The sequence below is a fragment of the Pongo pygmaeus genome, chromosome 13 (assembly GCF_028885625.2).
Source record: "Pongo pygmaeus isolate AG05252 chromosome 13, NHGRI_mPonPyg2-v2.0_pri, whole genome shotgun sequence".
Lineage (NCBI taxonomy): Eukaryota > Metazoa > Chordata > Mammalia > Primates > Hominidae > Pongo > Pongo pygmaeus.
The window spans coordinates 15,196,992-15,269,080 of NC_072386.2; positions in this window are offsets into that span (position 1 = coordinate 15,196,992).

Genomic DNA, 72,089 nt, shown 5'->3' on the forward strand with positions numbered 1-72,089 from the left:
TCTCCGAAACTTCTTTGTGATGAGTGCATTCTACTCACAGTGTTGAAGCTTGCTTTTGATAGAGCAGTTTTGAAACACTCTTTTGGTAGAATCTGCAAGTGGATATTTGGAGGGCTTTGAGGCCTATGCTGGAAAAGGAGATGTCTTCACATAAAAACTAGACAGAAGCATTCCAGGAAACTTCTGTATGATAAGTGCATTCAACTCACAGACTTGAACGTTCCTTTTGATAGACCTCTTTTGAAACACTCCTTTTGTGGAATTTGCAAGTGTTTATTTGGAGCGCTTTGAGGCCTAAGCTGGAAAAGGAAATATCTTCACGTAAGAACTAGACAGAAGCATTCTCAGAAACTTCTTTCTGATGAGTGCATTCAACACACAGACTTGAACCTTGCTTTTGAAAGAGCAGCTTTGAAACACTCTTTTCGTAGAATCTGCAAGTGGATATTTGGAGCGCTTTGAGGCCTATGCTGGGAAATGACATCTCTTCACCTAAAAACTAGACAGAAGCATTCTGAGAAACTTCTGTGTGATGAGTGCATTCAACTCACAGACTTGAACGTTCCTTTTGATAGAACAGTTTTGAAACACTCCTTTTGTAGAATCTGCAAGTGTTTATTCGGAGCACCTTGAGGCCTATGTTGGAAAAGGAAATATCTTCACATAAAAACTAGACAGAAGCATTCTCAGAAACTTCTTTGGGATGAGTTCATTCAACTCACAGAGTTGAACCTACCAATTGATAGAGAAGTTTGGAAACACTCTTTTTGTAGAATCTGCAAGTGGATATTTGGAGCCGTTTGAGGCCTATGCTGGAAATGGAAGTATCTTCACATAAAAACTGAACAGGAGCATTCTCAGAAACTTCTTTGTGTTGAGTGCATTCAACTCACAGACTTGAACTTACCTATAGAAAGAGCAGTTTTGAAACACTCTTTTGGTAAAATCTGCAAGTGGTTATTTGGAGCACTTCGAGGCCTGTGCTGGGATATGGAATATCTTCACCTAAAAACTACACAGAAGCATTCTCAGAAAGTTCTTCACGATGCATTCATTCAACTCACAGAGTTGAACCTTCCTTTTGATAGAACAGTTTTGAAACACTCTTTTTGTAGAATCTGCAAGAGGATATTTGGAGCGTTTTGAGGCCTATGCTGGAAAAGGAAATATCTTCACATAAAAACTAGACAGAAGCATTCTCAGAAACTTCTGTGTGTTGAGTGTATTCAACTCACAGACGTGAACGTTCCTCTCGAAAGAGCAGTTTTGAAACACTCCTTTTGTAGAATCTGCAAGTGTTTATTTGGAGCGCTTTGAGGCCTATGTTTTAAAAGGAGATATCTTCACATAAAAACTAGACAGAAGCATTCTCCGAAACTTCTTTGTGATGAGTGCATTCTACTCACAGTGTTGAAGCTTGCTTTTGATAGAGCAGTTTTGAAACACTCTTTTGGTAGAATCTGCAAGTGGATATTTGGAGGGCTTTGAGGCCTATGCTGGAAAAGGAGATGTCTTCACATAAAAACTAGACAGAAGCATTCCAGGAAACTTCTGTATGATAAGTGCATTCAACTCACAGACTTGAACGTTCCTTTTGATAGAACTCTTTTGAAACACTCCTTTTGTGGAATTTGCAAGTGTTTCTTTGGAGCGCTTTGTGGCCTAAGCTGGAAAAGGAAATATCTTCACGTAAGAACTAGACAGAAGCATTCTCAGAAACTTCTTTCTGATGAGTGCATTCAACACACAGACTTGAACCTTGGTTTTGAAAGAGCAGCTTTGAAACACTCTTTTCGTAGAATCTGCAAGTGGATAATTGGAGCGCTTTGAGGCCTATGCTGGGAAATGAAATCTCTTCACCTAAAAACTAGACAGAAGCATTCTGAGAAACTTCTGTGTGATGAGTGCATTCAACTCACAGACTTGAACGTTCCCTTTGATAGAACAGTTTTGAAACACTCCTTTTGTAGAATCTGCAAGTGTTTATTCGGAGCACCTTGAGGCCTATGTTGGAAAAGGATATATCTTCACATAAAAACTGAACAGAAGCATTCTCAGCAACTTCTTTGTGTTGAGTGCATTCAACTCACAGACTTGAACTTACCTATAGAAAGAGCAGTTTTGAAACACTCTTTTGGTAAAATCTGCAAGTGGTTATTTGGAGCACTTCGAGGCCTGTGCTGGGATATCTTCACCTAAAAACTACACAGAAGCATTCTCAGAAAGTTCTTCACGATGCACTCATTCAACTCACAGAGTTGAACCTTCCTTTTGATAGAACAGTTTTGAAACACTCTTTTTGTAGAATCTGCAAGAGGATATTTGGAGCGTTTTGAGGCCTATGCTGGAAAAGGAAATATCTTCACATAAAAACTAGACAGAAGCATTCTCAGAAACTTCTGTGTGATGAGTGCATTCAACTCACAGACTTGAACGTTCCTCTCGAAAGAGCAGTTTTGAAACACTCCTTTTGTAGAATCTGCAAGTGTTTATTTGGAGCGCTTTGAGGCCTATGTTGGAAAAGGAAATATCTTCACATAAAAACTAGACAGAAGCATTCTCCGAAACTTCTTTGTGATGAGTGCATTCTACTCACAGTGTTGAAGCTTGCTTTTGATAGAGCAGTTTTGAAACACTCTTTTGGTAGAATCTGCAAGTGGATATTTGGAGGGCTTTGAGGCCTATGCTGGAAAAGGAAATGTCTTCACATAAAAACTAGACAGAAGCATTCCAGGAAACTTCTGTATGATAAGTGCATTCAACTCACAGACTTGAACGTTCCTTTTGATAGAACTCTTTTGAAACACTCCTTTTGTGGAATTTGCAAGTGTTTATTTGGAGCGCTTTGAGGCCTAAGCTGGAAAAGGAAATATCTTCACGTAAGAACTAGACAGAAGCATTCTCAGAAACTTCTTTCTGATGAGTGCATTCAACACACAGACTTGAACCTTGCTTTTGAAAGAGCAGCTTTGAAACACTCTTTTCGTAGAATCTGCAAGTGGATATTTGGAGCGCTTTGAGGCCTATGCTGGGAAATGACATCTCTTCACCTAAAAACTAGACAGAAGCATTCTGAGAAACTTCTGTGTGATGAGTACATTCAACTCACAGACTTGAACGTTCCTTTTGATAGAACAGTTTTGAAACACTCCTTTTGTAGAATCTGCAAGTGTTTATTCGGAGCACCTTGAGGCCTATGTTGGAAAAGGAAATATCTTCACATAAAAACTAGACAGAAGCATTCTCAGAAACTTCTTTGGGATGAGTTCATTCAACTCACAGAGTTGAACCTACCAATTGATAGAGAAGTTTGGAAACACTCTTTTTGTAGAATCTGCAAGTGGATATTTGGAGCCGTTTGAGGCCTATGCTGGAAAAGGAAATATCTTCACATAAAAACTGAACAGAAGCATTCTCAGAAACTTCTTTGTGTTGAGTGCATTCAACTCACAGACTTGAACTTACCTATAGAAAGAGAAGTTTTGAAACACTCTTTTGGTAAAATCTGCAAGTGGTTATTTGGAGCACTTCGAGGCCTGTGCTGGGATATGGAATATCTTCACCTAAAAACTACAGAGAAGCATTCTCAGAAAGTTCCTCACGATGGATTCATTCAACTCACAGAGTTGAACCTTCCTTTTGATAGAACAGTTTTGAAACACTCTTTTTGTAGAATCTGCAAGAGGATATTTGGAGCGTTTTGAGGCCTATGCTGGAAAAGGAAATATCTTCACATAAAAACTAGACAGAAGCATTCTCGGAACCTTCTGTGTGATGAGTGCATTCAACTCACAGACTTGAACGTTCCTCTCGAAAGAGCAGTTTTGAAACACTCCTTTTGTAGAATCTGCAAGTGTTTATTTGGAGCGCTTTGAGGCCTATGTTGGAAAAGGAAATATCTTCACATAAAAACTAGACAGAAGCATTCTCCGAAACTTCTTTGTGATGAGTGCATTCTACTCACAGTGTTGAAGCTTGCTTTTGATAGAGCAGTTTTGAAACACTCTTTTGGTAGAATCTGCAAGTGGATATTTGGAGGGCTTTGAGGCCTATGCTGGAAAAGGAAATGTCTTCACATAAAAACTAGACAGAAGCATTCCAGGAAACTTCTGTATGATAAGTGCATTCAACTCACAGACTTGAACGTTCCTTTTGATAGAACTCTTTTGAAACACTCCTTTTGTGGAATTTGCAAGTGTTTATTTGGAGCGCTTTGAGGCCTAAGCTGGAAAAGGAAATATCTTCACGTAAGAACTAGACAGAAGCATTCTCAGAAACTTCTTTCTGATGAGTGCATTCAACACACAGACTTGAACCTTGCTTTTGAAAGAGCAGCTTTGAAACACTCTTTTCGTAGAATCTGCAAGTGGATATTTGGAGCGCTTTGAGGCCTACGCTGGGAAATGACATCTCTTCACCTAAAAACTAGACAGAAGCATTCTGAGAAACTTCTGTGTGATGAGTACATTCAACTCACAGACTTGAACGTTCCTTTTGATAGAACAGTTTTGAAACACTCCTTTTGTAGAATCTGCAAGTGTTTATTCGGAGCACCATGAGGCCTATGTTGGAAAAGGAAATATCTTCACATAAAAACTAGACAGAAGCATTCTCAGAAACTTCTTTGGGATGAGTTCATTCAACTCACAGAGTTGAACCTACCAATTGATAGAGAAGTTTGGAAACACTCTTTTTGTAGAATCTGCAAGTGGATATTTGGAGCCGTTTGAGGCCTATGCTGGAAAAGGAAATATCTTCACATAAAAACTGAACAGAAGCATTCTCAGAAACTTCTTTGTGTTGAGTGCATTCAACTCACAGACTTGAACTTACCTATAGAAAGAGAAGTTTTGAAACACTCTTTTGGTAAAATCTGCAAGTGGTTATTTGGAGCACTTCGAGGCCTGTGCTGGGATATGGAATATCTTCACCTAAAAACTACAGAGAAGCATTCTCAGAAAGTTCCTCACGATGGATTCATTCAACTCACAGAGTTGAACCTTCCTTTTGATAGAACAGTTTTGAAACACTCTTTTTGTAGAATCTGCAAGAGGATATTTGGAGCGTTTTGAGGCCTATGCTGGAAAAGGAAATATCTTCACATAAAAACTAGACAGAAGCATTCTCGGAACCTTCTGTGTGATGAGTGCATTCAACTCACAGACTTGAACGTTCCTCTCGAAAGAGCAGTTTTGAAACACTCCTTTTGTAGAATCTGCAAGTGTTTATTTGGAGCGCTTTGAGGCCTATGTTGGAAAAGGAAATATCTTCACATAAAAACTAGACAGAAGCATTCTCCGAAACTTCTTTGTGATGAGTGCATTCTACTCACAGTGTTGAAGCTTGCTTTTGATAGAGCAGTTTTGAAACACTCTTTTGGTAGAATCTGCAAGTGGATATTTGGAGGGCTTTGAGGCCTATGCTGGAAAAGGAAATGTCTTCACATAAAAACTAGACAGAAGCATTCCAGGAAACTTCTGTATGATAAGTGCATTCAACTCACAGACTTGAACGTTCCTTTTGATAGAACTCTTTTGAAACACTCCTTTTGTGGAATTTGCAAGTGTTTCTTTGGAGCGCTTTGTGGCCTAAGCTGGAAAAGGAAATATCTTCACGTAAGAACTAGACAGAAGCATTCTCAGAAACTTCTTTCTGATGAGTGCATTCAACACACAGACTTGAACCTTGGTTTTGAAAGAGCAGCTTTGAAACACTCTTTTCGTAGAATCTGCAAGTGGATAATTGGAGCGCTTTGAGGCCTATGCTGGGAAATGAAATCTCTTCACCTAAAAACTAGACAGAAGCATTCTGAGAAACTTCTGTGTGATGAGTGCATTCAACTCACAGACTTGAACGTTCCCTTTGATAGAACAGTTTTGAAACACTCCTTTTGTAGAATCTGCAAGTGTTTATTCGGAGCACCTTGAGGCCTATGTTGGAAAAGGATATATCTTCACATAAAAACTGAACAGAAGCATTCTCAGCAACTTCTTTGTGTTGAGTGCATTCAACTCACAGACTTGAACTTACCTATAGAAAGAGCAGTTTTGAAACACTCTTTTGGCAAAATCTGCAAGTGGTTATTTGGAGCACTTCGAGGCCTGTGCTGGGATATCTTCACCTAAAAACTACACAGAAGCATTCTCAGAAAGTTCTTCACGATGCACTCATTCAACTCACAGAGTTGAACCTTCCTTTTGATAGAACAGTTTTGAAACACTCTTTTTGTAGAATCTGCAAGAGGATATTTGGAGCGTTTTGAGGCCTATGCTGGAAAAGGAAATATCTTCACATAAAAACTAGACAGAAGCATTCTCAGAAACTTCTGTGTGATGAGTGCATTCAACTCACAGACTTGAACGTTCCTCTCGAAAGAGCAGTTTTGAAACACTCCTTTTGTAGAATCTGCAAGTGTTTATTTGGAGCGCTTTGAGGCCTATGTTGGAAAAGGAAATATCTTCACATACAAACTAGACAGAAGCATTCTCCGAAACTTCTTTGTGATGAGTGCATTCTACTCACAGTGTTGAAGCTTGCTTTTGATAGAGCAGTTTTGAAACACTCTTTTGGTAGAATCTGCAAGTGGATATTTGGAGGGCTTTGAGGCCTATGCTGGAAAAGGAAATGTCTTCACATAAAAACTAGACAGAAGCATTCCAGGAAACTTCTGTATGATAAGTGCATTCAACTCACAGACTTGAACGTTCCTTTTGATAGAACTCTTTTGAAACACTCCTTTTGTGGAATTTGCAAGTGTTTATTTGGAGCGCTTTGAGGCCTAAGCTGGAAAAGGAAATATCTTCACGTAAGAACTAGACAGAAGCATTCTCAGAAACTTCTTTCTGATGAGTGCATTCAACACACAGACTTGAACCTTGCTTTTGAAAGAGCAGCTTTGAAACACTCTTTTCGTAGAATCTGCAAGTGGATATTTGGAGCGCTTTGAGGCCTATGCTGGGAAATGACATCTCTTCACCTAAAAACTAGACAGAAGCATTCTGAGAAACTTCTGTGTGATGAGTACATTCAACTCACAGACTTGAACGTTCCTTTTGATAGAACAGTTTTGAAACACTCCTTTTGTAGAATCTGCAAGTGTTTATTCGGAGCACCTTGAGGCCTATGTTGGAAAAGGAAATATCTTCACATAAAAACTAGACAGAAGCATTCTCAGAAACTTCTTTGGGATGAGTTCATTCAACTCACAGAGTTGAACCTACCAATTGATAGAGAAGTTTGGAAACACTCTTTTTGTAGAATCTGCAAGTGGATATTTGGAGCCGTTTGAGGCCTATGCTGGAAAAGGAAATATCTTCACATAAAAACTGAACAGAAGCATTCTCAGAAACTTCTTTGTGTTGAGTGCATTCAACTCACAGACTTGAACTTACCTATAGAAAGAGAAGTTTTGAAACACTCTTTTGGTAAAATCTGCAAGTGGTTATTTGGAGCACTTCGAGGCCTGTGCTGGGATATGGAATATCTTCACCTAAAAACTACAGAGAAGCATTCTCAGAAAGTTCCTCACGATGGATTCATTCAACTCACAGAGTTGAACCTTCCTTTTGATAGAACAGTTTTGAAACACTCTTTTTGTAGAATCTGCAAGAGGATATTTGGAGCGTTTTGAGGCCTATGCTGGAAAAGGAAATATCTTCACATAAAAACTAGACAGAAGCATTCTCGGAACCTTCTGTGTGATGAGTGCATTCAACTCACAGACTTGAACGTTCCTCTCGAAAGAGCAGTTTTGAAACACTCCTTTTGTAGAATCTGCAAGTGTTTATTTGGAGCGCTTTGAGGCCTATGTTGGAAAAGGAAATATCTTCACATAAAAACTAGACAGAAGCATTCTCCGAAACTTCTTTGTGATGAGTGCATTCTACTCACAGTGTTGAAGCTTGCTTTTGATAGAGCAGTTTTGAAACACTCTTTTGGTAGAATCTGCAAGTGGATATTTGGAGGGCTTTGAGGCCTATGCTGGAAAAGGAAATGTCTTCACATAAAAACTAGACAGAAGCATTCCAGGAAACTTCTGTATGATAAGTGCATTCAACTCACAGACTTGAACGTTCCTTTTGATAGAACTCTTTTGAAACACTCCTTTTGTGGAATTTGCAAGTGTTTATTTGGAGCGCTTTGAGGCCTAAGCTGGAAAAGGAAATATCTTCACGTAAGAACTAGACAGAAGCATTCTCAGAAACTTCTTTCTGATGAGTGCATTCAACACACAGACTTGAACCTTGCTTTTGAAAGAGCAGCTTTGAAACACTCTTTTCGTAGAATCTGCAAGTGGATATTTGGAGCGCTTTGAGGCCTATGCTGGGAAATGACATCTCTTCACCTAAAAACTAGACAGAAGCATTCTGAGAAACTTCTGTGTGATGAGTACATTCAACTCACAGACTTGAACGTTCCTTTTGATAGAACAGTTTTGAAACACTCCTTTTGTAGAATCTGCAAGTGTTTATTCGGAGCACCTTGAGGCCTATGTTGGAAAAGGAAATATCTTCACATAAAAACTAGACAGAAGCATTCTCAGAAACTTCTTTGGGATGAGTTCATTCAACTCACAGAGTTGAACCTACCCATTGATAGAGAAGTTTGGAAACACTCTTTTTGTAGAATCTGCAAGTGGATATTTGGAGCCGTTTGAGGCCTATGCTGGAAAAGGAAATATCTTCACATAAAAACTGAACAGAAGCATTCTCAGAAACTTCTTTGTGTTGAGTGCATTCAACTCACAGACTTGAACTTACCTATAGAAAGAGAAGTTTTGAAACACTCTTTTGGTAAAATCTGCAAGTGGTTATTTGGAGCACTTCGAGGCCTGTGCTGGGATATGGAATATCTTCACCTAAAAACTACAGAGAAGCATTCTCAGAAAGTTCCTCACGATGGATTCATTCAACTCACAGAGTTGAACCTTCCTTTTGATAGAACAGTTTTGAAACACTCTTTTTGTAGAATCTGCAAGAGGATATTTGGAGCGTTTTGAGGCCTATGCTGGAAAAGGAAATATCTTCACATAAAAACTAGACAGAAGCATTCTCGGAACCTTCTGTGTGATGAGTGCATTCAACTCACAGACTTGAACGTTCCTCTCGAAAGAGCAGTTTTGAAACACTCCTTTTGTAGAATCTGCAAGTGTTTATTTGGAGCGCTATGAGGCCTATGTTGGAAAAGGAAATATCTTCACATAAAAACTAGACAGAAGCATTCTCCGAAACTTCTTTGTGATGAGTGCATTCTACTCACAGTGTTGAAGCTTGCTTTTGATAGAGCAGTTTTGAAACACTCTTTTGGTAGAATCTGCAAGTGGATATTTGGAGGGCTTTGAGGCCTATGCTGGAAAAGGAAATGTCTTCACATAAAAACTAGACAGAAGCATTCCAGGAAACTTCTGTATGATAAGTGCATTCAACTCACAGACTTGAACGTTCCTTTTGATAGAACTCTTTTGAAACACTCCTTTTGTGGAATTTGCAAGTGTTTATTTGGAGCGCTTTGAGGCCTAAGCTGGAAAAGGAAATATCTTCACGTAAGAACTAGACAGAAGCATTCTCAGAAACTTCTTTCTGATGAGTGCATTCAACACACAGACTTGAACCTTGCTTTTGAAAGAGCAGCTTTGAAACACTCTTTTCGCAGAATCTGCAAGTGGATATTTGGAGCGCTTTGAGGCCTATGCTGGGAAATGAAATCTCTTCACCTAAAAACTAGACAGAAGCATTCTGAGAAACTTCTGTGTGATGAGTGCATTCAACTCACAGACTTGAACGTTCCCTTTGATAGAACAGTTTTGAAACACTCCTTTTGTAGAATCTGCAAGTGTTTATTCGGAGCACATTGAGGCCTATGTTGGAAAAGGAAATATCTTCACATAAAAACTAGAGAGAAGGATTCTCAGAAACTTCTTTGAGATGAGTTCATTCAACTCACAGAGTTGAACCTACCAATTGATAGAGAAGTTTGGAAACACTCTTTTTGTAGAATCTGCAAGTGGATATTTGGAGCCGTTTGAGGCCTATGCTGGAAAAAGAAATATCTTCACATAAAAACTGAACAGAAGCATTCTCAGAAACTTCTTTGTGTTGAGTGCATTCAACTCACAGACTTGAACTTACCTATAGAAAGAGCAGTTTTGAAACACTCTTTTGGTAAAATCTGCAAGTGGTTATTTGGAGCACTTCGAGGCCTGTGCTGGGATATGGAATATCTTCACCTAAAAACTACAGAGAAGCATTCTCAGAAAGTTCTTCACGATGCACTCATTCAACTCACAGAGTTGAACCTTTCTTTTGATAGAACAGTTTTGGAACACTCTTTTTGTAGAATCTGCAAGAGGATATTTGGAGCGTTTTGAGGCCTATGCTGGAAAAGGAAATATCTTCACATAAAAACTAGACAGAAGCATTCTCAGAAACTTCTGTGTGATGAGTGCATTCAACTCACAGACTTGAACGTTCCTCTCGAAAGAGCAGTTTTGAAACACTCCTTTTGTAGAATCTGCAAGTGTTTATTTGGAGCGCTTTGAGGCCTATGTTGGAAAAGGAAATATCTTCACATACAAACTAGACAGAAGCATTCTCCGAAACTTCTTTGTGATGAGTGCATTCTACTCACAGTGTTGAAGCTTGCTTTTGATAGAGCAGTTTTGAAACACTCTTTTGGTAGAATCTGCAAGTGGATATTTGGAGGGCTTTGAGGCCTATGCTGGAAAAGGAAATGTCTTCACATAAAAAATAGACAGAAGCATTCCAGGAAACTTCTGTATGATAAGTGCATTCAACTCACAGACTTGAACATTCCTTTTGATAGACCTCTTTTGAAACACTCCTTTTGTGGAATTTGCAAGTGTTTATTTGGAGCGCTTTGAGGCCTAAGCTGGAAAAGGAAATATCTTCACGTAAGAACTAGACAGAAGCATTCTCAGAAACTTCTTTCTGATGAGTGCATTCAACACACAGACTTGAACATTGCTTTTGAAAGAGCAGCTTTGAAACACTCTTTTCGTAGAATCTGCAAGGGGATATTTGGAGCGCTTTGAGGCCTATGCTGGGAAATGAAATCTCTTCACCTAAAAACTAGACAGAAGCATTCTGAGAAACTTCTGTGTGATGAGTGCATTCAACTCACAGACTTGAACGTTCCCTTTGATAGAACAGTTTTGAAACACTCCTTTTGTAGAATCTGCAAGTGTTTATTCGGAGCACCTTGAGGCCTATGTTGGAAAAGGAAATATCTTCACATAAAAACTAGACAGAAGCATTCTCAGAAACTTCTTTGTGATGAGTTCATTCAACTCACAGAGTTGAACCTACCAATTGATAGAGAAGTTTGGAAACACTCTTTTTGTAGAATCTGCAAGTGGATATTTGGAGCCGTTTGAGGCCTATGCTGGAAATGGAAATATCTTCACATAAAAACTGAACAGAAGCATTCTCAGAAACTTCTTTGTGTTGAGTGTATTCAACTCACAGACTTGAACTTACCTATAGAAAGAGAAGTTTTGAAACACTCTTTTGGTAAAATCTGCAAGTGGTTATTTGGAGCACTTCGAGGCCTGTGCTGGGATATGGAATATCTTCACCTAAAAACTACAGAGAAGCATTCTCAGAAAGTTCTTCACGATGCATTCATTCAACTCACAGAGTTGAACCTTCCTTTTGATAGAACAGTTTTGAAACACTCTTTTTGAAGAATCTGCAAGAGGATATTTGGAGCGTTTTGAGGCCTATGCTGGAAAAGGAAATATCTTCACATAAAAACTAGACAGAAGCATTCTCAGAAACTTCTGTGTGATGAGTGCATTCAACTCACAGACTTGAACGTTCCTCTCGAAAGAGCAGTTTTGAAACACTCCTTTTGTAGAATCTGCAAGTGTTTATTTGGAGCGCTTTGAGGCCTATGTTGGAAAAGGAAATATCTTCACATAAAAACTAGACAGAAGCATTCTCCGAAACTTCTTTGTGATGAGTGCATTCTACTCACAGTGTTGAAGCTTGCTTTTGATAGAGCAGTTTTGAAACACTCTTTTGGTAGAATCTGCAAGTGGATATTTGGAGGGCTTTGAGGCCTATGCTGGAAAAGGAAATGTCTTCACATAAAAACTAGACAGAAGCATTCCAGGAAACTTCTGTATGATAAGTGCATTCAACTCACAGACTTGAACGTTCCTTTTGATAGAACTCTTTTGAAACACTCCTTTTGTGGAATTTGCAAGTGTTTATTTGGAGCGCTTTGAGGCCTAAGCTGGAAAAGGAAATATCTTCACGTAAGAACTAGACAGAAGCATTCTCAGAAACTTCTTTCTGATGAGTGCATTCAACACACAGACTTGAACCTTGCTTTTGAAAGAGCAGCTGTGAAACACTCTTTTCGTAGAATCTGCAAGTGGATATTTGGAGCGCTTTGAGGCCTATGCTGGGAAATCACATCTCTTCACCTAAAAACTAGACAGAAGCATTCTGAGAAACTTCTGTGTGATGAGTGCATTCAACTCACAGACTTGAACGATCCCTTTGATAGAACAGTTTTGAAACACTCCTTTTGTAGAATCTGCAAGTGTTTATTCGGAGCACCTTGAGGCCTATGTTGGAAAAGGAAATAACTTCACATAAAAACTACTGAGAAGGATTCTCAGAAACTTCTTTGTGATGAGTTCATTCAACTCACAGAGTTGAACCTACCAATTGATAGAGAAGTTTGGAAACACTCTTTTTGTAGAATCTGCAAGTGGATATTTGGAGCCGTTTGAGGCCTATGCTGGAAAAGGAAATATCTTCACATAAAAACTGAACAGAAGCATTCTCAGAAACTTCTTTGTGTTGAGTGCATTCAACTCACAGACTTGAACTTACCAATAGAAAGAGAAGTTTTGAAACACTCTTTTGGTAAAATCTGCAAGTGGTTATTTGGAGCACTTCGAGGCCTGTGCTGGGATATGGAATATCTTCACCTAAAAACTACAGAGAAGCATTCTCAGAAAGTTCTTCACGATGCATTCATTCAACTCACAGAGTTGAACCTTCCTTTTGATAGAACAGTTTTGAAACACTCTTTTTGTAGAATCTGCAAGAGGATATTTGGAGCGTTTTGAGGCCTATGCTGGAAAAGGAAATATCTTCACATAAAAACTAGACAGAAGCATTCTCAGAAACTTCTGTGTGATGAGTGCATTCAACTCACAGACTTGAACGTTCCTCTCGAAAGAGCAGTTTTGAAACACTCCTTTTGTAGAATCTGCAAGTGTTTATTTGGAGCGCTTTGAGGCCTATGTTGGAAAAGGAAATATCTTCACATAAAAACTAGACAGAAGCATTCTCCGAAACTTCTTTGTGATGAGTGCATTCTACTCACAGTGTTGAAGCTTGCTTTTGATAGAGCAGTTTTGAAACACTCTTTTGGTAGAATCTGCAAGTGGATATTTGGAGGGCTTTGAGGCCTATGCTGGAAAAGGAGATGTCTTCACATAAAAACTAGACAGAAGCATTCCAGGAAACTTCTGTATGATAAGTGCATTCAACTCACAGACTTGAACGTTCCTTTTGATAGACCTCTTTTGAAACACTCCTTTTGTGGAATTTGCAAGTGTTTATTTGGAGCGCTTTGAGGCCTAAGCTGGAAAAGGAAATATCTTCACGTAAGAACTAGACAGAAGCATTCTCAGAAACTTCTTTCTGATGAGTGCATTCAACACACAGACTTGAACCTTGCTTTTGAAAGAGCAGCTTTGAAACACTCTTTTCGTAGAATCTGCAAGTGGATATTTGGAGCGCTTTGAGGCCTATGCTGGGAAATGACATCTCTTCACCTAAAAACTAGACAGAAGCATTCTGAGAAACTTCTGTGTGATGAGTGCATTCAACTCACAGACTTGAACGTTCCCTTTGATAGAACAGTTTTGAAACACTCCTTTTGTAGAATCTGCAAGTGTTTATTCGGAGCACATTGAGGCCTATGTTGGAAAAGGAAATATCTTCACATAAAAACTAGAGAGAAGGATTCTCAGAAACTTCTTTGTGATGAGTTCATTCAACTCACAGAGTTGAACCTACCAATTGATAGAGAAGTTTGGAAACACTCTTTTTGTAGAATCTGCAAGTGGATATTTGGAGCCGTTTGAGGCCTATGCTGGAAATGGAAATATCTTCACATAAAAACTGAACAGAAGCATTCTCAGAAACTTCTTTGTGTTGAGTGTATTCAACTCACAGACTTGAACTTACCTATAGAAAGAGAAGTTTTGAAACACTCTTTTGGTAAAATCTGCAAGTGGTTATTTGGAGCACTTCGAGGCCTGTGCTGGGATATGGAATATCTTCACCTAAAAACTACAGAGAAGCATTCTCAGAAAGTTCTTCACGATGCATTCATTCAACTCACAGAGTTGAACCTTCCTTTTGATAGAACAGTTTTGAAACACTCTTTTTGAAGAATCTGCAAGAGGATATTTGGAGCGTTTTGAGGCCTATGCTGGAAAAGGAAATATCTTCACATAAAAACTAGACAGAAGCATTCTCAGAAACTTCTGTGTGATGAGTGCATTCAACTCACAGACTTGAACGTTCCTCTCGAAAGAGCAGTTTTGAAACACTCCTTTTGTAGAATCTGCAAGTGTTTATTTGGAGCGCTTTGAGGCCTATGTTGGAAAAGGAAATATCTTCACATACAAACTAGACAGAAGCATTCTCCGAAACTTCTTTGTGATGAGTGCATTCTACTCACAGTGTTGAAGCTTGCTTTTGATAGAGCAGTTTTGAAACACTCTTTTGGTAGAATCTGCAAGTGGATATTTGGAGGGCTTTGAGGCCTATGCTGGAAAAGGAAATGTCTTCACATAAAAACTAGACAGAAGCATTCCAGGAAACTTCTGTATGATAAGTGCATTCAACTCACAGACTTGAACGTTCCTTTTGATAGACCTCTTTTGAAACACTCCTTTTGTGGAATTTGCAAGTGTTTATTTGGAGCGCTTTGAGGCCTAAGCTGGAAAAGGAAATATCTTCACGTAAGAACTAGACAGAAGCATTCTCAGAAACTTCTTTCTGATGAGTGCATTCAACACACAGACTTGAACCTTGCTTTTGAAAGAGCAGCTTTGAAACACTCTTTTCGTAGAATCTGCAAGTGGATATTTGGAGCGCTTTGAGGCCTATGCTGGGAAATGACATCTCTTCACCTAAAAACTAGACAGAAGCATTCTGAGAAACTTCTGTGTGATGAGTGCATTCAACTCACAGACTTGAACGTTCCCTTTGATAGAACAGTTTTGAAACACTCCTTTTGTAGAATCTGCAAGTGTTTATTCGGAGCACATTGAGGCCTATGTTGGAAAAGGAAATATCTTCACATAAAAACTAGAGAGAAGGATTCTCAGAAACTTCTTTGTGATGAGTTCATTCAACTCACAGAGTTGAACCTACCAATTGATAGAGAAGTTTGGAAACACTCTTTTTGTAGAATCTGCAAGTGGATATTTGGAGCCGTTTGAGGCCTATGCTGGAAATGGAAATATCTTCACATAAAAACTGAACAGAAGCATTCTCAGAAACTTCTTTGTGTTGAGTGTATTCAACTCACAGACTTGAACTTACCTATAGAAAGAGAAGTTTTGAAACACTCTTTTGGTAAAATCTGCAAGTGGTTATTTGGAGCACTTCGAGGCCTGTGCTGGGATATGGAATATCTTCACCTAAAAACTACGGAGAAGCATTCTCAGAAAGTTCTTCATGATGCATTCATTCAACTCACAGAGTTGAACCTTCCTTTTGATAGAACAGTTTTGAAACACTCTTTTTGAAGAATCTGCAAGAGGATATTTGGAGCGTTTTGAGGCCTATGCTGGAAAAGGAAATATCTTCACATAAAAACTAGACAGAAGCATTCTCAGAAACTTCTGTGTGATGAGTGCATTCAACTCACAGACTTGAACGTTCCTCTCGAAAGAGCAGTTTTGAAACACTCCTTTTGTAGAATCTGCAAGTGTTTATTTGGAGCGCTTTGAGGCCTATGTTGGAAAAGGAAATATCTTCACATACAAACTAGACAGAAGCATTCTCCGAAACTTCTTTGTGATGAGTGCATTCTACTCACAGTGTTGAAGCTTGCTTTTGATAGAGCAGTTTTGAAACACTCTTTTCGTAGAATCTGCAAGTGGATATTTGGAGGGCTTTGAGGCCTATGCTGGAAAAGGAAATGTCTTCACATAAAAACTAGACAGAAGCATTCCAGGAAACTTCTGTATGATAAGTGCATTCAACTCACAGACTTGAACGTTCCTTTTGATAGAACTCTTTTGAAACACTCCTTTTGTGGAATTTGCAAGTGTTTATTTGGAGCGCTTTGAGGCCTAAACTGGAAAAGGAAATATCTTCACGTAAGAACTAGACAGAAGCATTCTCAGAAACTTCTTTCTGATGAGTGCATTCAACACACAGACTTGAACCTTGCTTTTGAAAGAGCAGCTTTGAAGCACTCTTTTCGTAGAATCTGCAAGTGGATATTTGGAGCGCTTTGAGGCCTATGCTGGGAAATGACATCTCTTCACCTAAAAACTAGACAGAAGCATTCTGAGAAACTTCTGTGTGATGAGTGCATTCAACTCACAGACTTGAACGTTCCTTTTGATAGAACAGTTTTGAAACACTCCTTTTGTAGAATCTGCAAGTGTTTATTCGGAGCACCTTGAGGCCTATGTTGGAAAAGGAAATATCTTCACATAAAAACTAGACAGAAGCATTCTCAGAAACTTCTTTGTGATGAGTTCATTCAACTCACAGAGTTGAACCTACCAATTGATAGAGAAGTTTGGAAACACTCTTTTTGTAGAATCTGCAAGTGGATATTTGGAGCCGTTTGAGGCCTATGCTGGAAAAGGAAATATCTTCACATAAAAACTGAACAGAAGCATTCTCAGAAACTTCTTTGTGTTGAGTGCATTCAACTCACAGACTTGAACTTACCTATAGAAAGAGAAGTTTTGAAACACTCTTTTGGTAAAATCTGCAAGTGGTTATTTGGAGCACTTCGAGGCCTGTGCTGGGATATGGAATATCTTCACCTAAAAACTACAGAGAAGCATTCTCAGAAAGTTCCTCACGATGGATTCATTCAACTCACAGAGTTGAACCTTCCTTTTGATAGAACAGTTTTGAAACACTCTTTTTGTAGAATCTGCAAGAGGATATTTGGAGCGTTTTGAGGCCTATGCTGGAAAAGGAAATATCTTCACATAAAAACTAGACAGAAGCATTCTCGGAACCTTCTGTGTGATGAGTGCATTCAACTCACAGACTTGAACGTTCCTCTCGAAAGAGCAGTTTTGAAACACTCCTTTTGTAGAATCTGCAAGTGTTTATTTGGAGCGCTTTGAGGCCTATGTTGGAAAAGGAAATATCTTCACATAAAAACTAGACAGAAGCATTCTCCGAAACTTCTTTGTGATGAGTGCATTCTACTCACAGTGTTGAAGCTTGCTTTTGATAGAGCAGTTTTGAAACACTCTTTTGGTAGAATCTGCAAGTGGATATTTGGAGGGCTTTGAGGCCTATGCTGGAAAAGGAGATGTCTTCACATAAAAACTAGACAGAAGCATTCCAGGAAACTTCTGTATGATAAGTGCATTCAACTCACAGACTTGAACGTTCCTTTTGATAGACCTCTTTTGAAACACTCCTTTTGTGGAATTTGCAAGTGTTTATTTGGAGCGCTTTGAGGCCTAAGCTGGAAAAGGAAATATCTTCACGTAAGAACTAGACAGAAGCATTCTCAGAAACTTCTTTCTGATGAGTGCATTCAACACACAGACTTGAACCTTGCTTTTGAAAGAGCAGCTTTGAAACACTCTTTTCGTAGAATCTGCAAGTGGATATTTGGAGCGCTTTGAGGCCTATGCTGGGAAATGACATCTCTTCACCTAAAAACTAGACAGAAGCATTCTGAGAAACTTCTGTGTGATGAGTGCATTCAACTCACAGACTTGAACGTTCCCTTTGATAGAACAGTTTTGAAACACTCCTTTTGTAGAATCTGCAAGTGTTTATTCGGAGCACATTGAGGCCTATGTTGGAAAAGGAAATATCTTCACATAAAAACTAGAGAGAAGGATTCTCAGAAACTTCTTTGTGATGAGTTCATTCAACTCACAGAGTTGAACCTACCAATTGATAGAGAAGTTTGGAAACACTCTTTTTGTAGAATCTGCAAGTGGATATTTGGAGCCGTTTGAGGCCTATGCTGGAAATGGAAATATCTTCACATAAAAACTGAACAGAAGCATTCTCAGAAACTTCTTTGTGTTGAGTGTATTCAACTCACAGACTTGAACTTACCTATAGAAAGAGAAGTTTTGAAACACTCTTTTGGTAAAATCTGCAAGTGGTTATTTGGAGCACTTCGAGGCCTGTGCTGGGATATGGAATATCTTCACCTAAAAACTACGGAGAAGCATTCTCAGAAAGTTCTTCACGATGCATTCATTCAACTCACAGAGTTGAACCTTCCTTTTGATAGAACAGTTTTGAAACACTCTTTTTGAAGAATCTGCAAGAGGATATTTGGAGCGTTTTGAGGCCTATGCTGGAAAAGGAAATATCTTCACATAAAAACTAGACAGAAGCATTCTCAGAAACTTCTGTGTGATGAGTGCATTCAACTCACAGACTTGAACGTTCCTCTCGAAAGAGCAGTTTTGAAACACTCCTTTTGTAGAATCTGCAAGTGTTTATTTGGAGCGCTTTGAGGCCTATGTTGGAAAAGGAAATATCTTCACATACAAACTAGACAGAAGCATTCTCCGAAACTTCTTTGTGATGAGTGCATTCTACTCACAGTGTTGAAGCTTGCTTTTGATAGAGCAGTTTTGAAACACTCTTTTGGTAGAATCTGCAAGTGGATATTTGGAGGGCTTTGAGGCCTATGCTGGAAAAGGAAATGTCTTCACATAAAAACTAGACAGAAGCATTCCAGGAAACTTCTGTATGATAAGTGCATTCAACTCACAGACTTGAACGTTCCTTTTGATAGAACTCTTTTGAAACACTCCTTTTGTGGAATTTGCAAGTGTTTATTTGGAGCGCTTTGAGGCCTAAACTGGAAAAGGAAATATCTTCACGTAAGAACTAGACAGAAGCATTCTCAGAAACTTCTTTCTGATGAGTGCATTCAACACACAGACTTGAACCTTGCTTTTGAAAGAGCAGCTTTGAAGCACTCTTTTCGTAGAATCTGCAAGTGGATATTTGGAGCGCTTTGAGGCCTATGCTGGGAAATGACATCTCTTCACCTAAAAACTAGACAGAAGCATTCTGAGAAACTTCTGTGTGATGAGTGCATTCAACTCACAGACTTGAACGTTCCTTTTGATAGAACAGTTTTGAAACACTCCTTTTGTAGAATCTGCAAGTGTTTATTCGGAGCACCTTGAGGCCTATGTTGGAAAAGGAAATATCTTCACATAAAAACTAGACAGAAGCATTCTCAGAAACTTCTTTGGGATGAGTTCATTCAACTCACAGAGTTGAACCTACCAATTGATAGAGAAGTTTGGAAACACTCTTTTTGTAGAATCTGCAAGTGGTTATTTGGAGCCGTTTGAGGCCTATGCTGGAAAAGGAAATATCTTCACATAAAAACTGAACAGAAGCATTCTCAGAAACTTCTTTGTGTTGAGTGCATTCAACTCACAGACTTGAACTTACCTATAGAAAGAGAAGTTTTGAAACACTCTTTTGGTAAAATCTGCAAGTGGTTATTTGGAGCACTTCGAGGCCTGTGCTGGGATATGGAATATCTTCACCTAAAAACTACAGAGAAGCATTCTCAGAAAGTTCCTCACGATGGATTCATTCAACTCACAGAGTTGAACCTTCCTTTTGATAGAACAGTTTTGAAACACTCTTTTTGTAGAATCTGCAAGAGGATATTTGGAGCGTTTTGAGGCCTATGCTGGAAAAGGAAATATCTTCACATAAAAACTAGACAGAAGCATTCTCGGAACCTTCTGTGTGATGAGTGCATTCAACTCACAGACTTGAACGTTCCTCTCGAAAGAGCAGTTTTGAAACACTCCTTTTGTAGAATCTGCAAGTGTTTATTTGGAGCGCTTTGAGGCCTATGTTGGAAAAGGAAATATCTTCACATAAAAACTAGACAGAAGCATTCTCCGAAACTTCTTTGTGATGAGTGCATTCTACTCACAGTGTTGAAGCTTGCTTTTGATAGAGCAGTTTTGAAACACTCTTTTGGTAGAATCTGCAAGTGGATATTTGGAGGGCTTTGAGGCCTATGCTGGAAAAGGAGATGTCTTCACATAAAAACTAGACAGAAGCATTCCAGGAAACTTCTGTATGATAAGTGCATTCAACTCACAGACTTGAACGTTCCTTTTGATAGACCTCTTTTGAAACACTCCTTTTGTGGAATTTGCAAGTGTTTATTTGGAGCGCTTTGAGGCCTAAGCTGGAAAAGGAAATATCTTCACGTAAGAACTAGACAGAAGCATTCTCAGAAACTTCTTTCTGATGAGTGCATTCAACACACAGACTTGAACCTTGCTTTTGAAAGAGCAGCTTTGAAACACTCTTTTCGTAGAATCTGCAAGTGGATATTTGGAGCGCTTTGAGGCCTATGCTGGGAAATGAAATCTCTTCACCTAAAAACTAGACAGAAGCATTCTGAGAAACTTCTGTGTGATGAGTGCATTCAACTCACAGACTTGAACGTTCCCTTTGATAGAACAGTTTTGAAACACTCCTTTTGTAGAATCTGCAAGTGTTTATTCGGAGCACATTGAGGCCTATGTTGGAAAAGGAAATATCTTCACATAAAAACTAGAGAGAAGGATTCTCAGAAACTTCTTTGTGATGAGTTCATTCAACTCACAGAGTTGAACCTACCAATTGATAGAGAAGTTTGGAAACACTCTTTTTGTAGAATCTGCAAGTGGATATTTGGAGCCGTTTGAGGCCTATGCTGGAAATGGAAATATCTTCACATAAAAACTGAACAGAAGCATTCTCAGAAACTTCTTTGTGTTGAGTGTATTCAACTCACAGACTTGAACTTACCTATAGAAAGAGAAGTTTTGAAACACTCTTTTGGTAAAATCTGCAAGTGGTTATTTGGAGCACTTCGAGGCCTGTGCTGGGATATGGAATATCTTCACCTAAAAACTACAGAGAAGCATTCTCAGAAAGTTCTTCACGATGCATTCATTCAACTCACAGAGTTGAACCTTCCTTTTGATAGAACAGTTTTGAAACACTCTTTTTGAAGAATCTGCAAGAGGATATTTGGAGCGTTTTGAGGCCTATGCTGGAAAAGGAAATATCTTCACATAAAAACTAGACAGAAGCATTCTCAGAAACTTCTGTGTGATGAGTGCATTCAACTCACAGACTTGAACGTTCCTCTCGAAAGAGCAGTTTTGAAACACTCCTTTTGTAGAATCTGCAAGTGTTTATTTGGAGCGCTTTGAGGCCTATGTTGGAAAAGGAAATATCTTCACATACAAACTAGACAGAAGCATTCTCCGAAACTTCTTTGTGATGAGTGCATTCTACTCACAGTGTTGAAGCTTGCTTTTGATAGAGCAGTTTTGAAACACTCTTTTGGTAGAATCTGCAAGTGGATATTTGGAGGGCTTTGAGGCCTATGCTGGAAAAGGAATTGTCTTCACATAAAAACTAGACAGAAGCATTCCAGGAAACTTCTGTATGATAAGTGCATTCAACTCACAGACTTGAACATTCCTTTTGATAGACCTCTTTTGAAACACTCCTTTTGTGGAATTTGCAAGTGTTTATTTGGAGCGCTTTGAGGCCTAAGCTGGAAAAGGAAATATCTTCACGTAAGAACTAGACAGAAGCATTCTCAGAAACTTCTCTCTGATGAGTGCATTCAACACACAGACTTGAACATTGCTTTTGAAAGAGCAGCTTTGAAACACTCTTTTCGTAGAATCTGCAAGGGGATATTTGGAGCGCTTTGAGGCCTATGCTGGGAAATCACATCTCTTCACCTAAAAACTAGACAGAAGCATTCTGAGAAACTTCTGTGTGATGAGTGCATTCAACTCACAGACTTGAACGTTCCCTTTGATAGAACAGTTTTGAAACACTCCTTTTGTAGAATCTGCAAGTGTTTATTCGGAGCACCTTGAGGCCTATGTTGGAAAAGGAAATAACTTCACATAAAAACTAGAGAGAAGGATTCTCAGAAACTTCTTTGTGATGAGTTCATTCAACTCACAGAGTTGAACCTACCAATTGATAGAGAAGTTTGGAAACACTCTTTTTGTAGAATCTGCAAGTGGATATTTGGAGCCGTTTGAGGCCTATGCTGGAAAAGGAAATATCTTCACATAAAAACTGAACAGAAGCATTCTCAGAAACTTCTTTGTGTTGAGTGCATTCAACTCACAGACTTGAAATTACCAATAGAAAGAGAAGTTTTGAAACACTCTTTTGGTAAAATCTGCAAGTGGTTATTTGGAGCACTTCGAGGCCTGTGCTGGGATATGGAATATCTTCACCTAAAAACTACAGAGAAGCATTCTCAGAAAGTTCTTCACGATGCATTCATTCAACTCACAGAGTTGAACCTTCCTTTTGATAGAACAGTTTTGAAACACTCTTTTTGTAGAATCTGCAAGAGGATATTTGGAGCGTTTTGAGGCCTATGCTGGAAAAGGAAATATCTTCACATAAAAACTAGACAGAAGCATTCTCAGAAACTTCTGTGTGATGAGTGCATTCAACTCACAGACTTGAACGTTCCTCTCGAAAGAGCAGTTTTGAAACACTCCTTTTGTAGAATCTGCAAGTGTTTATTTGGAGCGCTTTGAGGCCTATGTTGGAAAAGGAAATATCTTCACATAAAAACTAGACAGAAGCATTCTCCGAAACTTCTTTGTGATGAGTGCATTCTACTCACAGTGTTGAAGCTTGCTTTTGATAGAGCAGTTTTGAAACACTCTTTTGGTAGAATCTGCAAGTGGATATTTGGAGGGCTTTGAGGCCTATGCTGGAAAAGGAGATGTCTTCACATAAAAACTAGACAGAAGCATTCCAGGAAACTTCTGTATGATAAGTGCATTCAACTCACAGACTTGAACGTTCCTTTTGATAGAACTCTTTTGAAACACTCCTTTTGTGGAATTTGCAAGTGTTTATTTGGAGCGCTTTGAGGCCTAAGCTGGAAAAGGAAATATCTTCACGTAAGAACTAGACAGAAGCATTCTCAGAAACTTCTTTCTGATGAGTGTATTCAACACACAGACTTGAACCTTGCTTTTGAAAGAGCAGCTTTGAAACACTCTTTTCGTAGAATCTGCAAGTGGATATTTGGAGCGCTTTGAGGCCTATGCTGGGAAATGACATCTCTTCACCTAAAAACTAGACAGAAGCATTCTGAGAAACTTCTGTGTGATGAGTGCATTCAACTCACAGACTTGAACGTTCCCTTTGATAGAACAGTTTTGAAACACTCCTTTTGTAGAATCTGCAAGTGTTTATTCGGAGCACCTTGAGGCCTATGTTGGAAAAGGAAATATCTTCACATAAAAACTAGAGAGAAGGATTCTCAGAAACTTCTTTGTGATGAGTTCATTCAACTCACAGAGTTGAACCTACCCATTGATAGAGAAGTTTGGAAACACTCTTTTTGTAGAATCTGCAAGTGGATATTTGGAGCCGTTTGAGGCCTATGCTGGAAAAGGAAATATCTTCACATAAAAACTGAACAGAAGCATTCTCAGAAACTTCTTTGTGTTGAGTGCATTCAACTCACAGACTTGAACTTACCTATAGAAAGAGCAGTTTTGAAACACTCTTTTGGTAAAATCTGCAAGTGGTTATTTGGAGCACTTCGAGGCCTGTGCTGGGATATGGAATATCTTCACCTAAAAACTACAGAGAAGCATGCTCAGAAAGTTCTTCCCGATGCATTCATTCAACTCACAGATTTGAACCATCCTTTTGATAGAACAGTTTTGAAACACTATTTTTGTAGAATCTGCAAGTGGATATTTGGAGCCGTTTGGGGCGTATGCTGGAAAAGGAAATATCTTCACATAAAAACTGAACAGGAGCATTCTCAGAAACTTCTTTGTGTTGAGTGCATTCAACTCACAGACTTGAACTTACCTATAGAAAGAGCAGTTTTGAAACACTCTTTTGGTAAAATCTGCAAGTGGTTATTTGGAGCACTTCGAGGCCTGTGCTGGGATATGGAATATCTTCACCTAAAAACTACACAGAAGCATTCTCAGAAAGTTCTTCACGATGCATTCATTCAACTCACAGAGTTGAACCTTCCTTTTGATAGAACAGTTTTGAAACACTCTTTTTGTAGAATCTGCAAGTGGATATTTGGAGCCGTTTGGGGCGTATGCTGGAAAAGGAAATATCTTCACATAAAAACTGAACAGGAGCATTCTCCGAAACTTCTTTGTGATGAGTGCATTCTACTCACAGTGTTGAAGCTTGCTTTTGATAGAGCAGTTTTGAAACACTCTTTTGGTAGAATCTGCAAGTGGATATTTGGAGCGCTTTGAGGCCTATGCTGGAAAAGGAAATGTCTTCACATAAAAACTAGACAGAAGCATTCCAGGAAACTTTTGTATGATAAGTGCATTCAACTCACAGACTTGAACGTTCCTTTTGATAGAACTCTTTTGAAACACTCCTTTTGTGGAATTTGCAAGTGTTTATTTGGAGCGCTTTGAGGCCTAAGCTGGAAAAGGAAATATCTTCACGTAAGAACTAGACAGAAGCATTCTCAGAAACTTCTTTCTGATGAGTGCATTCAACACACAGACTTGAACCTTGCTTTTGAAAGAGCAGCTTTGAAACACTCTTTTCGTAGAATCTGCAAGTGGATATTTGGAGCGCTTTGAGGCCTATGCTGGGAAATGACATCTCTTCACCTAAAAACTAGACAGAAGCATTCTGAGAAACTTCTGTGTGATGAGTGCATTCAACTCACAGACTTGAACGTTCCTTTTGATAGAACAGTTTTGAAACACTCCTTTTGTAGAATCTGCAAGTGTTTATTCGGAGCACATTGAGGCCTATGTTGGAAAAGGAAATATCTTCACATAAAAACTAGACAGAAGCATTCTCAGAAACTTCTTTGGGATGAGTTCATTCAACTCACAGAGTTGAACCTACCAATTGATAGAGAAGTTTGGAAACACTCTTTTTGTAGAATCTGCAAGTGGATATTTGGAGCCGTTTGAGGCCTATGCTGGAAAAGGAAATATCTTCACATAAAAACTGAACAGAAGCATTCTCAGAAACTTCTTTGTGTTGAGTGCATTCAACTCACAGACTTGAACTTACCTATAGAAAGAGAAGTTTTGAAACACTCTTTTGGTAAAATCTGCAAGTGGTTATTTGGAGCACTTCGAGGCCTGTGCTGGGATATGGAATATCTTCACCTAAAAACTACAGAGAAGCATTCTCAGAAAGTTCCTCACGATGGATTCATTCAACTCACAGAGTTGAACCTTCCTTTTGATAGAACAGTTTTGAAACACTCTTTTTGTAGAATCTGCAAGAGGATATTTGGAGCGTTTTGAGGCCTATGCTGGAAAAGGAAATATCTTCACATAAAAACTAGACAGAAGCATTCTCGGAACCTTCTGTGTGATGAGTGCATTCAACTCACAGACTTGAACGTTCCTCTCGAAAGAGCAGTTTTGAAACACTCCTTTTGTAGAATCTGCAAGTGTTTATTTGGAGCGCTTTGAGGCCTATGTTGGAAAAGGAAATATCTTCACATAAAAACTAGACAGAAGCATTCTCCGAAACTTCTTTGTGATGAGTGCATTCTACTCACAGTGTTGAAGCTTGCTTTTGATAGAGCAGTTTTGAAACACTCTTTTGGTAGAATCTGCAAGTGGATATTTGGAGGGCTTTGAGGCCTATGCTGGAAAAGGAAATGTCTTCACATAAAAACTAGACAGAAGCATTCCAGGAAACTTCTGTATGATAAGTGCATTCAACTCACAGACTTGAACGTTCCTTTTGATAGAACTCTTTTGAAACACTCCTTTTGTGGTATTTGCAAGTGTTTATTTGGAGCGTTTTGAGGCCTAAGCTGGAAAAGGAAATATCTTCACGTAAGAACTAGACAGAAGCATTCTCAGAAACTTCTTTCTGATGAGTGCATTCAACACACAGACTTGAACCTTGCTTTTGAAAGAGCAGCTTTGAAACACTCTTTTCGCAGAATCTGCAAGTGGATATTTGGAGCGCTTTGAGGCCTATGCTGGGAAATGAAATCTCTTCACCTAAAAACTAGACAGAAGCATTCTGAGAAACTTCTGTGTGATGAGTGCATTCAACTCACAGACTTGAACGTTCCCTTTGATAGAACAGTTTTGAAACACTCCTTTTGTAGAATCTGCAAGTGTTTATTCGGAGCACATTGAGGCCTATGTTGGAAAAGGAAATATCTTCACATAAAAACTAGAGAGAAGGATTCTCAGAAACTTCTTTGAGATGAGTTCATTCAACTCACAGAGTTGAACCTACCAATTGATAGAGAAGTTTGGAAACACTCTTTTTGTAGAATCTGCAAGTGGATATTTGGAGCCGTTTGAGGCCTATGCTGGAAAAAGAAATATCTTCACATAAAAACTGAACAGAAGCATTCTCAGAAACTTCTTTGTGTTGAGTGCATTCAACTCACAGACTTGAACTTACCTATAGAAAGAGCAGTTTTGAAACACTCTTTTGGTAAAATCTGCAAGTGGTTATTTGGAGCACTTCGAGGCCTGTGCTGGGATATGGAATATCTTCACCTAAAAACTACAGAGAAGCATTCTCAGAAAGTTCTTCACGATGCACTCATTCAACTCACAGAGTTGAACCTTCCTTTTGATAGAACAGTTTTGGAACACTCTTTTTGTAGAATCTGCAAGAGGATATTTGGAGCGTTTTGAGGCCTATGCTGGAAAAGGAAATATCTTCACATAAAAACTAGACAGAAGCATTCTCAGAATCTTCTGTGTGATGAGTGCATTCAACTCACAGACTTGAACGTTCCTCTCGAAAGAGCAGTTTTGAAACACTCCTTTTGTAGAATCTGCAAGTGTTTATTTGGAGCGCTTTGAGGCCTATGTTGGAAAAGGAAATATCTTCACATACAAACTAGACAGAAGCATTCTCCGAAACTTCTTTGTGATGAGTGCATTCTACTCACAGTGTTGAAGCTTGCTTTTGATAGAGCAGTTTTGAAACACTCTTTTGGTAGAATCTGCAAGTGGATATTTGGAGGGCTTTGAGGCCTATGCTGGAAAAGGAAATGTCTTCACATAAAAAATAGACAGAAGCATTCCAGGAAACTTCTGTATGATAAGTGCATTCAACTCACAGACTTGAACATTCCTTTTGATAGACCTCTTTTGAAACACTCCTTTTGTGGAATTTGCAAGTGTTTATTTGGAGCGCTTTGAGGCCTAAGCTGGAAAAGGAAATATCTTCACGTAAGAACTAGACAGAAGCATTCTCAGAAACTTCTTTCTGATGAGTGCATTCAACACACAGACTTGAACATTGCTTTTGAAAGAGCAGCTTTGAAACACTCTTTTCGTAGAATCTGCAAGGGGATATTTGGAGCGCTTTGAGGCCTATGCTGGGAAATGAAATCTCTTCACCTAAAAACTAGACAGAAGCATTCTGAGAAACTTCTGTGTGATGAGTGCATTCAACTCACAGACTTGAACGTTCCCTTTGATAGAACAGTTTTGAAACACTCCTTTTGTAGAATCTGCAAGTGTTTATTCGGAGCACCTTGAGGCCTATGTTGGAAAAGGAAATATCTTCACATAAAAACTAGACAGAAGCATTCTCAGAAACTTCTTTGTGATGAGTTCATTCAACTCACAGAGTTGAACCTACCAATTGATAGAGAAGTTTGGAAACACTCTTTTTGTAGAATCTGCAAGTGGATATTTGGAGCCGTTTGAGGCCTATGCTGGAAATGGAAATATCTTCACATAAAAACTGAACAGAAGCATTCTCAGAAACTTCTTTGTGTTGAGTGTATTCAACTCACAGACTTGAACTTACCTATAGAAAGAGAAGTTTTGAAACACTCTTTTGGTAAAATCTGCAAGTGGTTATTTGGAGCACTTCGAGGCCTGTGCTGGGATATGGAATATCTTCACCTAAAAACTACAGAGAAGCATTCTCAGAAAGTTCTTCACGATGCATTCATTCAACTCACAGAGTTGAACCTTCCTTTTGATAGAACAGTTTTGAAACACTCTTTTTGAAGAATCTGCAAGAGGATATTTGGAGCGTTTTGAGGCCTATGCTGGAAAAGGAAATATCTTCACATAAAAACTAGACAGAAGCATTCTGAGAAACTTCTGTGTGATGAGTGCATTCAACTCACAGACTTGAACGTTCCCTTTGATAGAACAGTTTTGAAACACTCCTTTTGTAGAATCTGCAAGTGTTTATTCGGAGCACCTTGAGGCCTATGTTGGAAAAGGAAATATCTTCACATAAAAACTAGACAGAAGCATTCTCAGAAACTTCTTTGTGATGAGTTCATTCAACTCACAGAGTTGAACCTACCAATTGATAGAGAAGTTTGGAAACACTCTTTTTGTAGAATCTGCAAGTGGATATTTGGAGCCGTTTGAGGCCTATGCTGGAAATGGAAATATCTTCACATAAAAACTGAACAGAAGCATTCTCAGAAACTTCTTTGTGTTGAGTGTATTCAACTCACAGACTTGAACTTACCTATAGAAAGAGAAGTTTTGAAACACTCTTTTGGTAAAATCTGCAAGTGGTTATTTGGAGCACTTCGAGGCCTGTGCTGGGATATGGAATATCTTCACCTAAAAACTACAGAGAAGCATTCTCAGAAAGTTCTTCACGATGCATTCATTCAACTCACAGAGTTGAACCTTCCTTTTGATAGAACAGTTTTGAAACACTCTTTTTGAAGAATCTGCAAGAGGATATTTGGAGCGTTTTGAGGCCTATGCTGGAAAAGGAAATATCTTCACATAAAAACTAGACAGAAGCATTCTCAGAAACTTCTGTGTGATGAGTGCATTCAACTCACAGACTTGAACGTTCCTCTCGAAAGAGCAGTTTTGAAACACTCCTTTTGTAGAATCTGCAAGTGTTTATTTGGAGCGCTTTGAGGCCTATGTTGGAAAAGGAAATATCTTCACATAAAAACTAGACAGAAGCATTCTCCGAAACTTCTTTGTGATGAGTGCATTCTACTCACAGTGTTGAAGCTTGCTTTTGATAGAGCAGTTTTGAAACACTCTTTTGGTAGAATCTGCAAGTGGATATTTGGAGGGCTTTGAGGCCTATGCTGGAAAAGGAAATGTCTTCACATAAAAACTAGACAGAAGCATTCCAGGAAACTTCTGTATGATAAGTGCATTCAACTCACAGACTTGAACGTTCCTTTTGATAGAACTCTTTTGAAACACTCCTTTTGTGGAATTTGCAAGTGTTTATTTGGAGCGCTTTGAGGCCTAAGCTGGAAAAGGAAATATCTTCACTTAAGAACTAGACAGAAGCATTCTCAGAAACTTCTTTCTGATGAGTGCATTCAACACACAGACTTGAACCTTGCTTTTGAAAGAGCAGCTGTGAAACACTCTTTTCGTAGAATCTGCAAGTGGATATTTGGAGCGCTTTGAGGCCTATGCTGGGAAATCACATCTCTTCACCTAAAAACTAGACAGAAGCATTCTGAGAAACTTCTGTGTGATGAGTGCATTCAACTCACAGACTTGAACGATCCCTTTGATAGAACAGTTTTGAAACACTCCTTTTGTAGAATCTGCAAGTGTTTATTCGGAGCACCTTGAGGCCTATGTTGGAAAAGGAAATAACTTCACATAAAAACTACTGAGAAGGATTCTCAGAAACTTCTTTGTGATGAGTTCATTCAACTCACAGAGTTGAACCTACCAATTGATAGAGAAGTTTGGAAACACTCTTTTTGTAGAATCTGCAAGTGGATATTTGGAGCCGTTTGAGGCCTATGCTGGAAAAGGAAATATCTTCACATAAAAACTGAACAGAAGCATTCTCAGAAACTTCTTTGTGTTGAGTGCATTCAACTCACAGACTTGAACTTACCAATAGAAAGAGAAGTTTTGAAACACTCTTTTGGTAAAATCTGCAAGTGGTTATTTGGAGCACTTCGAGGCCTGTGCTGGGATATGGAATATCTTCACCTAAAAACTACAGAGAAGCATTCTCAGAAAGTTCTTCACGATGCATTCATTCAACTCACAGAGTTGAACCTTCCTTTTGATAGAACAGTTTTGAAACACTCTTTTTGTAGAATCTGCAAGAGGATATTTGGAGCGTTTTGAGGCCTATGCTGGAAAAGGAAATATCTTCACATAAAAACTAGACAGAAGCATTCTCAGAAACTTCTGTGTGATGAGTGCATTCAACTCACAGACTTGAACGTTCCTCTCGAAAGAGCAGTTTTGAAACACTCCTTTTGTAGAATCTGCAAGTGTTTATTTGGAGCGCTTTGAGGCCTATGTTGGAAAAGGAAATATCTTCACATAAAAACTAGACAGAAGCATTCTCCGAAACTACTTTGTGATGAGTGCATTCTACTCACAGTGTTGAAGCTTGCTTTTGATAGAGCAGTTTTGAAACACTCTTTTGGTAGAATCTGCAAGTGGATATTTGGAGGGCTTTGAGGCCTATGCTGGAAAAGGAGATGTCTTCACATAAAAACTAGACAGAAGCATTCCAGGAAACTTCTGTATGATAAGTGCATTCAACTCACAGACTTGAACGTTCCTTTTGATAGACCTCTTTTGAAACACTCCTTTTGTGGAATTTGCAAGTGTTTATTTGGAGCACTTTGAGGCCTAAGCTGGAAAAGGAAATATCTTCACGTAAGAACTAGACAGAAGCATTCTCAGAAACTTCTTTCTGATGAGTGCATTCAACACACAGACTTGAACCTTGCTTTTGAAAGAGCAGCTTTGAAACACTCTTTTCGTAGAATCTGCAAGTGGATATTTGGAGCGCTTTGAGGCCTATGCTGGGAAATGACATCTCTTCACCTAAAAACTAGACAGAAGCATTCTGAGAAACTTCTGTGTGATGAGTGCATTCAACTCACAGACTTGAACGTTCCCTTTGATAGAACAGTTTTGAAACACTCCTTTTGTAGAATCTGCAAGTGTTTATTCGGAGCACATTGAGGCCTATGTTGGAAAAGGAAATATCTTCACATAAAAACTAGAGAGAAGGATTCTCAGAAACTTCTTTGTGATGAGTTCATTCAACTCACAGAGTTGAACCTACCAATTGATAGAGAAGTTTGGAAACACTCTTTTTGTAGAATCTGCAAGTGGATATTTGGAGCCGTTTGAGGCCTATGCTGGAAATGGAAATATCTTCACATAAAAACTGAACAGAAGCATTCTCAGAAACTTCTTTGTGTTGAGTGTATTCAACTCACAGACTTGAACTTACCTATAGAAAGAGAAGTTTTGAAACACTCTTTTGGTAAAATCTGCAAGTGGTTATTTGGAGCACTTCGAGGCCTGTGCTGGGATATGGGATATCTTCACCTAAAAACTACAGAGAAGCATTCTCAGAAAGTTCTTCACGATGCATTCATTCAACTCACAGAGTTGAACCTTCCTTTTGATAGAACAGTTTTGAAACACTCTTTTTGAAGAATCTGCAAGAGGATATTTGGAGGGTTTTGAGGCCTATGCTGGAAAAGGAAATATCTTCACATAAAAACTAGACAGAAGCATTCTCAGAAACTTCTGTGTGATGAGTGCATTCAACTCACAGACTTGAACGTTCCTCTTGAAAGAGCAGTTTTGAAACACTCCTTTTGTAGAATCTGCAAGTGTTTATTTGGAGCGCTTTGAGGCCTATGTTGGAAAAGGAAATATCTTCACATAAAAACTAGACAGAAGCATTCTCCGAAACTTCTTTGTGATGAGTGCATTCTACTCACAGTGTTGAAGCTTGCTTTTGATAGAGCAGTTTTGAAACACTCTTTTGGTAGAATCTGCAAGTGGATATTTGGAGGGCTTTGAGGCCTATGCTGGAAAAGGAAATGTCTTCACATAAAAACTAGACAGAAGCATTCCAGGAAACTTCTGTATGATAAGTGCATTCAACTCACAGACTTGAACGTTCCTTTTGATAGAACTCTTTTGAAACACTCCTTTTGTGGAATTTGCAAGTGTTTATTTGGAGCGCTTTGAGGCCTAAACTGGAAAAGGAAATATCTTCACGTAAGAACTAGACAGAAGCATTCTCAGAAACTTCTTTCTGATGAGTGCATTCAACACACAGACTTGAACCTTGCTTTTGAAAGAGCAGCTTTGAAACACTCTTTTCGTAGAATCTGCAAGTGGATATTTGGAGCGCTTTGAGGCCTATGCTGGGAAATGACATCTCTTCACCTAAAAACTAGACAGAAGCATTCTGAGAAACTTCTGTGTGATGAGTGCATTCAACTCACAGACTTGAACGTTCCTTTTGATAGAACAGTTTTGAAACACTCCTTTTGTAGAATCTGCAAGTGTTTATTCGGAGCACGTTGAGGCCTATGTTGGAAAAGGAAATATCTTCACATAAAAACTAGACAGAAGCATTCTCAGAAACTTCTTTGGGATGAGTTCATTCAACTCACAGAGTTGAACCTACCAATTGATAGAGAAGTTTGGAAACACTCTTTTTGTAGAATCTGCAAGTGGATATTTGGAGCCGTTTGAGGCCTATGCTGGAAATGGAAGTATCTTCACATAAAAACTGAACAGGAGCATTCTCAGAAACTTCTTTGTGTTGAGTGCATTCAACTCACAGACTTGAACTTACCTATAGAAAGAGCAGTTTTGAAACACTCTTTTGGTAAAATCTGCAAGTGGTTATTTGGAGCACTTCGAGGCCTGTGCTGGGATATGGAATATCTTCACCTAAAAACTACACAGAAGCATTCTCAGAAAGTTCTTCACGATGCATTCATTCAACTCACAGAGTTGAACCTTCCTTTTGATAGAACAGTTTTGAAACACTCTTTTTGTAGAATCTGCAAGAGGATATTTGGAGCGTTTTGAGGCCTATGCTGGAAAAGGAAATATCTTCACATAAAAACTAGACAGAAGCATTCTCAGAAACTTCTGTGTGTTGAGTGTATTCAACTCACAGACGTGAACGTTCCTCTCGAAAGAGCAGTTTTGAAACACTCCTTTTGTAGAATCTGCAAGTGTTTATTTGGAGCGCTTTGAGGCCTATGTTTTAAAAGGAGATATCTTCACATAAAAACTAGACAGAAGCATTCTCCGAAACTTCTTTGTGATGAGTGCATTCTACTCACAGTGTTGAAGCTTGCTTTTGATAGAGCAGTTTTGAAACACTCTTTTGGTAGAATCTGCAAGTGGATATTTGGAGGGCTTTGAGGCCTATGCTGGAAAAGGAGATGTCTTCACATAAAAACTAGACAGAAGCATTCCAGGAAACTTCTGTATGATAAGTGCATTCAACTCACAGACTTGAACGTTCCTTTTGATAGAACTCTTTTGAAACACTCCTTTTGTGGAATTTGCAAGTGTTTCTTTGGAGCGCTTTGTGGCCTAAGCTGGAAAAGGAAATATCTTCACGTAAGAACTAGACAGAAGCATTCTCAGAAACTTCTTTCTGATGAGTGCATTCAACACACAGACTTGAACCTTGGTTTTGAAAGAGCAGCTTTGAAACACTCTTTTCGTAGAATCTGCAAGTGGATAATTGGAGCGCTTTGAGGCCTATGCTGGGAAATGAAATCTCTTCACCTAAAAACTAGACAGAAGCATTCTGAGAAACTTCTGTGTGATGAGTGCATTCAACTCACAGACTTGAACGTTCCCTTTGATAGAACAGTTTTGAAACACTCCTTTTGTAGAATCTGCAAGTGTTTATTCGGAGCACCTTGAGGCCTATGTTGGAAAAGGATATATCTTCACATAAAAACTGAACAGAAGCATTCTCAGCAACTTCTTTGTGTTGAGTGCATTCAACTCACAGACTTGAACTTACCTATAGAAAGAGCAGTTTTGAAACACTCTTTTGGTAAAATCTGCAAGTGGTTATTTGGAGCACTTCGAGGCCTGTGCTGGGATATCTTCACCTAAAAACTACACAGAAGCATTCTCAGAAAGTTCTTCACGATGCACTCATTCAACTCACAGAGTTGAACCTTCCTTTTGATAGAACAGTTTTGAAACACTCTTTTTGTAGAATCTGCAAGAGGATATTTGGAGCGTTTTGAGGCCTATGCTGGAAAAGGAAATATCTTCACATAAAAACTAGACAGAAGCATTCTCAGAAACTTCTGTGTGATGAGTGCATTCAACTCACAGACTTGAACGTTCCTCTCGAAAGAGCAGTTTTGAAACACTCCTTTTGTAGAATCTGCAAGTGTTTATTTGGAGCGCTTTGAGGCCTATGTTGGAAAAGGAAATATCTTCACATACAAACTAGACAGAAGCATTCTCCGAAACTTCTTTGTGATGAGTGCATTCTACTCACAGTGTTGAAGCTTGCTTTTGATAGAGCAGTTTTGAAACACTCTTTTGGTAGAATCTGCAAGTGGATATTTGGAGGGCTTTGAGGCCTATGCTGGAAAAGGAAATGTCTTCACATAAAAACTAGACAGAAGCATTCCAGGAAACTTCTGTATGATAAGTGCATTCAACTCACAGACTTGAACGTTCCTTTTGATAGAACTCTTTTGAAACACTCCTTTTGTGGAATTTGCAAGTGTTTATTTGGAGCGCTTTGAGGCCTAAGCTGGAAAAGGAAATATCTTCACGTAAGAACTAGACAGAAGCATTCTCAGAAACTTCTTTCTGATGAGTGCATTCAACACACAGACTTGAACCTTGCTTTTGAAAGAGCAGCTTTGAAACACTCTTTTCGTAGAATCTGCAAGTGGATATTTGGAGCGCTTTGAGGCCTATGCTGGGAAATGACATCTCTTCACCTAAAAACTAGACAGAAGCATTCTGAGAAACTTCTGTGTGATGAGTACATTCAACTCACAGACTTGAACGTTCCTTTTGATAGAACAGTTTTGAAACACTCCTTTTGTAGAATCTGCAAGTGTTTATTCGGAGCACCTTGAGGCCTATGTTGGAAAAGGAAATATCTTCACATAAAAACTAGACAGAAGCATTCTCAGAAACTTCTTTGGGATGAGTTCATTCAACTCACAGAGTTGAACCTACCAATTGATAGAGAAGTTTGGAAACACTCTTTTTGTAGAATCTGCAAGTGGATATTTGGAGCCGTTTGAGGCCTATGCTGGAAAAGGAAATATCTTCACATAAAAACTGAACAGAAGCATTCTCAGAAACTTCTTTGTGTTGAGTGCATTCAACTCACAGACTTGAACTTACCTATAGAAAGAGAAGTTTTGAAACACTCTTTTGGTAAAATCTGCAAGTGGTTATTTGGAGCACTTCGAGGCCTGTGCTGGGATATGGAATATCTTCACCTAAAAACTACAGAGAAGCATTCTCAGAAAGTTCCTCACGATGGATTCATTCAACTCACAGAGTTGAACCTTCCTTTTGATAGAACAGTTTTGAAACACTCTTTTTGTAGAATCTGCAAGAGGATATTTGGAGCGTTTTGAGGCCTATGCTGGAAAAGGAAATATCTTCACATAAAAACTAGACAGAAGCATTCTCGGAACCTTCTGTGTGATGAGTGCATTCAACTCACAGACTTGAACGTTCCTCTCGAAAGAGCAGTTTTGAAACACTCCTTTTGTAGAATCTGCAAGTGTTTATTTGGAGCGCTTTGAGGCCTATGTTGGAAAAGGAAATATCTTCACATAAAAACTAGACAGAAGCATTCTCCGAAACTTCTTTGTGATGAGTGCATTCTACTCACAGTGTTGAAGCTTGCTTTTGATAGAGCAGTTTTGAAACACTCTTTTGGTAGAATCTGCAAGTGGATATTTGGAGGGCTTTGAGGCCTATGCTGGAAAAGGAAATGTCTTCACATAAAAACTAGACAGAAGCATTCCAGGAAACTTCTGTATGATAAGTGCATTCAACTCACAGACTTGAACGTTCCTTTTGATAGAACTCTTTTGAAACACTCCTTTTGTGGTATTTGCAAGTGTTTATTTGGAGCGCTTTGAGGCCTAAGCTGGAAAAGGAAATATCTTCAGGTAAGAACTAGACAGAAGCATTCTCAGAAACTTCTTTCTGATGAGTGCATTCAACACACAGACTTGAACATTGCTTTTGAAAGAGCAGCTTTGAAACACTCTTTTCGTAGAATCTGCAAGGGGATATTTGGAGCGCTTTGAGGCCTATGCTGGGAAATGACATCTCTTCACCTAAAAACTAGACAGAAGCATTCTGAGAAACTTCTGTGTGATGAGTGCATTCAACTCACAGACTTGAACGTTCCCTTTGATAGAACAGTTTTGAAACACTCCTTTTGTAGAATCTGCAAGTGTTTATTCGGAGCACCTTGAGGCCTATGTTGGAAAAGGAAATATCTTCACATAAAAACTAGACAGAAGCATTCTCAGAAACTTCTTTGTGATGAGTTCATTCAACTCACAGAGTTGAACCTACCAATTGATAGAGAAGTTTGGAAACACTCTTTTTGTAGAATCTGCAAGTGGATATTTGGAGCCGTTTGAGGCCTATGCTGGAAATGGAAGTATCTTCACATAAAAACTGAACAGGAGCATTCTCAGAAACTTCTTTGTGTTGAGTGCATTCAACTCACAGACTTGAACTTACCTATAGAAAGAGCAGTTTTGAAACACTCTTTTGGTAAAATCTGCAAGTGGTTATTTGGAGCACTTCGAGGCCTGTGCTGGGATATGGAATATCTTCACCTAAAAACTACACAGAAGCATTCTCAGAAAGTTCTTCACGATGCATTCATTCAACTCACAGAGTTGAACCTTCCTTTTGATAGAACAGTTTTGAAACACTCTTTTTGTAGAATCTGCAAGAGGATATTTGGAGCGTTTTGAGGCCTATGCTGGAAAAGGAAATATCTTCACATAAAAACTAGACAGAAGCATTCTCAGAAACTTCTGTGTGTTGAGTGTATTCAACTCACAGACGTGAACGTTCCTCTCGAAAGAGCAGTTTTGAAACACTCCTTTTGTAGAATCTGCAAGTGTTTATTTGGAGCGCTTTGAGGCCTATGTTTTAAAAGGAGATATCTTCACATAAAAACTAGACAGAAGCATTCTCCGAAACTTCTTTGTGATGAGTGCATTCTACTCACAGTGTTGAAGCTTGCTTTTGATAGAGCAGTTTTGAAACACTCTTTTGGTAGAATCTGCAAGTGGATATTTGGAGGGCTTTGAGGCCTATGCTGGAAAAGGAGATGTCTTCACATAAAAACTAGACAGAAGCATTCCAGGAAACTTCTGTATGATAAGTGCATTCAACTCACAGACTTGAACGTTCCTTTTGATAGAACTCTTTTGAAACACTCCTTTTGTGGAATTTGCAAGTGTTTCTTTGGAGCGCTTTGTGGCCTAAGCTGGAAAAGGAAATATCTTCACGTAAGAACTAGACAGAAGCATTCTCAGAAACTTCTTTCTGATGAGTGCATTCAACACACAGACTTGAACCTTGGTTTTGAAAGAGCAGCTTTGAAACACTCTTTTCGTAGAATCTGCAAGTGGATAATTGGAGCGCTTTGAGGCCTATGCTGGGAAATGAAATCTCTTCACCTAAAAACTAGACAGAAGCATTCTGAGAAACTTCTGTGTGATGAGTGCATTCAACTCACAGACTTGAACGTTCCCTTTGATAGAACAGTTTTGAAACACTCCTTTTGTAGAATCTGCAAGTGTTTATTCGGAGCACCTTGAGGCCTATGTTGGAAAAGGATATATCTTCACATAAAAACTGAACAGAAGCATTCTCAGCAACTTCTTTGTGTTGAGTGCATTCAACTCACAGACTTGAACTTACCTATAGAAAGAGCAGTTTTGAAACACTCTTTTGGTAAAATCTGCAAGTGGTTATTTGGAGCACTTCGAGGCCTGTGCTGGGATATCTTCACCTAAAAACTACACAGAAGCATTCTCAGAAAGTTCTTCACGATGCACTCATTCAACTCACAGAGTTGAACCTTCCTTTTGATAGAACAGTTTTGAAACACTCTTTTTGTAGAATCTGCAAGAGGATATTTGGAGCGTTTTGAGGCCTATGCTGGAAAAGGAAATATCTTCACATAAAAACTAGACAGAAGCATTCTCAGAAACTTCTGTGTGATGAGTGCATTCAACTCACAGACTTGAACGTTCCTCTCGAAAGAGCAGTTTTGAAACACTCCTTTTGTAGAATCTGCAAGTGTTTATTTGGAGCGCTTTGAGGCCTATGTTGGAAAAGGAAATATCTTCACATACAAACTAGACAGAAGCATTCTCCGAAACTTCTTTGTGATGAGTGCATTCTACTCACAGTGTTGAAGCTTGCTTTTGATAGAGCAGTTTTGAAACACTCTTTTGGTAGAATCTGCAAGTGGATATTTGGAGGGCTTTGAGGCCTATGCTGGAAAAGGAAATGTCTTCACATAAAAACTAGACAGAAGCATTCCAGGAAACTTCTGTATGATAAGTGCATTCAACTCACAGACTTGAACGTTCCTTTTGATAGAACTCTTTTGAAACACTCCTTTTGTGGAATTTGCAAGTGTTTATTTGGAGCGCTTTGAGGCCTAAGCTGGAAAAGGAAATATCTTCACGTAAGAACTAGACAGAAGCATTCTCAGAAACTTCTTTCTGATGAGTGCATTCAACACACAGACTTGAACCTTGCTTTTGAAAGAGCAGCTTTGAAACACTCTTTTCGTAGAATCTGCAAGTGGATATTTGGAGCGCTTTGAGGCCTATGCTGGGAAATGACATCTCTTCACCTAAAAACTAGACAGAAGCATTCTGAGAAACTTCTGTGTGATGAGTACATTCAACTCACAGACTTGAACGTTCCTTTTGATAGAACAGTTTTGAAACACTCCTTTTGTAGAATCTGCAAGTGTTTATTCGGAGCACCTTGAGGCCTATGTTGGAAAAGAAAATATCTTCACATAAAAACTAGACAGAAGCATTCTCAGAAACTTCTTTGGGATGAGTTCATTCAACTCACAGAGTTGAACCTACCAATTGATAGAGAAGTTTGGAAACACTCTTTTTGTAGAATCTGCAAGTGGATATTTGGAGCCGTTTGAGGCCTATGCTGGAAAAGGAAATATCTTCACATAAAAACTGAACAGAAGCATTCTCAGAAACTTCTTTGTGTTGAGTGCATTCAACTCACAGACTTGAACTTACCTATAGAAAGAGAAGTTTTGAAACACTCTTTTGGTAAAATCTGCAAGTGGTTATTTGGAGCACTTCGAGGCCTGTGCTGGGATATGGAATATCTTCACCTAAAAACTACAGAGAAGCATTCTCAGAAAGTTCCTCACGATGGATTCATTCAACTCACAGAGTTGAACCTTCCTTTTGATAGAACAGTTTTGAAACACTCTTTTTGTAGAATCTGCAAGAGGATATTTGGAGCGTTTTGAGGCCTATGCTGGAAAAGGAAATATCTTCACATAAAAACTAGACAGAAGCATTCTCGGAACCTTCTGTGTGATGAGTGCATTCAACTCACAGACTTGAACGTTCCTCTCGAAAGAGCAGTTTTGAAACACTCCTTTTGTAGAATCTGCAAGTGTTTATTTGGAGCGCTTTGAGGCCTATGTTGGAAAAGGAAATATCTTCACATAAAAACTAGACAGAAGCATTCTCCGAAACTTCTTTGTGATGAGTGCATTCTACTCACAGTGTTGAAGCTTGCTTTTGATAGAGCAGTTTTGAAACACTCTTTTGGTAGAATCTGCAAGTGGATATTTGGAGGGCTTTGAGGCCTATGCTGGAAAAGGAAATGTCTTCACATAAAAACTAGACAGAAGCATTCCAGGAAACTTCTGTATGATAAGTGCATTCAACTCACAGACTTGAACGTTCCTTTTGATAGAACTCTTTTGAAACACTCCTTTTGTGGAATTTGCAAGTGTTTATTTGGAGCGCTTTGAGGCCTAAGCTGGAAAAGGAAATATCTTCACGTAAGAACTAGACAGAAGCATTCTCAGAAACTTCTTTCTGATGAGTGCATTCAACACACAGACTTGAACCTTGCTTTTGAAAGAGCAGCTTTGAAACACTCTTTTCGTAGAATCTGCAAGTGGATATTTGGAGCGCTTTGAGGCCTATGCTGGGAAATGACATCTCTTCACCTAAAAACTAGACAGAAGCATTCTGAGAAACTTCTGTGTGATGAGTGCATTCAACTCACAGACTTGAACGTTCCTTTTGATAGAACAGTTTTGAAACACTCCTTTTGTAGAATCTGCAAGTGTTTATTCGGAGCACCTTGAGGCCTATGTTGGAAAAGGAAATATCTTCACATAAAAACTAGACAGAAGCATTCTCAGAAACTTCTTTGGGATGAGTTCATTCAACTCACAGAGTTGAACCTACCAATTGATAGAGAAGTTTGGAAACACTCTTTTTGTAGAATCTGCAAGTGGATATTTGGAGCCGTTTGAGGCCTATGCTGGAAAAGGAAATATCTTCACATAAAAACTGAACAGAAGCATTCTCAGAAACTTCTTTGTGTTGAGTGCATTCAACTCACAGACTTGAACTTACCTATAGAAAGAGAAGTTTTGAAACACTCTTTTGGTAAAATCTGCAAGTGGTTATTTGGAGCACTTCGAGGCCTGTGCTGGGATATGGAATATCTTCACCTAAAAACTACAGAGAAGCATTCTCAGAAAGTTCCTCACGATGGATTCATTCAACTCACAGAGTTGAACCTTCCTTTTGATAGAACAGTTTTGAAACACTCTTTTTGTAGAATCTGCAAGAGGATATTTGGAGCGTTTTGAGGCCTATGCTGGAAAAGGAAATATCTTCACATAAAAACTAGACAGAAGCATTCTCGGAACCTTCTGTGTGATGAGTGCATTCAACTCACAGACTTGAACGTTCCTCTCGAAAGAGCAGTTTTGAAACACTCCTTTTGTAGAATCTGCAAGTGTTTATTTGGAGCGCTTTGAGGCCTATGTTGGAAAAGGAAATATCTTCACATAAAAACTAGACAGAAGCATTCTCCGAAACTTCTTTGTGATGAGTGCATTCTACTCACAGTGTTGAAGCTTGCTTTTGATAGAGCAGTTTTGAAACACTCTTTTGGTAGAATCTGCAAGTGGATATTTGGAGGGCTTTGAGGCCTATGCTGGAAAAGGAAATGTCTTCACATAAAAACTAGACAGAAGCATTCCAGGAAACTTCTGTATGATAAGTGCATTCAACTCACAGACTTGAACGTTCCTTTTGATAGAACTCTTTTGAAACACTCCTTTTGTGGTATTTGCAAGTGTTTATTTGGAGCGCTTTGAGGCCTAAGCTGGAAAAGGAAATATCTTCAGGTAAGAACTAGACAGAAGCATTCTCAGAAACTTCTTTCTGATGAGTGCATTCAACACACAGACTTGAACATTGCTTTTGAAAGAGCAGCTTTGAAACACTCTTTTCGTAGAATCTGCAAGGGGATATTTGGAGCGCTTTGAGGCCTATGCTGGGAAATGACATCTCTTCACCTAAAAACTAGACAGAAGCATTCTGAGAAACTTCTGTGTGATGAGTGCATTCAACTCACAGACTTGAACGTTCCCTTTGATAGAACAGTTTTGAAACACTCCTTTTGTAGAATCTGCAAGTGTTTATTCGGAGCACCTTGAGGCCTATGTTGGAAAAGGAAATATCTTCACATAAAAACTAGACAGAAGCATTCTCAGAAACTTCTTTGTGATGAGTTCATTCAACTCACAGAGTTGAACCTACCAATTGATAGAGAAGTTTGGAAACACTCTTTTTGTAGAATCTGCAAGTGGATATTTGGAGCCGTTTGAGGCCTATGCTGGAAATGGAAGTATCTTCACATAAAAACTGAACAGGAGCATTCTCAGAAACTTCTTTGTGTTGAGTGCATTCAACTCACAGACTTGAACTTACCTATAGAAAGAGCAGTTTTGAAACACTCTTTTGGTAAAATCTGCAAGTGGTTATTTGGAGCACTTCGAGGCCTGTGCTGGGATATGGAATATCTTCACCTAAAAACTACACAGAAGCATTCTCAGAAAGTTCTTCACGATGCATTCATTCAACTCACAGAGTTGAACCTTCCTTTTGATAGAACAGTTTTGAAACACTCTTTTTGTAGAATCTGCAAGAGGATATTTGGAGCGTTTTGAGGCCTATGCTGGAAAAGGAAATATCTTCACATAAAAACTAGACAGAAGCATTCTCAGAAACTTCTGTGTGTTGAGTGTATTCAACTCACAGACGTGAACGTTCCTCTCGAAAGAGCAGTTTTGAAACACTCCTTTTGTAGAATCTGCAAGTGTTTATTTGGAGCGCTTTGAGGCCTATGTTTTAAAAGGAGATATCTTCACATAAAAACTAGACAGAAGCATTCTCCGAAACTTCTTTGTGATGAGTGCATTCTACTCACAGTGTTGAAGCTTGCTTTTGATAGAGCAGTTTTGAAACACTCTTTTGGTAGAATCTGCAAGTGGATATTTGGAGGGCTTTGAGGCCTATGCTGGAAAAGGAGATGTCTTCACATAAAAACTAGACAGAAGCATTCCAGGAAACTTCTGTATGATAAGTGCATTCAACTCACAGACTTGAACGTTCCTTTTGATAGAACTCTTTTGAAACACTCCTTTTGTGGAATTTGCAAGTGTTTCTTTGGAGCGCTTTGTGGCCTAAGCTGGAAAAGGAAATATCTTCACGTAAGAACTAGACAGAAGCATTCTCAGAAACTTCTTTCTGATGAGTGCATTCAACACACAGACTTGAACCTTGGTTTTGAAAGAGCAGCTTTGAAACACTCTTTTCGTAGAATCTGCAAGTGGATAATTGGAGCGCTTTGAGGCCTATGCTGGGAAATGAAATCTCTTCACCTAAAAACTAGACAGAAGCATTCTGAGAAACTTCTGTGTGATGAGTGCATTCAACTCACAGACTTGAACGTTCCCTTTGATAGAACAGTTTTGAAACACTCCTTTTGTAGAATCTGCAAGTGTTTATTCGGAGCACCTTGAGGCCTATGTTGGAAAAGGATATATCTTCACATAAAAACTGAACAGAAGCATTCTCAGCAACTTCTTTGTGTTGAGTGCATTCAACTCACAGACTTGAACTTACCTATAGAAAGAGCAGTTTTGAAACACTCTTTTGGTAAAATCTGCAAGTGGTTATTTGGAGCACTTCGAGGCCTGTGCTGGGATATCTTCACCTAAAAACTACACAGAAGCATTCTCAGAAAGTTCTTCACGATGCACTCATTCAACTCACAGAGTTGAACCTTCCTTTTGATAGAACAGTTTTGAAACACTCTTTTTGTAGAATCTGCAAGAGGATATTTGGAGCGTTTTGAGGCCTATGCTGGAAAAGGAAATATCTTCACATAAAAACTAGACAGAAGCATTCTCAGAAACTTCTGTGTGATGAGTGCATTCAACTCACAGACTTGAACGTTCCTCTCGAAAGAGCAGTTTTGAAACACTCCTTTTGTAGAATCTGCAAGTGTTTATTTGGAGCGCTTTGAGGCCTATGTTGGAAAAGGAAATATCTTCACATAAAAACTAGACAGAAGCATTCTCCGAAACTTCTTTGTGATGAGTGCATTCTACTCACAGTGTTGAAGCTTGCTTTTGATAGAGCAGTTTTGAAACACTCTTTTGGTAGAATCTGCAAGTGGATATTTGGAGGGCTTTGAGGCCTATGCTGGAAAAGGAAATGTCTTCACATAAAAACTAGACAGAAGCATTCCAGGAAACTTCTGTATGATAAGTGCATTCAACTCACAGACTTGAACGTTCCTTTTGATAGAACTCTTTTGAAACACTCCTTTTGTGGAATTTGCAAGTGTTTATTTGGAGCGCTTTGAGGCCTAAGCTGGAAAAGGAAATATCTTCACGTAAGAACTAGACAGAAGCATTCTCAGAAACTTCTTTCTGATGAGTGCATTCAACACACAGACTTGAACCTTGCTTTTGAAAGAGCAGCTTTGAAACACTCTTTTCGTAGAATCTGCAAGTGGATATTTGGAGCGCTTTGAGGCCTATGCTGGGAAATGACATCTCTTCACCTAAAAACTAGACAGAAGCATTCTGAGAAACTTCTGTGTGATGAGTACATTCAACTCACAGACTTGAACGTTCCTTTTGATAGAACAGTTTTGAAACACTCCTTTTGTAGAATCTGCAAGTGTTTATTCGGAGCACCTTGAGGCCTATGTTGGAAAAGGAAATATCTTCACATAAAAACTAGACAGAAGCATTCTCAGAAACTTCTTTGGGATGAGTTCATTCAACTCACAGAGTTGAACCTACCAATTGATAGAGAAGTTTGGAAACACTCTTTTTGTAGAATCTGCAAGTGGATATTTGGAGCCGTTTGAGGCCTATGCTGGAAAAGGAAATATCTTCACATAAAAACTGAACAGAAGCATTCTCAGAAACTTCTTTGTGTTGAGTGCATTCAACTCACAGACTTGAACTTACCTATAGAAAGAGAAGTTTTGAAACACTCTTTTGGTAAAATCTGCAAGTGGTTATTTGGAGCACTTCGAGGCCTGTGCTGGGATATGGAATATCTTCACCTAAAAACTACAGAGAAGCATTCTCAGAAAGTTCCTCACGATGGATTCATTCAACTCACAGAGTTGAACCTTCCTTTTGATAGAACAGTTTTGAAACACTCTTTTTGTAGAATCTGCAAGAGGATATTTGGAGCGTTTTGAGGCCTATGCTGGAAAAGGAAATATCTTCACATAAAAACTAGACAGAAGCATTCTCGGAACCTTCTGTGTGATGAGTGCATTCAACTCACAGACTTGAACGTTCCTCTCGAAAGAGCAGTTTTGAAACACTCCTTTTGTAGAATCTGCAAGTGTTTATTTGGAGCGCTTTGAGGCCTATGTTGGAAAAGGAAATATCTTCACATAAAAACTAGACAGAAGCATTCTCCGAAACTTCTTTGTGATGAGTGCATTCTACTCACAGTGTTGAAGCTTGCTTTTGATAGAGCAGTTTTGAAACACTCTTTTGGTAGAATCTGCAAGTGGATATTTGGAGGGCTTTGAGGCCTATGCTGGAAAAGGAAATGTCTTCACATAAAAACTAGACAGAAGCATTCCAGGAAACTTCTGTATGATAAGTGCATTCAACTCACAGACTTGAACGTTCCTTTTGATAGAACTCTTTTGAAACACTCCTTTTGTGGAATTTGCAAGTGTTTATTTGGAGCGCTTTGAGGCCTAAGCTGGAAAAGGAAATATCTTCACGTAAGAACTAGACAGAAGCATTCTCAGAAACTTCTTTCTGATGAGTGCATTCAACACACAGACTTGAACCTTGCTTTTGAAAGAGCAGCTTTGAAACACTCTTTTCGTAGAATCTGCAAGTGGATATTTGGAGCGCTTTGAGGCCTATGCTGGGAAATGACATCTCTTCACCTAAAAATTAGACAGAAGCATTCTGAGAAACTTCTGTGTGATGAGTGCATTCAACTCACAGACTTGAACGTTCCTTTTGATAGAACAGTTTTGAAACACTCCTTTTGTAGAATCTGCAAGTGTTTATTCGGAGCACCTTGAGGCCTATGTTGGAAAAGGAAATATCTTCACATAAAAACTAGACAGAAGCATTCTCAGAAACTTCTTTGGGATGAGTTCATTCAACTCACAGAGTTGAACCTACCAATTGATAGAGAAGTTTGGAAACACTCTTTTTGTAGAATCTGCAAGTGGATATTTGGAGCCGTTTGAGGCCTATGCTGGAAAAGGAAATATCTTCACATAAAAACTGAACAGAAGCATTCTCAGAAACTTCTTTGTGTTGAGTGCATTCAACTCACAGACTTGAACTTACCTATAGAAAGAGAAGTTTTGAAACACTCTTTTGGTAAAATCTGCAAGTGGTTATTTGGAGCACTTCGAGGCCTGTGCTGGGATATGGAATATCTTCACCTAAAAACTACAGAGAAGCATTCTCAGAAAGTTCCTCACGATGGATTCATTCAACTCACAGAGTTGAACCTTCCTTTTGATAGAACAGTTTTGAAACACTCTTTTTGTAGAATCTGCAAGAGGATATTTGGAGCGTTTTGAGGCCTATGCTGGAAAAGGAAATATCTTCACATAAAAACTAGACAGAAGCATTCTCGGAACCTTCTGTGTGATGAGTGCATTCAACTCACAGACTTGAACGTTCCTCTCGAAAGAGCAGTTTTGAAACACTCCTTTTGTAGAATCTGCAAGTGTTTATTTGGAGCGCTTTGAGGCCTATGTTGGAAAAGGAAATATCTTCACATAAAAACTAGACAGAAGCATTCTCCGAAACTTCTTTGTGATGAGTGCATTCTACTCACAGTGTTGAAGCTTGCTTTTGATAGAGCAGTTTTGAAACACTCTTTTGGTAGAATCTGCAAGTGGATATTTGGAGGGCTTTGAGGCCTATGCTGGAAAAGGAAATGTCTTCACATAAAAACTAGACAGAAGCATTCCAGGAAACTTCTGTATGATAAGTGCATTCAACTCACAGACTTGAACGTTCCTTTTGATAGAACTCTTTTGAAACACTCCTTTTGTGGTATTTGCAAGTGTTTATTTGGAGCGCTTTGAGGCCTAAGCTGGAAAAGGAAATATCTTCAGGTAAGAACTAGACAGAAGCATTCTCAGAAACTTCTTTCTGATGAGTGCATTCAACACACAGACTTGAACATTGCTTTTGAAAGAGCAGCTTTGAAACACTCTTTTCGTAGAATCTGCAAGGGGATATTTGGAGCGCTTTGAGGCCTATGCTGGGAAATGACATCTCTTCACCTAAAAACTAGACAGAAGCATTCTGAGAAACTTCTGTGTGATGAGTGCATTCAACTCACAGACTTGAACGTTCCCTTTGATAGAACAGTTTTGAAACACTCCTTTTGTAGAATCTGCAAGTGTTTATTCGGAGCACCTTGAGGCCTATGTTGGAAAAGGAAATATCTTCACATAAAAACTAGACAGAAGCATTCTCAGAAACTTCTTTGTGATGAGTTCATTCAACTCACAGAGTTGAACCTACCAATTGATAGAGAAGTTTGGAAACACTCTTTTTGTAGAATCTGCAAGTGGATATTTGGAGCCGTTTGAGGCCTATGCTGGAAATGGAAGTATCTTCACATAAAAACTGAACAGGAGCATTCTCAGAAACTTCTTTGTGTTGAGTGCATTCAACTCACAGACTTGAACTTACCTATAGAAAGAGCAGTTTTGAAACACTCTTTTGGTAAAATCTGCAAGTGGTTATTTGGAGCACTTCGAGGCCTGTGCTGGGATATGGAATATCTTCACCTAAAAACTACACAGAAGCATTCTCAGAAAGTTCTTCACGATGCATTCATTCAACTCACAGAGTTGAACCTTCCTTTTGATAGAACAGTTTTGAAACACTCTTTTTGTAGAATCTGCAAGAGGATATTTGGAGCGTTTTGAGGCCTATGCTGGAAAAGGAAATATCTTCACATAAAAACTAGACAGAAGCATTCTCAGAAACTTCTGTGTGTTGAGTGTATTCAACTCACAGACGTGAACGTTCCTCTCGAAAGAGCAGTTTTGAAACACTCCTTTTGTAGAATCTGCAAGTGTTTATTTGGAGCGCTTTGAGGCCTATGTTTTAAAAGGAGATATCTTCACATAAAAACTAGACAGAAGCATTCTCCGAAACTTCTTTGTGATGAGTGCATTCTACTCACAGTGTTGAAGCTTGCTTTTGATAGAGCAGTTTTGAAACACTCTTTTGGTAGAATCTGCAAGTGGATATTTGGAGGGCTTTGAGGCCTATGCTGGAAAAGGAGATGTCTTCACATAAAAACTAGACAGAAGCATTCCAGGAAACTTCTGTATGATAAGTGCATTCAACTCACAGACTTGAACGTTCCTTTTGATAGAACTCTTTTGAAACACTCCTTTTGTGGAATTTGCAAGTGTTTCTTTGGAGCGCTTTGTGGCCTAAGCTGGAAAAGGAAATATCTTCACGTAAGAACTAGACAGAAGCATTCTCAGAAACTTCTTTCTGATGAGTGCATTCAACACACAGACTTGAACCTTGGTTTTGAAAGAGCAGCTTTGAAACACTCTTTTCGTAGAATCTGCAAGTGGATAATTGGAGCGCTTTGAGGCCTATGCTGGGAAATGAAATCTCTTCACCTAAAAACTAGACAGAAGCATTCTGAGAAACTTCTGTGTGATGAGTGCATTCAACTCACAGACTTGAACGTTCCCTTTGATAGAACAGTTTTGAAACACTCCTTTTGTAGAATCTGCAAGTGTTTATTCGGAGCACCTTGAGGCCTATGTTGGAAAAGGATATATCTTCACATAAAAACTGAACAGAAGCATTCTCAGCAACTTCTTTGTGTTGAGTGCATTCAACTCACAGACTTGAACTTACCTATAGAAAGAGCAGTTTTGAAACACTCTTTTGGCAAAATCTGCAAGTGGTTATTTGGAGCACTTCGAGGCCTGTGCTGGGATATCTTCACCTAAAAACTACACAGAAGCATTCTCAGAAAGTTCTTCACGATGCACTCATTCAACTCACAGAGTTGAACCTTCCTTTTGATAGAACAGTTTTGAAACACTCTTTTTGTAGAATCTGCAAGAGGATATTTGGAGCGTTTTGAGGCCTATGCTGGAAAAGGAAATATCTTCACATAAAAACTAGACAGAAGCATTCTCAGAAACTTCTGTGTGATGAGTGCATTCAACTCACAGACTTGAACGTTCCTCTCGAAAGAGCAGTTTTGAAACACTCCTTTTGTAGAATCTGCAAGTGTTTATTTGGAGCGCTTTGAGGCCTATGTTGGAAAAGGAAATATCTTCACATACAAACTAGACAGAAGCATTCTCCGAAACTTCTTTGTGATGAGTGCATTCTACTCACAGTGTTGAAGCTTGCTTTTGATAGAGCAGTTTTGAAACACTCTTTTGGTAGAATCTGCAAGTGGATATTTGGAGGGCTTTGAGGCCTATGCTGGAAAAGGAAATGTCTTCACATAAAAACTAGACAGAAGCATTCCAGGAAACTTCTGTATGATAAGTGCATTCAACTCACAGACTTGAACGTTCCTTTTGATAGAACTCTTTTGAAACACTCCTTTTGTGGAATTTGCAAGTGTTTATTTGGAGCGCTTTGAGGCCTAAGCTGGAAAAGGAAATATCTTCACGTAAGAACTAGACAGAAGCATTCTCAGAAACTTCTTTCTGATGAGTGCATTCAACACACAGACTTGAACCTTGCTTTTGAAAGGGCAGCTTTGAAACACTCTTTTCGTAGAATCTGCAAGTGGATATTTGGAGCGCTTTGAGGCCTATGCTGGGAAATGACATCTCTTCACCTAAAAACTAGACAGAAGCATTCTGAGAAACTTCTGTGTGATGAGTACATTCAACTCACAGACTTGAACGTTCCTTTTGATAGAACAGTTTTGAAACACTCCTTTTGTAGAATCTGCAAGTGTTTATTCGGAGCACCTTGAGGCCTATGTTGGAAAAGGAAATATCTTCACATAAAAACAAGACAGAAGCATTCTCAGAAACTTCTTTGGGATGAGTTCATTCAACTCACAGAGTTGAACCTACCAATTGATAGAGAAGTTTGGAAACACTCTTTTTGTAGAATCTGCAAGTGGATATTTGGAGCCGTTTGAGGCCTATGCTGGAAAAGGAAATATCTTCACATAAAAACTGAACAGAAGCATTCTCAGAAACTTCTTTGTGTTGAGTGCATTCAACTCACAGACTTGAACTTACCTATAGAAAGAGAAGTTTTGAAACACTCTTTTGGTAAAATCTGCAAGTGGTTATTTGGAGCACTTCGAGGCCTGTGCTGGGATATGGAATATCTTCACCTAAAAACTACAGAGAAGCATTCTCAGAAAGTTCCTCATGATGGATTCATTCAACTCACAGAGTTGAACCTTCCTTTTGATAGAACAGTTTTGAAACACTCTTTTTGTAGAATCTGCAAGAGGATATTTGGAGCGTTTTGAGGCCTATGCTGGAAAAGGAAATATCTTCACATAAAAACTAGACAGAAGCATTCTCGGAACCTTCTGTGTGATGAGTGCATTCAACTCACAGACTTGAACGTTCCTCTCGAAAGAGCAGTTTTGAAACACTCCTTTTGTAGAATCTGCAAGTGTTTATTTGGAGCGCTTTGAGGCCTATGTTGGAAAAGGAAATATCTTCACATAAAAACTAGACAGAAGCATTCTCCGAAACTTCTTTGTGATGAGTGCATTCTACTCACAGTGTTGAAGCTTGCTTTTGATAGAGCAGTTTTGAAACACTCTTTTGGTAGAATCTGCAAGTGGATATTTGGAGGGCTTTGAGGCCTATGCTGGAAAAGGAAATGTCTTCACATAAAAACTAGACAGAAGCATTCCAGGAAACTTCTGTATGATAAGTGCATTCAACTCACAGACTTGAACGTTCCTTTTGATAGAACTCTTTTGAAACACTCCTTTTGTGGAATTTGCAAGTGTTTATTTGGAGCGCTTTGAGGCCTAAGCTGGAAAAGGAAATATCTTCACGTAAGAACTAGACAGAAGCATTCTCAGAAACTTCTTTCTGATGAGTGCATTCAACACACAGACTTGAACCTTGCTTTTGAAAGAGCAGCTTTGAAACACTCTTTTCGTAGAATCTGCAAGTGGATATTTGGAGCGCTTTGAGGCCTATGCTGGGAAATGACATCTCTTCACCTAAAAACTAGACAGAAGCATTCTGAGAAACTTCTGTGTGATGAGTACATTCAACTCACAGACTTGAACGTTCCTTTTGATAGAACAGTTTTGAAACACTCCTTTTGTAGAATCTGCAAGTGTTTATTCGGAGCACCTTGAGGCCTATGTTGGAAAAGGAAATATCTTCACATAAAAACTAGACAGAAGCATTCTCAGAAACTTCTTTGGGATGAGTTCATTCAACTCACAGAGTTGAACCTACCAATTGATAGAGAAGTTTGGAAACACTCTTTTTGTAGAATCTGCAAGTGGATATTTGGAGCCGTTTGAGGCCTATGCTGGAAAAGGAAATATCTTCACATAAAAACTGAACAGAAGCATTCTCAGAAACTTCTTTGTGTTGAGTGCATTCAACTCACAGACTTGAACTTACCTATAGAAAGAGAAGTTTTGAAACACTCTTTTGGTAAAATCTGCAAGTGGTTATTTGGAGCACTTCGAGGCCTGTGCTGGGATATGGAATATCTTCACCTAAAAACTACAGAGAAGCATTCTCAGAAAGTTCCTCACGATGGATTCATTCAACTCACAGAGTTGAACCTTCCTTTTGATAGAACAGTTTTGAAACACTCTTTTTGTAGAATCTGCAAGAGGATATTTGGAGCGTTTTGAGGCCTATGCTGGAAAAGGAAATATCTTCACATAAAAACTAGACAGAAGCATTCTCGGAACCTTCTGTGTGATGAGTGCATTCAACTCACAGACTTGAACGTTCCTCTCGAAAGAGCAGTTTTGAAACACTCCTTTTGTAGAATCTGCAAGTGTTTATTTGGAGCGCTTTGAGGCCTATGTTGGAAAAGGAAATATCTTCACATAAAAACTAGACAGAAGCATTCTCCGAAACTTCTTTGTGATGAGTGCATTCTACTCACAGTGTTGAAGCTTGCTTTTGATAGAGCAGTTTTGAAACACTCTTTTGGTAGAATCTGCAAGTGGATATTTGGAGGGCTTTGAGGCCTATGCTGGAAAAGGAAATGTCTTCACATAAAAACTAGACAGAAGCATTCCAGGAAACTTCTGTATGATAAGTGCATTCAACTCACAGACTTGAACGTTCCTTTTGATAGAACTCTTTTGAAACACTCCTTTTGTGGTATTTGCAAGTGTTTATTTGGAGCGCTTTGAGGCCTAAGCTGGAAAAGGAAATATCTTCAGGTAAGAACTAGACAGAAGCATTCTCAGAAACTTCTTTCTGATGAGTGCATTCAACACACAGACTTGAACATTGCTTTTGAAAGAGCAGCTTTGAAACACTCTTTTCGTAGAATCTGCAAGGGGATATTTGGAGCGCTTTGAGGCCTATGCTGGGAAATGACATCTCTTCACCTAAAAACTAGACAGAAGCATTCTGAGAAACTTCTGTGTGATGAGTGCATTCAACTCACAGACTTGAACGTTCCCTTTGATAGAACAGTTTTGAAACACTCCTTTTGTAGAATCTGCAAGTGTTTATTCGGAGCACCTTGAGGCCTATGTTGGAAAAGGAAATATCTTCACATAAAAACTAGACAGAAGCATTCTCAGAAACTTCTTTGTGATGAGTTCATTCAACTCACAGAGTTGAACCTACCAATTGATAGAGAAGTTTGGAAACACTCTTTTTGTAGAATCTGCAAGTGGATATTTGGAGCCGTTTGAGGCCTATGCTGGAAATGGAAGTATCTTCACATAAAAACTGAACAGGAGCATTCTCAGAAACTTCTTTGTGTTGAGTGCATTCAACTCACAGACTTGAACTTACCTATAGAAAGAGCAGTTTTGAAACACTCTTTTGGTAAAATCTGCAAGTGGTTATTTGGAGCACTTCGAGGCCTGTGCTGGGATATGGAATATCTTCACCTAAAAACTACACAGAAGCATTCTCAGAAAGTTCTTCACGATGCATTCATTCAACTCACAGAGTTGAACCTTCCTTTTGATAGAACAGTTTTGAAACACTCTTTTTGTAGAATCTGCAAGAGGATATTTGGAGCGTTTTGAGGCCTATGCTGGAAAAGGAAATATCTTCACATAAAAACTAGACAGAAGCATTCTCAGAAACTTCTGTGTGTTGAGTGTATTCAACTCACAGACGTGAACGTTCCTCTCGAAAGAGCAGTTTTGAAACACTCCTTTTGTAGAATCTGCAAGTGTTTATTTGGAGCGCTTTGAGGCCTATGTTTTAAAAGGAGATATCTTCACATAAAAACTAGACAGAAGCATTCTCCGAAACTTCTTTGTGATGAGTGCATTCTACTCACAGTGTTGAAGCTTGCTTTTGATAGAGCAGTTTTGAAACACTCTTTTGGTAGAATCTGCAAGTGGATATTTGGAGGGCTTTGAGGCCTATGCTGGAAAAGGAGATGTCTTCACATAAAAACTAGACAGAAGCATTCCAGGAAACTTCTGTATGATAAGTGCATTCAACTCACAGACTTGAACGTTCCTTTTGATAGAACTCTTTTGAAACACTCCTTTTGTGGAATTTGCAAGTGTTTCTTTGGAGCGCTTTGTGGCCTAAGCTGGAAAAGGAAATATCTTCACGTAAGAACTAGACAGAAGCATTCTCAGAAACTTCTTTCTGATGAGTGCATTCAACACACAGACTTGAACCTTGGTTTTGAAAGAGCAGCTTTGAAACACTCTTTTCGTAGAATCTGCAAGTGGATAATTGGAGCGCTTTGAGGCCTATGCTGGGAAATGAAATCTCTTCACCTAAAAACTAGACAGAAGCATTCTGAGAAACTTCTGTGTGATGAGTGCATTCAACTCACAGACTTGAACGTTCCCTTTGATAGAACAGTTTTGAAACACTCCTTTTGTAGAATCTGCAAGTGTTTATTCGGAGCACCTTGAGGCCTATGTTGGAAAAGGATATATCTTCACATAAAAACTGAACAGAAGCATTCTCAGCAACTTCTTTGTGTTGAGTGCATTCAACTCACAGACTTGAACTTACCTATAGAAAGAGCAGTTTTGAAACACTCTTTTGGCAAAATCTGCAAGTGGTTATTTGGAGCACTTCGAGGCCTGTGCTGGGATATCTTCACCTAAAAACTACACAGAAGCATTCTCAGAAAGTTCTTCACGATGCACTCATTCAACTCACAGAGTTGAACCTTCCTTTTGATAGAACAGTTTTGAAACACTCTTTTTGTAGAATCTGCAAGAGGATATTTGGAGCGTTTTGAGGCCTATGCTGGAAAAGGAAATATCTTCACATAAAAACTAGACAGAAGCATTCTCAGAAACTTCTGTGTGATGAGTGCATTCAACTCACAGACTTGAACGTTCCTCTCGAAAGAGCAGTTTTGAAACACTCCTTTTGTAGAATCTGCAAGTGTTTATTTGGAGCGCTTTGAGGCCTATGTTGGAAAAGGAAATATCTTCACATACAAACTAGACAGAAGCATTCTCCGAAACTTCTTTGTGATGAGTGCATTCTACTCACAGTGTTGAAGCTTGCTTTTGATAGAGCAGTTTTGAAACACTCTTTTGGTAGAATCTGCAAGTGGATATTTGGAGGGCTTTGAGGCCTATGCTGGAAAAGGAAATGTCTTCACATAAAAACTAGACAGAAGCATTCCAGGAAACTTCTGTATGATAAGTGCATTCAACTCACAGACTTGAACGTTCCTTTTGATAGAACTCTTTTGAAACACTCCTTTTGTGGAATTTGCAAGTGTTTATTTGGAGCGCTTTGAGGCCTAAGCTGGAAAAGGAAATATCTTCACGTAAGAACTAGACAGAAGCATTCTCAGAAACTTCTTTCTGATGAGTGCATTCAACACACAGACTTGAACCTTGCTTTTGAAAGAGCAGCTTTGAAACACTCTTTTCGTAGAATCTGCAAGTGGATATTTGGAGCGCTTTGAGGCCTATGCTGGGAAATGACATCTCTTCACCTAAAAACTAGACAGAAGCATTCTGAGAAACTTCTGTGTGATGAGTACATTCAACTCACAGACTTGAACGTTCCTTTTGATAGAACACTTTTGAAACACTCCTTTTGTAGAATCTGCAAGTGTTTATTCGGAGCACCTTGAGGCCTATGTTGGAAAAGGAAATATCTTCACATAAAAACTAGACAGAAGCATTCTCAGAAACTTCTTTGGGATGAGTTCATTCAACTCACAGAGTTGAACCTACCAATTGATAGAGAAGTTTGGAAACACTCTTTTTGTAGAATCTGCAAGTGGATATTTGGAGCCGTTTGAGGCCTATGCTGGAAAAGGAAATATCTTCACATAAAAACTGAACAGAAGCATTCTCAGAAACTTCTTTGTGTTGAGTGCATTCAACTCACAGACTTGAACTTACCTATAGAAAGAGAAGTTTTGAAACACTCTTTTGGTAAAATCTGCAAGTGGTTATTTGGAGCACTTCGAGGCCTGTGCTGGGATATGGAGTATCTTCACCTAAAAACTACAGAGAAGCATTCTCAGAAAGTTCCTCACGATGGATTCATTCAACTCACAGAGTTGAACCTTCCTTTTGATAGAACAGTTTTGAAACACTCTTTTTGTAGAATCTGCAAGAGGATATTTGGAGCGTTTTGAGGCCTATGCTGGAAAAGGAAATATCTTCACATAAAAACTAGACAGAAGCATTCTCGGAACCTTCTGTGTGATGAGTGCATTCAACTCACAGACTTGAACGTTCCTCTCGAAAGAGCAGTTTTGAAACACTCCTTTTGTAGAATCTGCAAGTGTTTATTTGGAGCGCTTTGAGGCCTATGTTGGAAAAGGAAATATCTTCACATAAAAACTAGACAGAAGCATTCTCCGAAACTTCTTTGTGATGAGTGCATTCTACTCACAGTGTTGAAGCTTGCTTTTGATAGAGCAGTTTTGAAACACTCTTTTGGTAGAATCTGCAAGTGGATATTTGGAGGGCTTTGAGGCCTATGCTGGAAAAGGAAATGTCTTCACATAAAAACTAGACAGAAGCATTCCAGGAAACTTCTGTATGATAAGTGCATTCAACTCACAGACTTGAACGTTCCTTTTGATAGAACTCTTTTGAAACACTCCTTTTGTGGTATTTGCAAGTGTTTATTTGGAGCGCTTTGAGGCCTAAGCTGGAAAAGGAAATATCTTCACGTAAGAACTAGACAGAAGCATTCTCAGAAACTTCTTTCTGATGAGTGCATTCAACACACAGACTTGAACCTTGCTTTTGAAAGAGCAGCTTTGAAACACTCTTTTCGCAGAATCTGCAAGTGGATATTTGGAGCGCTTTGAGGCCTATGCTGGGAAATGAAATCTCTTCACCTAAAAACTAGACAGAAGCATTCTGAGAAACTTCTGTGTGATGAGTGCATTCAACTCACAGACTTGAACGTTCCCTTTGATAGAACAGTTTTGAAACACTCCTTTTGTAGAATCTGCAAGTGTTTATTCGGAGCACCTTGAGGCCTATGTTGGAAAAGGAAATATCTTCACATAAAAACTAGACAGAAGCATTCTCAGAAACTTCTTTGTGATGAGTTCATTCAACTCACAGAGTTGAACCTACCAATTGATAGAGAAGTTTGGAAACACTCTTTTTGTAGAATCTGCAAGTGGATATTTGGAGCCGTTTGAGGCCTATGCTGGAAATGGAAATATCTTCACATAAAAACTGAACAGAAGCATTCTCAGAAACTTCTTTGTGTTGAGTGTATTCAACTCACAGACTTGAACTTACCTATAGAAAGAGAAGTTTTGAAACACTCTTTTGGTAAAATCTGCAAGTGGTTATTTGGAGCACTTCGAGGCCTGTGCTGGGATATGGAATATCTTCACCTAAAAACTACAGAGAAGCATTCTCAGAAAGTTCTTCACGATGCATTCATTCAACTCACAGAGTTGAACCTTCCTTTTGATAGAACAGTTTTGAAACACTCTTTTTGAAGAATCTGCAAGAGGATATTTGGAGCGTTTTGAGGCCTATGCTGGAAAAGGAAATATCTTCACATAAAAACTAGACAGAAGCATTCTCAGAAACTTCTGTGTGATGAGTGCATTCAACTCACAGACTTGAACGTTCCTCTCGAAAGAGCAGTTTTGAAACACTCCTTTTGTAGAATCTGCAAGTGTTTATTTGGAGCGCTTTGAGGCCTATGTTGGAAAAGGAAATATCTTCACATAAAAACTAGACAGAAGCATTCTCCGAAACTTCTTTGTGATGAGTGCATTCTACTCACAGTGTTGAAGCTTGCTTTTGATAGAGCAGTTTTGAAACACTCTTTTGGTAGAATCTGCAAGTGGATATTTGGAGGGCTTTGAGGCCTATGCTGGAAAAGGAAATGTCTTCACATAAAAACTAGACAGAAGCATTCCAGGAAACTTCTGTATGATAAGTGCATTCAACTCACAGACTTGAACGTTCCTTTTGATAGAACTCTTTTGAAACACTCCTTTTGTGGAATTTGCAAGTGTTTATTTGGAGCGCTTTGAGGCCTAAGCTGGAAAAGGAAATATCTTCACGTAAGAACTAGACAGAAGCATTCTCAGAAACTTCTTTCTGATGAGTGCATTCAACACACAGACTTGAACCTTGCTTTTGAAAGAGCAGCTGTGAAACACTCTTTTCGTAGAATCTGCAAGTGGATATTTGGAGCGCTTTGAGGCCTATGCTGGGAAATCACATCTCTTCACCTAAAAACTAGACAGAAGCATTCTGAGAAACTTCTGTGTGATGAGTGCATTCAACTCACAGACTTGAACGATCCCTTTGATAGAACAGTTTTGAAACACTCCTTTTGTAGAATCTGCAAGTGTTTATTCGGAGCACCTTGGGGCCTATGTTGGAAAAGGAAATAACTTCACATAAAAACTACTGAGAAGGATTCTCAGAAACTTCTTTGTGATGAGTTCATTCAACTCACAGAGTTGAACCTACCAATTGATAGAGAAGTTTGGAAACACTCTTTTTGTAGAATCTGCAAGTGGATATTTGGAGCCGTTTGAGGCGTATGCTGGAAAAGGAAATATCTTCACATAAAAACTGAACAGAAGCATTCTCAGAAACTTCTTTGTGTTGAGTGCATTCAACTCACAGACTTGAACTTACCAATAGAAAGAGAAGTTTTGAAACACTCTTTTGGTAAAATCTGCAAGTGGTTATTTGGAGCACTTCGAGGCCTGTGCTGGGATATGGAATATCTTCACCTAAAAACTACAGAGAAGCATTCTCAGAAAGTTCTTCACGATGCATTCATTCAACTCACAGAGTTGAACCTTCCTTTTGATAGAACAGTTTTGAAACACTCTTTTTGTAGAATCTGCAAGAGGATATTTGGAGCGTTTTGAGGCCTATGCTGGAAAAGGAAATATCTTCACATAAAAACTAGACAGAAGCATTCTCAGAAACTTCTGTGTGATGAGTGCATTCAACTCACAGACTTGAACGTTCCTCTCGAAAGAGCAGTTTTGAAACACTCCTTTTGTAGAATCTGCAAGTGTTTATTTGGAGCGCTTTGAGGCCTATGTTGGAAAAGGAAATATCTTCACATAAAAACTAGACAGAAGCATTCTCCGAAACTTCTTTGTGATGAGTGCATTCTACTCACAGTGTTGAAGCTTGCTTTTGATAGAGCAGTTTTGAAACACTCTTTTGGTAGAATCTGCAAGTGGATATTTGGAGGGCTTTGAGGCCTATGCTGGAAAAGGAGATGTCTTCACATAAAAACTAGACAGAAGCATTCCAGGAAACTTCTGTATGATAAGTGCATTCAACTCACAGACTTGAACGTTCCTTTTGATAGACCTCTTTTGAAACACTCCTTTTGTGGAATTTGCAAGTGTTTATTTGGAGCGCTTTGAGGCCTAAGCTGGAAAAGGAAATATCTTCACGTAAGAACTAGACAGAAGCATTCTCAGAAACTTCTTTCTGATGAGTGCATTCAACACACAGACTTGAACCTTGCTTTTGAAAGAGCAGCTTTGAAACACTCTTTTCGTAGAATCTGCAAGTGGATATTTGGAGCGCTTTGAGGCCTATGCTGGGAAATGACATCTCTTCACCTAAAAACTAGACAGAAGCATTCTGAGAAACTTCTGTGTGATGAGTGCATTCAACTCACAGACTTGAACGTTCCCTTTGATAGAACAGTTTTGAAACACTCCTTTTGTAGAATCTGCAAGTGTTTATTCGGAGCACATTGAGGCCTATGTTGGAAAAGGAAATATCTTCACATAAAAACTAGAGAGAAGGATTCTCAGAAACTTCTTTGTGATGAGTTCATTCAACTCACAGAGTTGAACCTACCAATTGATAGAGAAGTTTGGAAACACTCTTTTTGTAGAATCTGCAAGTGGATATTTGGAGCCGTTTGAGGCCTATGCTGGAAATGGAAATATCTTCACATAAAAACTGAACAGAAGCATTCTCAGAAACTTCTTTGTGTTGAGTGTATTCAACTCACAGACTTGAACTTACCTATAGAAAGAGAAGTTTTGAAACACTCTTTTGGTAAAATCTGCAAGTGGTTATTTGGAGCACTTCGAGGCCTGTGCTGGGATATGGAATATCTTCACCTAAAAACTACAGAGAAGCATTCTCAGAAAGTTCTTCACGATGCATTCATTCAACTCACAGAGTTGAACCTTCCTTTTGATAGAACAGTTTTGAAACACTCTTTTTGAAGAATCTGCAAGAGGATATTTGGAGCGTTTTGAGGCCTATGCTGGAAAAGGAAATATCTTCACATAAAAACTAGACAGAAGCATTCTCAGAAACTTCTGTGTGATGAGTGCATTCAACTCACAGACTTGAACGTTCCTCTCGAAAGAGCAGTTTTGAAACACTCCTTTTGTAGAATCTGCAAGTGTTTATTTGGAGCGCTTTGAGGCCTATGTTGGAAAAGGAAATATCTTCACATACAAACTAGACAGAAGCATTCTCCGAAACTTCTTTGTGATGAGTGCATTCTACTCACAGTGTTGAAGCTTGCTTTTGATAGAGCAGTTTTGAAACACTCTTTTGGTAGAATCTGCAAGTGGATATTTGGAGGGCTTTGAGGCCTATGCTGGAAAAGGAAATGTCTTCACATAAAAACTAGACAGAAGCATTCCAGGAAACTTCTGTATGATAAGTGCATTCAACTCACAGACTTGAACGTTCCTTTTGATAGACCTCTTTTGAAACACTCCTTTTGTGGAATTTGCAAGTGTTTATTTGGAGCGCTTTGAGGCCTAAGCTGGAAAAGGAAATATCTTCACGTAAGAACTAGACAGAAGCATTCTCAGAAACTTCTTTCTGATGAGTGCATTCAACACACAGACTTGAACCTTGCTTTTGAAAGAGCAGCTTTGAAACACTCTTTTCGTAGAATCTGCAAGTGGATATTTGGAGCGCTTTGAGGCCTATGCTGGGAAATGACATCTCTTCACCTAAAAACTAGACAGAAGCATTCTGAGAAACTTCTGTGTGATGAGTGCATTCAACTCACAGACTTGAACGTTCCCTTTGATAGAACAGTTTTGAAACACTCCTTTTGTAGAATCTGCAAGTGTTTTTTCGGAGCACATTGAGGCCTATGTTGGAAAAGGAAATATCTTCACATAAAAACTAGAGAGAAGGATTCTCAGAAACTTCTTTGTGATGAGTTCATTCAACTCACAGAGTTGAACCTACCAATTGATAGAGAAGTTTGGAAACACTCTTTTTGTAGAATCTGCAAGTGGATATTTGGAGCCGTTTGAGGCCTATGCTGGAAATGGAAATATCTTCACATAAAAACTGAACAGAAGCATTCTCAGAAACTTCTTTGTGTTGAGTGTATTCAACTCACAGACTTGAACTTACCTATAGAAAGAGAAGTTTTGAAACACTCTTTTGGTAAAATCTGCAAGTGGTTATTTGGAGCACTTCGAGGCCTGTGCTGGGATATGGAATATCTTCACCTAAAAACTACAGAGAAGCATTCTCAGAAAGTTCTTCACGATGCATTCATTCAACTCACAGAGTTGAACCTTCCTTTTGATAGAACAGTTTTGAAACACTCTTTTTGAAGAATCTGCAAGAGGATATTTGGAGGGTTTTGAGGCCTATGCTGGAAAAGGAAATATCTTCACATAAAAACTAGACAGAAGCATTCTCAGAAACTTCTGTGTGATGAGTGCATTCAACTCACAGACTTGAACGTTCCTCTTGAAAGAGCAGTTTTGAAACACTCCTTTTGTAGAATCTGCAAGTGTTTATTTGGAGCGCTTTGAGGCCTATGTTGGAAAAGGAAATATCTTCACATAAAAACTAGACAGAAGCATTCTCCGAAACTTCTTTGTGATGAGTGCATTCTACTCACAGTGTTGAAGCTTGCTTTTGATAGAGCAGTTTTGAAACACTCTTTTGGTAGAATCTGCAAGTGGATATTTGGAGGGCTTTGAGGCCTATGCTGGAAAAGGAAATGTCTTCACATAAAAACTAGACAGAAGCATTCCAGGAAACTTCTGTATGATAAGTGCATTCAACTCACAGACTTGAACGTTCCTTTTGATAGAACTCTTTTGAAACACTCCTTTTGTGGAATTTGCAAGTGTTTATTTGGAGCGCTTTGAGGCCTAAACTGGAAAAGGAAATATCTTCACGTAAGAACTAGACAGAAGCATTCTCAGAAACTTCTTTCTGATGAGTGCATTCAACACACAGACTTGAACCTTGCTTTTGAAAGAGCAGCTTTGAAACACTCTTTTCGTAGAATCTGCAAGTGGATATTTGGAGCGCTTTGAGGCCTATGCTGGGAAATGACATCTCTTCACCTAAAAACTAGACAGAAGCATTCTGAGAAACTTCTGTGTGATGAGTGCATTCAACTCACAGACTTGAACGTTCCTTTTGATAGAACAGTTTTGAAACACTCCTTTTGTAGAATCTGCAAGTGTTTATTCGGAGCACCTTGAGGCCTATGTTGGAAAAGGAAATATCTTCACATAAAAACTAGACAGAAGCATTCTCAGAAACTTCTTTGGGATGAGTTCATTCAACTCACAGAGTTGAACCTACCAATTGATAGAGAAGTTTGGAAACACTCTTTTTGTAGAATCTGCAAGTGGATATTTGGAGCCGTTTGAGGCCTATGCTGGAAAAGGAAATATCTTCACATAAAAACTGAACAGAAGCATTCTCAGAAACTTCTTTGTGTTGAGTGCATTCAACTCACAGACTTGAACTTACCTATAGAAAGAGAAGTTTTGAAACACTCTTTTGGTAAAATCTGCAAGTGGTTATTTGGAGCACTTCGAGGCCTGTGCTGGGATATGGAATATCTTCACCTAAAAACTACAGAGAAGCATTCTCAGAAAGTTCCTCACGATGGATTCATTCAACTCACAGAGTTGAACCTTCCTTTTGATAGAAGTTTTGAAACACTCTTTTTGTAGAATCTGCAAGAGGATATTTGGAGCGTTTTGAGGCCTATGCTGGAAAAGGAAATATCTTCACATAAAAACTAGACAGAAGCATTCTCGGAACCTTCTGTGTGATGAGTGCATTCAACTCACAGACTTGAACGTTCCTCTCGAAAGAGCAGTTTTGAAACACTCCTTTTGTAGAATCTGCAAGTGTTTATTTGGAGCGCTTTGAGGCCTATGTTGGAAAAGGAAATATCTTCACATAAAAACTAGACAGAAGCATTCTCCGAAACTTCTTTGTGATGAGTGCATTCTACTCACAGTGTTGAAGCTTGCTTTTGATAGAGCAGTTTTGAAACACTCTTTTGGTAGAATCTGCAAGTGGATATTTGGAGGGCTTTGAGGCCTATGCTGGAAAAGGAAATGTCTTCACATAAAAACTAGACAGAAGCATTCCAGGAAACTTCTGTATGATAAGTGCATTCAACTCACAGACTTGAACGTTCCTTTTGATAGAACTCTTTTGAAACACTCCTTTTGTGGTATTTGCAAGTGTTTATTTGGAGCGCTTTGAGGCCTAAGCTGGAAAAGGAAATATCTTCACGTAAGAACTAGACAGAAGCATTCTCAGAAACTTCTTTCTGATGAGTGCATTCAACACACAGACTTGAACATTGCTTTTGAAAGAGCAGCTTTGAAACACTCTTTTCGTAGAATCTGCAAGGGGATATTTGGAGCGCTTTGAGGCCTATGCTGGGAAATGACATCTCTTCACCTAAAAACTAGACAGAAGCATTCTGAGAAACTTCTGTGTGATGAGTGCATTCAACTCACAGACTTGAACGTTCCCTTTGATAGAACAGTTTTGAAACACTCCTTTTGTAGAATCTGCAAGTGTTTATTCGGAGCACCTTGAGGCCTATGTTGGAAAAGGAAATATCTTCACATAAAAACTAGACAGAAGCATTCTCAGAAACTTCTTTGTGATGAGTTCATTCAACTCACAGAGTTGAACCTACCAATTGATAGAGAAGTTTGGAAACACTCTTTTTGTAGAATCTGCAAGTGGATATTTGGAGCCGTTTGAGGCCTATGCTGGAAATGGAAATATCTTCACATAAAAACTGAACAGAAGCATTCTCAGAAACTTCTTTGTGTTGAGTGTATTCAACTCACAGACTTGAACTTACCTATAGAAAGAGAAGTTTTGAAACACTCTTTTGGTAAAATCTGCAAGTGGTTATTTGGAGCACTTCGAGGCCTGTGCTGGGATATGGAATATCTTCACCTAAAAACTACAGAGAAGCATTCTCAGAAAGTTCTTCACGATGCATTCATTCAACTCACAGAGTTGAACCTTCCTTTTGATAGAACAGTTTTGAAACACTCTTTTTGAAGAATCTGCAAGAGGATATTTGGAGCGTTTTGAGGCCTATGCTGGAAAAGGAAATATCTTCACATAAAAACTAGACAGAAGCATTCTCAGAAACTTCTGTGTGATGAGTGCATTCAACTCACAGACTTGAACGTTCCTCTCGAAAGAGCAGTTTTGAAACACTCCTTTTGTAGAATCTGCAAGTGTTTATTTGGAGCGCTTTGAGGCCTATGTTGGAAAAGGAAATATCTTCACATAAAAACTAGACAGAAGCATTCTCCGAAACTTCTTTGTGATGAGTGCATTCTACTCACAGTGTTGAAGCTTGCTTTTGATAGAGCAGTTTTGAAACACTCTTTTGGTAGAATCTGCAAGTGGATATTTGGAGGGCTTTGAGGCCTATGCTGGAAAAGGAAAGGTCTTCACATAAAAACTAGACAGAAGCATTCCAGGAAACTTCTGTATGATAAGTGCATTCAACTCACAGACTTGAACGTTCCTTTTGATAGAACTCTTTTGAAACACTCCTTTTGTGGAATTTGCAAGTGTTTATTTGGAGCGCTTTGAGGCCTAAGCTGGAAAAGGAAGTATCTTCACGTAAGAACTAGACAGAAGCATTCTCAGAAACTTCTTTCTGATGAGTGCATTCAACACACAGACTTGAACCTTGCTTTTGAAAGAGCAGCTGTGAAACACTCTTTTCGTAGAATCTGCAATTGGATATTTGGAGCGCTTTGAGGCCTATGCTGGGAAATCACATCTCTTCACCTAAAAACTAGACAGAAGCATTCTGAGAAACTTCTGTGTGATGAGTGCATTCAACTCACAGACTTGAACGATCCCTTTGATAGAACAGTTTTGAAACACTCCTTTTGTAGAATCTGCAAGTGTTTATTCGGAGCACCTTGAGGCCTATGTTGGAAAAGGAAATAACTTCACATAAAAACTACTGAGAAGGATTCTCAGAAACTTCTTTGTGATGAGTTCATTCAACTCACAGAGTTGAACCTACCAATTGATAGAGAAGTTTGCAAACACTCTTTTTGTAGAATCTGCAAGTGGATATTTGGAGCCGTTTGAGGCCTATGCTGGAAAAGGAAATATCTTCACATAAAAACTGAACAGAAGCATTCTCAGAAACTTCTTTGTGTTGAGTGCATTCAACTCACAGACTTGAACTTACCAATAGAAAGAGAAGTTTTGAAACACTCTTTTGGTAAAATCTGCAAGTGGTTATTTGGAGCACTTCGAGGCCTGTGCTGGGATATGGAATATCTTCACCTAAAAACTACAGAGAAGCATTCTCAGAAAGTTCTTCACGATGCATTCATTCAACTCACAGAGTTGAACCTTCCTTTTGATAGAACAGTTTTGAAACACTCTTTTTGTAGAATCTGCAAGAGGATATTTGGAGCGTTTTGAGGCCTATGCTGGAAAAGGAAATATCTTCACATAAAAACTAGACAGAAGCATTCTCAGAAACTTCTGTGTGATGAGTGCATTCAACTCACAGACTTGAACGTTCCTCTCGAAAGAGCAGTTTTGAAACACTCCTTTTGTAGAATCTGCAAGTGTTTATTTGGAGCGCTTTGAGGCCTATGTTGGAAAAGGAAATATCTTCACATAAAAACTAGACAGAAGCATTCTCCGAAACTTCTTTGTGATGAGTGCATTCTACTCACAGTGTTGAAGCTTGCTTTTGATAGAGCAGTTTTGAAACACTCTTTTGGTAGAATCTGCAAGTGGATATTTGGAGGGCTTTGAGGCCTATGCTGGAAAAGGAGATGTCTTCACATAAAAACTAGACAGAAGCATTCCAGGAAACTTCTGTATGATAAGTGCATTCAACTCACAGACTTGAACGTTCCTTTTGATAGACCTCTTTTGAAACACTCCTTTTGTGGAATTTGCAAGTGTTTATTTGGAGCGCTTTGAGGCCTAAGCTGGAAAAGGAAATATCTTCACGTAAGAACTAGACAGAAGCATTCTCAGAAACTTCTTTCTGATGAGTGCATTCAACACACAGACTTGAACCTTGCTTTTGAAAGAGCAGCTTTGAAACACTCTTTTCGTAGAATCTGCAAGTGGATATTTGGAGCGCTTTGAGGCCTATGCTGGGAAATGACATCTCTTCACCTAAAAACTAGACAGAAGCATTCTGAGAAACTTCTGTGTGATGAGTGCATTCAACTCACAGACTTGAACGTTCCCTTTGATAGAACAGTTTTGAAACACTCCTTTTGTAGAATCTGCAAGTGGATATTTGGAGGGCTTTGAGGCCTATGCTGGAAAAGGAGATGTCTTCACATAAAAACTAGACAGAAGCATTCCAGGAAACTTCTGTATGATAAGTGCATTCAACTCACAGACTTGAACTTTCCTTTTGATAGACCTCTTTTGAAACACTCCTTTTGTGGAATTTGCAAGTGTTTATTTGGAGCGCTTTGAGGCCTAAGCTGGAAAAGGAAATATCTTCACGTAAGAACTAGACAGAAGCATTCTCAGAAACTTCTCTCTGATGAGTGCATTCAACACACAGACTTGAACCTTGCTTTTGAAAGAGCAGCTTTGAAACACTCTTTTCGTAGAATCTGCAAGTGGATATTTGGAGCGCTTTGAGGCCTATGCTGGGAAATGACATCTCTTCACCTAAAAACTAGACAGAAGCATTCTGAGAAACTTCTGTGTGATGAGTGCATTCAACTCACAGACTTGAACGTTCCCTTTGATAGAACAGTTTTGAAACACTCCTTTTGTAGAATCTGCAAGTGTTTATTCGGAGCACCTTGAGGCCTATGTTGGAAAAGGAAATATCTTCACATAAAAACTAGACAGAAGCATTCTCAGAAACTTCTTTGTGATGAGTTCATTCAACTCACAGAGTTGAACCTACCAATTGATAGAGAAGTTTGGAAACACTCTTTTTGTAGAATCTGCAAGTGGATATTTGGAGCCGTTTGAGGCCTATGCTGGAAATGGAAATATCTTCACATAAAAACTGAACAGAAGCATTCTCAGAAACTTCTTTGTGTTGAGTGTATTCAACTCACAGACTTGAACTTACCTATAGAAAGAGAAGTTTTGAAACACTCTTTTGGTAAAATCTGCAAGTGGTTATTTGGAGCACTTCGAGGCCTGTGCTGGGATATGGAATATCTTCACCTAAAAACTACAGAGAAGCATTCTCAGAAAGTTCTTCACGATGCATTCATTCAACTCACAGAGTTGAACCTTCCTTTTGATAGAACAGTTTTGAAACACTCTTTTTGAAGAATCTGCAAGAGGATATTTGGAGCGTTTTGAGGCCTATGCTGGAAAAGGAAATATCTTCACATAAAAACTAGACAGAAGCATTCTCAGAAACTTCTGTGTGATGAGTGCATTCAACTCACAGACTTGAACGTTCCTCTCGAAAGAGCAGTTTTGAAACACTCCTTTTGTAGAATCTGCAAGTGTTTATTTGGAGCGCTTTGAGGCCTATGTTGGAAAAGGAAATATCTTCACATAAAAACTAGACAGAAGCATTCTCCGAAACTTCTTTGTGATGAGTGCATTCTACTCACAGTGTTGAAGCTTGCTTTTGATAGAGCAGTTTTGAAACACTCTTTTGGTAGAATCTGCAAGTGGATATTTGGAGGGCTTTGAGGCCTATGCTGGAAAAGGAAAGGTCTTCACATAAAAACTAGACAGAAGCATTCCAGGAAACTTCTGTATGATAAGTGCATTCAACTCACAGACTTGAACGTTCCTTTTGATAGAACTCTTTTGAAACACTCCTTTTGTGGAATTTGCAAGTGTTTATTTGGAGCGCTTTGAGGCCTAAGCTGGAAAAGGAAATATCTTCACGTAAGAACTAGACAGAAGCATTCTCAGAAACTTCTTTCTGATGAGTGCATTCAACACACAGACTTGAACCTTGCTTTTGAAAGAGCAGCTGTGAAACACTCTTTTCGTAGAATCTGCAATTGGATATTTGGAGCGCTTTGAGGCCTATGCTGGGAAATCACATCTCTTCACCTAAAAACTAGACAGAAGCATTCTGAGAAACTTCTGTGTGATGAGTGCATTCAACTCACAGACTTGAACGATCCCTTTGATAGAACAGTTTTGAAACACTCCTTTTGTAGAATCTGCAAGTGTTTATTCGGAGCACCTTGAGGCCTATGTTGGAAAAGGAAATAACTTCACATAAAAACTACTGAGAAGGATTCTCAGAAACTTCTTTGTGATGAGTTCATTCAACTCACAGAGTTGAACCTACCAATTGATAGAGAAGTTTGGAAACACTCTTTTTGTAGAATCTGCAAGTGGATATTTGGAGCCGTTTGAGGCCTATGCTGGAAAAGGAAATATCTTCACATAAAAACTGAACAGAAGCATTCTCAGAAACTTCTTTGTGTTGAGTGCATTCAACTCACAGACTTGAACTTACCAATAGAAAGAGAAGTTTTGAAACACTCTTTTGGTAAAATCTGCAAGTGGTTATTTGGAGCACTTCGAGGCCTGTGCTGGGATATGGAATATCTTCACCTAAAAACTACAGAGAAGCATTCTCAGAAAGTTCTTCCCGATGCATTCATTCAACTCACAGAGTTGAACCTTCCTTTTGATAGAACAGTTTTGAAACACTCTTTTTGTAGAATCTGCAAGAGGATATTTGGAGCGTTTTGAGGCCTATGCTGGAAAAGGAAATATCTTCACATAAAAACTAGACAGAAGCATTCTCAGAAACTTCTGTGTGATGAGTGCATTCAACTCACAGACTTGAACGTTCCTCTCGAAAGAGCAGTTTTGAAACACTCCTTTTGTAGAATCTGCAAGTGTTTATTTGGAGCGCTTTGAGGCCTATGTTGGAAAAGGAAATATCTTCACATAAAAACTAGACAGAAGCATTCTCCGAAACTTCTTTGTGATGAGTGCATTCTACCCACAGTGTTGAAGCTTGCTTTTGATAGAGCAGTTTTGAAACACTCTTTTGGTAGAATCTGCAAGTGGATATTTGGAGGGCTTTGAGGCCTATGCTGGAAAAGGAGATGTCTTCACATAAAAACTAGACAGAAGCATTCCAGGAAACTTCTGTATGATAAGTGCATTCAACTCACAGACTTGAACGTTCCTTTTGATAGACTTCTTTTGAAACACTCCTTTTGTGGAATTTGCAAGTGTTTATTTGGAGCGCTTTGAGGCCTAAGCTGGAAAAGGAAATATCTTCACGTAAGAACTAGACAGAAGCATTCTCAGAAACTTCTTTCTGATGAGTGCATTCAACACACAGACTTGAACCTTGCTTTTGAAAGAGCAGCTTTGAAACACTCTTTTCGTAGAATCTGCAAGTGGATATTTGGAGCGCTTTGAGGCCTATGCTGGGAAATGACATCTCTTCACCTAAAAACTAGACAGAAGCATTCTGAGAAACTTCTGTGTGATGAGTGCATTCAACTCACAGACTTGAACGTTCCCTTTGATAGAACAGTTTTGAAACACTCCTTTTGTAGAATCTGCAAGTGTTTATTCGGAGCACATTGAGGCCTATGTTGGAAAAGGAAATATCTTCACATAAAAACTAGAGAGAAGGATTCTCAGAAACTTCTTTGTGATGAGTTCATTCAACTCACAGAGTTGAACCTACCAATTGATAGAGAAGTTTGGAAACACTCTTTTTGTAGAATCTGCAAGTGGATATTTGGAGCCGTTTGTGGCCTATGCTGGAAATGGAAATATCTTCACATAAAAACTGAACAGAAGCATTCTCAGAAACTTCTTTGTGTTGAGTGTATTCAACTCACAGACTTGAACTTACCTATAGAAAGAGAAGTTTTGAAACACTCTTTTGGTAAAATCTGCAAGTGGTTATTTGGAGCACTTCGAGGCCTGTGCTGGGATATGGAATATCTTCACCTAAAAACTACAGAGAAGCATTCTCAGAAAGTTCTTCACGATGCATTCATTCAACTCACAGAGTTGAACCTTCCTTTTGATAGAACAGTTTTGAAACACTCTTTTTGAAGAATCTGCAAGAGGATATTTGGAGCGTTTTGAGGCCTATGCTGGAAAAGGAAATATCTTCACATAAAAACTAGACAGAAGCATTCTCAGAAACTTCTGTGTGATGAGTGCATTCAACTCACAGACTTGAACGTTCCTCTCGAAAGAGCAGTTTTGAAACACTCCTTTTGTAGAATCTGCAAGTGTTTATTTGGAGCGCTTTGAGGCCTATGTTGGAAAAGGAAATATCTTCACATACAAACTAGACAGAAGCATTCTCCGAAACTTCTTTGTGATGAGTGCATTCTACTCACAGTGTTGAAGCTTGCTTTTGATAGAGCAGTTTTGAAACACTCTTTTGGTAGAATCTGCAAGTGGATATTTGGAGGGCTTTGAGGCCTATGCTGGAAAAGGAGATGTCTTCACATAAATACTAGACAGAAGCATTCCAGGAAACTTCTGTATGATAAGTGCATTCAACTCACAGACTTGAACGTTCCTTTTGATAGACCTCTTTTGAAACACTCCTTTTGTGGAATTTGCAAGTGTTTATTTGGAGCGCTTTGAGGCCTAAGCTGGAAAAGGAAATATCTTCACGTAAGAACTAGACAGAAGCATTCTCAGAAACTTCTCTCTGATGAGTGCATTCAACACACAGACTTGAACATTGCTTTTGAAAGAGCAGCTTTGAAACACTCTTTTCGTAGAATCTGCAAGGGGATATTTGGAGCGCTTTGAGGCCTATGCTGGGAAATCACATCTCTTCACCTAAAAACTAGACAGAAGCATTCTGAGAAACTTCTGTGTGATGAGTGCATTCAACTCACAGACTTGAACGTTCCCTTTGATAGAACAGTTTTGAAACACTCCTTTTGTAGAATCTGCAAGTGTTTCTTCGGAGCACCTTGAGGCCTATGTTGGAAAAGGAAATAACTTCACATAAAAACTAGAGAGAAGGATTCTCAGAAACTTCTTTGTGATGAGTTCATTCAACTCACAGAGTTGAACCTACCAATTGATAGAGAAGTTTGGAAACACTCTTTTTGTAGAATCTGCAAGTGGATATTTGGAGCCGTTTGAGGCCTATGCTGGAAAAGGAAATATCTTCACATAAAAACTGAACAGAAGCATTCTCAGAAACTTCTTTGTGTTGAGTGCATTCAACTCACAGACTTGAAATTACCAATAGAAAGAGAAGTTTTGAAACACTCTTTTGGTAAAATCTGCAAGTGGTTATTTGGAGCACTTCGAGGCCTGTGCTGGGATATGGAATATCTTCACCTAAAAACTACAGAGAAGCATGCTCAGAAAGTTCTTCCCGATGCATTCATTCAACTCACAGATTTGAACCATCCTTTTGATAGAACAGTTTTGAAACACTATTTTTGTAGAATCTGCAAGTGGATATTTGGAGCCGTTTGGGGCGTATGCTGGAAAAGGAAATATCTTCACATAAAAACTGAACAGGAGCATTCTCAGAAACTTCTTTGTGTTGAGTGCATTCAACTCACAGACTTGAACTTACCTATAGAAAGAGCAGTTTTGAAACACTCTTTTGGTAAAATCTGCAAGTGGTTATTTGGAGCACTTCGAGGCCTGTGCTGGGATATGGAATATCTTCACCTAAAAACTACACAGAAGCATTCTCAGAAAGTTCTTCACGATGCATTCATTCAACTCACAGAGTTGAACCTTCCTTTTGATAGAACAGTTTTGAAACACTCTTTTCGTAGAATCTGCAAGAGGATATTTGGAGCGTTTTGAGGCCTATGCTGGAAAAGGAAATATCTTCACATAAAAACTAGACAGAAGCATTCTCAGAAACTTCTGTGTGTTGAGTGTATTCAACTCACAGACGTGAACGTTCCTCTCGAAAGAGCAGTTTTGAAACACTCCTTTTGTAGAATCTGCAAGTGTTTATTTGGAGCGCTTTGAGGCCTATGTTTTAAAAGGAGATATCTTCACATAAAAACTAGACAGAAGCATTCTCCGAAACTTCTTTGTGATGAGTGCATTCTACTCACAGTGTTGAAGCTTGCTTTTGATAGAGCAGTTTTGAAACACTCTTTTGGTAGAATCTGCAAGTGGATATTTGGAGGGCTTTGAGGCCTATGCTGGAAAAGGAGATGTCTTCACATAAAAACTAGACAGAAGCATTCCAGGAAACTTCTGTATGATAAGCGCATTCAACTCACAGACTTGAACGTTCCTTTTGATAGAACTCTTTTGAAACACTCCTTTTGTGGAATTTGCAAGTGTTTCTTTGGAGCGCTTTGTGGCCTAAGCTGGAAAAGGAAATATCTTCACGTAAGAACTAGACAGAAGCATTCTCAGAAACTTCTTTCTGATGAGTGCATTCAACACACAGAATTGAACCTTGGTTTTGAAAGAGCAGCTTTGAAACACTCTTTTCGTAGAATCTGCAAGTGGATAATTGGAGCGCTTTGAGGCCTATGCTGGGAAATGAAATCTCTTCA